General features: G+C 41.7%; 1 protein-coding gene and 1 long non-coding RNA gene across 4 annotated transcripts; both read left to right on the top strand.

Moving 5' to 3' along the window:
* Positions 1 to 18,434: 18,434 nt before the first annotated feature.
* Positions 18,435 to 21,372, top strand: LOC128145028 (uncharacterized). The gene is made up of 2 exons (XR_008236309.1): positions 18,435 to 18,659; positions 20,088 to 21,372. It is a non-coding gene; the product is annotated as an uncharacterized LOC128145028 (long non-coding RNA).
* Positions 21,373 to 33,589: 12,217 nt separating this feature from the next.
* VGLL3 (vestigial like family member 3) lies at positions 33,590 to 59,638 on the top strand. 3 transcript variants are annotated; one of them, XM_052794613.1, is made up of 4 exons: positions 33,590 to 33,852; positions 43,079 to 43,331; positions 48,820 to 49,323; positions 55,980 to 59,638. In XM_052794613.1, the coding sequence occupies exons 1-4, from the start codon at positions 33,748 to 33,750 to the stop codon at positions 56,021 to 56,023; spliced, it is 906 nt and encodes a 301-aa protein (XP_052650573.1). In that variant the 5' UTR covers positions 33,590 to 33,747; the 3' UTR covers positions 56,024 to 59,638. The 3 variants fall into 3 exon arrangements, with proteins under 3 accessions (XP_052650573.1, XP_052650572.1, XP_052650575.1); XM_052794612.1 differs by having other exon boundaries at positions 43,076 to 43,331; XM_052794615.1 differs by lacking the exon at positions 33,590 to 33,852 and adding an exon at positions 34,025 to 34,110 and having other exon boundaries at positions 43,076 to 43,331.
* The last annotated feature ends 12,290 nt before the right edge of the window (positions 59,639 to 71,928 follow it).

Below are 71,928 nucleotides of genomic sequence, written 5' to 3'. Positions count from 1 at the left end.
AGGCATGGAAAGGCCACCGATGCAGACTCTAGCTTGGAGAGGACTAGCAGTGACCTTGGTTTAAAGCATGCAGCTCTGCACCTGCCAGGATTATCCTCACGAAGTTCCTGACCAAAATGTTTTCCTCTGATACATCAGTATATTAAAGTTGGTGACCTTGCAGATACACGTTCTTATAACTGACAGCAGTTTCAGCCATTGGGCATTTCATTGTGTGGATCCTGCCTGAAAAAGCAAGCAAATGGTTTTGGTTCTCATGAAAATTAAGATCACATGAAAGGCTGAGCATCTCTGGCATCCCCAGACATTGCTTGTGTCATCTGTGTAGCTCCAAAGCCAGAATGCCCTTCTGCCTGTCTTTCTTATGACACTTTCAGTTTCTCGAGCATTGAGATTTGGGATAGATAAGTTATAAATATGACATCTCCACAGTGCAATATCTCGGTTGTGACTCAATCAACAATCCTTTCATTGCAATGAAGCCTGCAAAGATTAAACTTAACTCAAGTGATTAAGTCATCAATATTATTTATGATTCTAATCAATAATCGGGAAGACGAAAATCAAATAATAGTTCTAAACTTGCCTTGCATTTGCACTGATTTAGTCTGTTCTCTAAAGGACAGTTGATTTCCTTTCTTCAGCAGCCATTAAAGGTGTCAATTGCAAGTGAGTACAAAGATCATATTTCCATTAGGAAATATGCTACAGGATATATTATGAACATTTATTTAAAAAATTTTGTAATACAATAAATGCATTTGGCCTTTTTTTTTTTTTGCATTTTATTTTATTAGACAATAGTGAATCACAGAATCGTCGAAAAGAGCATTTATCATTGAAAGAGTGTTAATTTTATTTAGTTTCCACCCAATTAGATCTTGATGCAAAATAAGATTCAATTAAAACGTACAAAAACATTTAAAAAATAATTTCAAGTCAATAAAACTTTAAAAAGTGTTCTTGAATCGCAACTTTTTTGCTATGCTTCTAAACCAAAGGAAACATTACATATGATTATTAAATACACATATTGTGGTTACCATATTTGTCCATTTTTCTGAATTACAAGATCTTACTGCAGTTTTTAGAGTAAAAAAGAAAAGTAAGTTCTGCTGAACTAATTTACCAATTAGTTCATAACATTGTATGAGCTAGGTATTGAAATAATTTCATTGAATGAATATTCTTTACACCTGCAAGTGGAGCTACTGCTGCCAAAGACTGAAATATCACCTCAATAAACTTTCAGTCTGCTTAATGACTTCTCCCATTGATCCTGTGGTTTGGCCTACTTTAAAACTTCAGCACAAACACGAACTGCTGAAAACATTAAATGTTAAATTATGTTTTGAGAATTTTAATAAGTTGTAGTAAATTTAGAACTTAATGTACATTATCTTGCTTTAAATTTAATTTTAAATAGGCTTGTTTTATGAGACATATAAAAGAACATAGGGGGTTTTTAAACTAATTTATACACCTTTTGGAATGCTGATTTATCTGAGTTTGTACTTAATTATGTCCACAGCTTTCAAATAGCACTAGACTGGGTCCTGTGTATTTTCTAAACCAGACTTTTCAGTGAATATTGTATTAATTGTATCTATTTAAATACAAAGAAAGTCCTTGTTAATAGGAGGAAATTATTTTCAAGTTTTCAGTGGGGTTAATAAAACTACACTATTGCTTTCCAGGTTACATGGAAGAAATTTTCAGCTAAGGACCTGTGACAAAATTATCTGATTTTACTTGGCATTAGTTTAACTGTTATGTATATTGCTGAAGGCCATTTACTCTGGCAAGAAATGTAAAATAAACCAGTAATAAATCAAAACAGGAGATAGGATACAGTTTTGTCTCCTTTTTTGATGCATTGCTAGGGTAAGGAGTGGTTTGTAGACTACTGAAATTCAAAGAGCTGGTCACATATGGAAAAATGTTTTTTCGTTTGGTAAATTCTGTAAATTTAAGCATCTCAGTGTGTTATGAAAGTTGTTCTTAATTACATATTTTTATGGCAACTAACTAGTAGTATGTACAGTCTGTTGTGTATATTCAGCATTAAGTGTTTCTTTTTAAATGAACTTTTTTTTCACCTTCTCTACTTCTATAATACAGTAAAACATTTGGCATGAGGATATATATGTCTGATTCATATGCCTTTTATAATATAGTCCACTTCCTTGCTATAGACAGACCTTAACGATTAAGTACTGGTCAGTTAGTGTATTTGCATTTATAAACCCTGAAGCTTATTGGTAGCTGCACTGGATTATGACCACTTTAGATCAAGGAGAATTGAATTTTTGTTTACTAATTCAGGTGGGGGTTTTTATTTACTGATTACTTTTTGTTCCCCTGCTTTCCTTTAGAAAAATAAATCTCTTTATTAAATGACTGGAATAACTATTTAGAAGTTGAATTTGTTTCAGAAGAGGTGGGCAGAGATGGGTCAATGTTGGATCACCCCCTCCAGCCCTCTTCTGGCATAACAAGGTTTTCGTTACCAACAGATCATTTGGTGACGGCTTCACAGAAGACAAAGCAGGAAAGTCCTCTGGTACTTTGTACTTGATTGCACTCCCAGTTTTAAATAGAATGTAGTCCACCAAATGACAAAAACCTGACAGGCTTTGACAATAGTAAATGGCTTTTAGTACAGATGAATACATCTACAGAAGCTTCAGTGAAGTTTCCTCCTTTAGATCAGCAGAGAAGTTAGCCCACGATTTACAGAAATTCTAATTTTTGAAAGTGTCAGTACTTCCATTTATAAATTTAGTTGTAAAAATAATTTGGTAGACTGAAACCACGTGAAAAATATTTGTCACGTGCTTTTTACTGCCTCAGATTTTTTTAAGTAGTCCCTCTTTAACAGGATGGCTGTGTGATTGAGTACAAGATAATTTACTGGTTTCACAGTGTTTTTTTTCAAAAACAGTAACTTCCATATCAAATTAGAAAAGATGAAGGAAAATGTATGCCATAGTTTTCACAGCTGCTTAAAAATCTTCAAACTTTTTAGTCTGCTAATGAGATACTGAAATATTTAAAAACCACAGAGGAAGGATTAATACTGGTGGAATAGTTCAAACAGAGTTAAGAAGTTTTGTAATGTGAAAAGTCATCCCAATCTCTTAGCAGAGCAAAACAGCAACTTTATTTAAAATGCAAGACTAAAAAGAATTCTTTAAAATGTGTTGATGAAGTAGTTCTCTATGGGAGCTTTGACTCATTTGTGTGTGCATTTTAACGGTGTTCATTATTTTTTTGTGCCAAAAAAAGAGAAAAGCACAGTAGTGTAATATGGTGTTTGAATGTTGGATGAAATAGAAAAATGAAGTTGTATTTAGCTGAACATAGAATAATAGACTCTACAAATGTTAATTGACAGTATCATGTCAATTTTTATATTGTGGTTTGTTCCATTCTTTTGACATTTACTCTTCACTAAGCAAATCATATGTTTTTACCTCAACTATGTTATCTATTTTCATGTTGATTAATTCACAGTCATCTAAATAATTTTAAAATTAAATCATTTTAGTTTAAAATTGCTGGTAAATAGTGGAAAAAACCCAGGAAAACATTTTATTTCTAAACCGCCAGTTCTGATAATACATTGTTTTCACCATACCTTTCCATTTGTTTTTAATTACTAAGTACATTTTCCTGAAAATTACAATCTTTTGTGGGTTAAGGGTTCCTCTCCTCCTGCTGCTTATTTCTTTCATGCAGACATACTTCACTGTTTCTGGCAACCAGATTATCTTTAAAGCAGCACATGGTAACGATGCAAACAGTGAACACTGACTTCAAGCGAGAAACAAGCAAGCTTTTGAGCAACACAAAACCTGGATCAAATCTTGAGGTGGTGTAAACTTGATATAGTTCTGACTTGAGCTAGACTTTCAGTTTTCCACTCTCTGAGGATCTTATCTGTACAGATATCCTCATGTAAATGTCTTCAATAACCATCAAGAGAGGTGAAAACTGAAATTACATAGTGGCAGAACCTCTGTAAATAATAAAATTTCAAGTCTGCCATGCAGCATTCCTTTGGCTTTTGTGGTTGACTTTGTACATATAAATATAAATATAATGAGCATGCGAGATGGGTTTCAATGAGAGCAATATCTGTATTGCATGAATTAACAGTAGTTGTATCAGGGCTGGATGAAGTGTTGCTCTAAATGGAAATGCTGCTCAGCTGCACAGTTGTGACCACATCATGTGTGAGGGGAAAGTGCATTTTACTCAACGGTGCTAGTAAGGCTGGAAGGGAGAATTAAAGCATCTTCATTCATCTGTAAGTAATATTTTCCACATAACTTTATTCATGGTTTATCTTATGTTTCAGACTTTAAGATGCCAATGTTGCAGATGAAGCTTTCTCCCCAAACTGAAACAAAAGCAGCAAAAGATATTATCTCCCAAATCTTTCTTTTGAATGTATTCCTTCCTTAGGAATTGTGCTAATTATGTGCTAATGTAGGCATAATTTTTCAGTACAAAATGTTAGGCAGCATTAGGCAATGTTAGGCAGCTGGCTTCCCCAGCTCGTTTCCACTGCTGTGGCACAGACCTTGTCCATGTCTTCCAAGCCGTGCTGGCACAAGTATTTGTGGGACAATCCTGTGAACTAGATTGGGGTGCTGTCTACATTAAAATAATGCAAAAGGTATGATTTGAAATTGTCACCTCACCAAATACTACCAGTGCCACAGGCTGACCATGCTTCAACAAATATGGGAATCTCACTTAGCAAAATAGTCCTACTAAGGGCAATTCAGGTGAGACCAGCCACATCAAGCTGTTCTGTTCTTTATCAGTGTCTAATTCATTTGTATTAAAAGCTGGGTAGATAGCTGGGGATGTCGGGAAGCCTGTATGCTAATTGCATTTAAAAATAAATGCATCAGAGCCACTGGGGCATTTCTGTTGTGTTTTTAGATTATTCATATAAATTATGGGGTTATCAAATGCGAATGTGAAATTGCCAGGCATATGCTCAGATACCGTCTTCCTAAGCTGTGCAATTACTCAGGATGTCATCTCAGTCTTCAAGCAACCAGAAACTTCTGTTTCTACATAAAACATCATCAAGGTATTAGAAAGCCTTTGGCAACAGAACACAATTAAAATACCTCAAGCAGTGAAATCCATTAATGTAAAAGAGGCTAAGTTCAAGAGAAATAGTTAGGGCACGTTTACTTGACAGTGACAGCAGCACAGAGCTCTTGCAGATTAAATCACCCTGCTGAGAAGCTGGGGTCTCTGCATTGTAATGGCTACAGTACAGTGCCTGAGCTGCCATGCTTAAAGCTAATTTGGACATCTCTGTGCTACACTTCAGCGGCTACAGGCAGCAATGGTCCTTCTTTTGTGAGTGCAAATCATATCAAGGCAGGAATAGTACAACACAATCCAGATGTTTACATTACCAGCTTCAAACTCAGCTGTATTAGATTGAGTGTCCTGTTCTACTAATGTCTCCTGCTGGTGCCGTGGCTGAGTCCTTACAGCACACCTGTATGGACACATGCAGTTTGAGCAGCTTGGATGCAAGCTGCCTCTGTTTGGGAAGTCAATGAAGCTGTGGTTATTATGGGGCCAAACCTGCTCTAATATGTTCTGCAGGACCAATAAAACTAAGGAAACATTCCCCCAACTCACAATTAACCATATCCTTTGAGATCAAGAATTCTCTGTCAACATGCTGAGTTACGAAAACACATTATATGGGCAGCTGCTTAGTATTTATACATTACTTTTACAGTAAACTTATAGAGATAATGAAGTTTTTGTCTTTTCAGCTTGAAAAGGATGAGATACACTGCATTGTAGTGAAACTGCTTTACTTGTAGATGCTTTGCTGAGCTATCTTCATAAATGATTTTTGAAAACAATATTTAAATGTTCAGAATGGTACCCAGACACTTAAAATTCACATACAAAAATTATGTACTGGAAACTTTCACTTCACTGTTACTGCATTTACACTACGCAGAGTTTACATTATGCGTATAGAGAAAACGTGTATTTTCTAATTATAGAAGCTTTAATAAACACCAGCTTCAAACCATGACTTTCTTTATATCCATAGAAGCACAGAATACACAACTGCAAGACGTTTCCACATGCTACCTTTCTGATGCGTATGGGACCTGACCCCAACCAAGTATCTCTATGCAGATAAATGTGGGGTCTGTGTACACTTAATTCTTGAACTCTACTGAAGTTGCCAGCTGTGAAGATTTCTGGAATGGCAACATCCCATCATTGGAAAGAGAACAATTTATTTCATGTAAACATGTAAAGAGCTTACAGATGAAAATCACTCTCAGTCATTACTTGCATGGCCCAGCCTTGAAAAGATCATCAATTTTCATTTCTTTCTACATCATAACTGAATTACTCATCTCTCAGTTAATGTACTGTGACCTTAAAAAAATGGTGGACCAGATCTTTCACTGTCATTCCACCTCGTGAGGCTGTGCTTTTCAGGAGGGCAACATCTCTTCCCATCACAACAGTTATGAAGGAGTAGAGCTATCGGTGGTGCTGTCCAGATGTACATTTTACAGTTTTGTCCAGGCAAACTAGAGCTATATATGCCTGTCTAGTGAAATTGTATCTTCTAACTTAGCATTTTGCCTTTCATTTTTCTGCCAGAGGGCCTCTCTGCTGTGGGCAATCAATTTATTGTTGAAAACAATCAATCTAACACTAATAATTGTACCCGTAAAGCTTCCCCATGTTAGCCTTTGTCATTAACTGAAAAATATGTTTTTATATATGAAAGGTATGAATCTGTGTACCAGGTACTTTAATGAAATCTACATATAATATGTGCTATACTTCCATTTCAGAAGTTTTTATGATTTGATCAAGTACCTAGTCAGGGTCTCTGGCATGATTTATTAGCTGGTTAATATTCATAACTATAGTTTCCTTTAAGTACTTGCAGACTTTCTCATTAATACCTGTACAACTATGACAGTAGATATTACACACCAGATGACACATGCCAAAATCATCTCATCCCCTGTAACGTAGCCTGGCATCCTGCAGGTCTCTACACTCTCACGGTGCGCTGGGAGCTGCCTCTTCCATCACGATTCCTTGTGCCCCCAACTGAGGGCTCATATCACCAGTCATACTCTGCAAACTGTTTTTTGGTGGTCACCGTACAGGTTTTAGCTCTCTTAAATTTGTCAAGTAATTCCTACCCATCTATTTTCATTTGAGCTAAATAGAAGCTTTTTATTTGCAAAATATGAAGACTGGCTTGCTAAATAAGCACTATTATAAATGAATGCTTGAACTACTGTGACAATGATTTGAATGGCTTGAAACTTCTTTCATGATATATATGTAATCTGTGTGTGAAATGGCATCTTTAGCTTCAGTGAAGGTTTCTGTTTGCTCAGAGGCTTTCACTGTTTGTCCTAAAATAAACTTGGGGAAAAAAACTCAGCTTCCAGCATGTTTCTAGAAATCTGCATTTGTTATGCTCCTGCATCTTCTTTATCTTGTACCACTTATTTACAGAGCCCTTTTCTTGCAGGTTTCCTTTTGAAATCTGGAGACCAGGCTACCTAAGGCAAGGGAATTCCCTGCTTCCCCATCTGAGCAGGGGCAGGGGTGAGGAGGAAAAAAAATTCCTGCTAGGTAACCTCTGTGAATTATAACCTCATTAGTAAACGTTCTGGGTTTGGATTGACTGAAATCTGTTGCTTTGGTTGGAGTTTGGTTTAACTGTATAAACAACAATTAGTACGATTCTTGGATTTGTGAAAGTGAATAGGAAACTGCTACACATTGTTTAAAGTGTGTCATCTTAATTTTATGCTTGGATAATTTCAATTTGGTAATAAGACTGATGCTCAGCAAGTACAGCAGAGAGTAGAGGATAGTGGACAGAGCGTGATTGTTTTGTCATTACATCCTGGAATCTATAGGGAGGGCGATCGTGAGCCCCGAATCACAGTTAGCCAGACAGTAACTGGAAATGTGCGATGGCCAAACAGCTAATGCATGGCAGGGCGGCATTAAACGTGTTATCACTAGAGATCATTAAACACACAAGTATATATAGGACCTATGCTCTAGGAGGCCTCAGGCTAGAGGAATGTTTGGTGAAAGTAGCCCCTTCCTAGGCTCTTGACATGCGTTCTTCACACAGGCAGGGAGCAAGCTAGCAGCAGACTGCTGTCTGTATGAAGCAAATAATTGATTCCATCATAAGCCAGGCATATTCCAGTAGACCCATGGAAGTATTACATGCACTGATTATATCCACAGTAAATCAGGATTTGCAATGTCTGCATGGTACGTGCGGACATATTTCATGAAAGAAGCCACTTAAGGCCCTAAGTGGCCCTCTGTTCGCAAAAGCCAGTCCATAGAGGGCTGTATGTGAGAGGTATTGTTTACTTTATACTTCTTCCCATATAAGAAGGCAGCTGTGGTGGTGTGTTCCCAAAGGACAGCTGAGTTCTTATGGATTGGAAAAATCAGCTGTGAAATGACTAAGAAAAATTTAGTTGAATTTCCCAAAGCCAAAAATAGAAGTATGCTTATAAAGATAGACTGAATCCAGCACTTGTTTCTGCTATATGTAACTAGCAGCAGAGTTGCATTTTGATGAGGTATTCTGTTGTCTGACTTCCAATGTCCCATTGTGGGGAACCCTTCATTTCTTTAAAGGAATGTTTTCTTACGAGTAGGTTATCATTGATTAAGTTATGATTATCTGTATCAAAATACAGCTGGCTATATGGCATAAGTCAGGCAAGGTAGACTCTTGCACTCTCTTCCTCACAAACAGGCAACCCATGTCACTGTCATTGGGTAAATAAGGTGCACACACACCACAGTGAGGCAAGATTCCTGAGTTAATCTGGAATCTGCAGTTGATGTTCTGGTTGACTTTTTTCAGAAGCTTCTTTGCATTTCTTGGATTCTGTAAAACTGAGTGGTAACGTGATAGACTTTGATCTTGAGGATTGAAATGCTATTTGTTCCCCCAAATCCTTTCATTTCTTTATTTTCATGCAGTAAAGGTATTAGCTAATTTCTTTAAAACCCCAGCCAGCTGACTGGTTATATTCCTGTCAATGTTAGTCACTTGCCTGACTTTTAACATGACTTATTACTCTTATAACTGATCTCCTATTATGTGCCTTTTCTGAAATTGCCATTAGTGCTTAGGTAATAAAAGCACAGCAACCTGTACATACTTCACATCACCCAGGAATCTAGCTGTCAGGGCTGTTGTTATTCTTAGTAGCTTTTCTACAGGTAAAACCAGCAACATCTTAGAGGCTTTTATCAATGATTAGCCTATTGTAGAACATATTTCATATACCGAGAAATCTGCTGTATACCATTTTGGAATGGTATTGTGGTTTCATAACATCATATCAGCATGTAGATACTGCAGTAAGAAGCACCTGATTCTGACTTTGCTCTGACTTTGTGCTGGCATAACTCCATTGCTTCAAATGGACAGAAGTGAAATCCGTCAGGTCCAGCAGAGTTGCACAGATGAGCTGGTAAGCTACACAGAAACTTTTGGACTTTGTTGGAAGCTATAAACATTCTTAATTCTACAGGTAAATTTTAATTCATCTTCCTGGGCTTGTTCATAAATGTGTTGCAGTTTTGGTGCTTGTAGGCCCCAAGTCTTTTGTCTAGCAGTTTTCCTTGGTTCCAAGCATCCTCTTACCCAGCACCAGGAGAGTAATGAGTAGAGCAGTACCAACCATCAGTCATAGAGGGACTCTGCTGCTTTCATGATGTTACTGCTGCACAGATAGCTTTTCCCAAATTAGCTTTAAACTAGCTGCTTGGGTCCCTCTAAGAAAATAGCTGCCACTGCACAGAATATAGTGCAGCTGCCAGAGAGGCTTGGTACCTCTCCAGCCCACCAGTCTGTGCTGAGATCCGTGTTGCTGTAGCTACACAACTGTCAGCACCTGACCCACTTAAATTAAAGTCAGTTTGAGCAGAGTTACTCAAGCTGCAGTCAACCCTTTCTGTTCAGGGTAGATGAAGTCTCAGATCCAAGTGTCTATCATTGCAAAGCACAATATTATCCATATACTCATACATTTCTATGCAATTATTTGTATCACTTCCTGTCTGTATTACCACTAGTGTAACTCTTAGTTAACGAAATTATTATAAGTTGGCAGCTGTTCACAGGTATTAATTTTTTAGAAATATAAAATTTTTCTTCCCTAAACAAAGTTTTTTATTGTGTAAAGATTAGTGAAGTCTGATGTAATAAGTTTTTATATACTGTTCCTCCTTTGTGGTGGCTAAGACTGTATTATCCAATATGGGTGCTTATTTTACACTTTCTGGAGTCTTACAGCCAACCAAAATTACAATATACAGATCATTCTCAGAAAGTTAGAGTCAAAGAGATGCGTCTGAAAGTATTTGCAGGGAACTACTCTGCACGCCCAGCTTTAGACCTTTTTTTTCCCTTTTTCTACAGTCGGAAATGTTTGCTGGCCCATATCATGGAACTGTGGTGCTGTATATGTGCTGTGCTGTATTTCAACTGCTCTTTCTGCACTGGATGTCCTGATAATGACTTCCATGATTATCCTTAATTGGAAGCACTGCCAGTTTAATGAGTTTCCTGCTGGCGATATTGGCCTACCAATTTACCCTCCTCCTTGCAGCTCCACTCCTCATGGTTCTGTCCTCAACAGAATGAACAAATAGTGCATCTGTAAGGGTTTTGAAGTGTTGGAGAAGCTCGCCTCTCCTCTGCTGTTATAAGCAGTAACAGACCCTTGACTGAACTAGCACAGCAGTACCCACAGGATGATGTGTGTGGCTGAGATTTCTTGCTTGCTTCCATGATCATCTCTTTGATCATGTTCACTTTACTCAGCATTCAAGGCATATTAGAGAAAGCAGTAACAGCTTAGGCAGCCAGGTCCCCTTCTTGTAAGGGTTGTGGTGATAAGAATTTAAGAAATTGCCTGCTGGCTCAGACTAGCCGTGCGTTGTGTCCGTGACTGGGGCGATCAGAGTGGCTGTTTGGGGAGAACACTTGAGCCTGTCCACATCCTGCTGTTCATTCCCTTCCTGCTGCCCCAGAGTCAAAATTTTTGAATTAGGAATATCGAGGGAACACACCTGTCTATTCCTCTTAGTATCCATTTATAGACCTGTTGTCCACAAATGTGTGCAGCTGCTTTTTGAACTTACTGATACTCTCTGCTTCCACAAACTCCCATGGCGAGTCTGGAAGGGTAAAATTCAGTTTAAAATACCATGGTTACACAAAGATGAGCAAGCTTTTTGAGTGTGTTATGAAAGGTAATTTCTACCATAAATATCATCTGTCAATACTTTGACTTTCTGGTGTAGCAGACAGCTGCACAAACCATGCAAATCAGCAAAGCAGAGTGATACTTTTATCTATGTCATAAGACACTGAAACACAAAAAAGGTGGTGGTGGGTCAGATAAAGGTGTGGCCAGTCGTGGGTTTCATCCAGTCTCCTCTTTCCAACACTGGCCTTGATGTTTAAGGTAGATCATAAGCAGAGGGAATACTATAATATTACTTTCCCAGCACTTTTCCCAAGCTTCCAGTGTCTTGCAACTCAAAGACAACCTGATCCAAAAGTGGTGGTCTTTGGGTTTAGTAGCAGCTTGCTGGATTTTTCTATAACAAAATTATCTAGTTGTTTTTTGAATCCTTACAGTCTGGGCGTCTAAACTACTTTGTGACAGTCTGTTGCCTCCATAAGAATTCTGAAGCTCTAGTATTTGCATTAAGTTGTTGTGAGCGCCTTATGTGTGTGTATGTGGAATGGTATAGATAAACCCATGATTATCTTGAAGAGCAAATTCAAAGCATGTTTACAAGCTGTGAACAGAAAGAGGGAATGATTTGGTTTCACTTATTCGTTCAAATTTTTTAGTAATGCTATTGACATGACATGCATGGACCTACTGCCTGATTCCTGACTATAATAATAATGAAACACAAACAGAAGAAAGTAGGGTGTATGGTTCCAAGCATATATGCAAGTTATATCAGTTATACAGTTATAGGCATACATAGCTTTACATATATGTGGAATCAAAGGTCCTTTTTATAGGCACAGCACCTTGTTCGGGTGGATCCAAAGGTAGAGTAGCAGATTAAACTTCCGAAAACGACAGTCCTGATTCTGCCAGACCCTTGAGAATATGCTGTGTTTTAAACGAGGGTTCCTTCCTGCTGCAGCCCATGGTAGTGCTTATCCAAGAAAGCCAGGCTTGAGCCTTCAGCCCCAGTGCTGAGCTGGAACCTGTCAACAAAGCTGGGATGGTGGAGGGTGTGGGGGAAGTTTGTAAACAGCTGAAGTGGAGCCTTCTGGGTTTAGTGTGTTCCATAACCAGTTCAAACAGGGCAGCGACTAAAAACCCCAGATGTCAGAGTTACACAACAGCTCCTTCAGAAAAGCAGCTTTAAGTTTTCAGTGGGCTTTATAATAAAGAGCATGCATGAAATGTTCACCCACAGAGAGTGAAGTGTTTGCTTTGCTAACAGTACTCACCCACCATCAGCTCTCAGCTCATCCTTTCATAGGGGGAGAGATGGATCTAATATTCTTCATCCCTAATGCATGTTTTTACATTACCCTTATGTTATTGTGCGTGGGTTGTGTATAGCAGACTTAATGCAGCAATTTGTAGACCTGCATCAATTTAGTGCCTTTTTTTGTTCTTAAAGAAATGCTATATTGAGTGCAAAGTTTGAGCCTTTTTTCCTCCTGGGCTAAGGTTGAGGACTTTGAATGAAAGGAGGGTTTATTTTGAAACTAACAGAAGTTTGGTATTTTCTATTCATACCTGTAGCTTCGTATCCCAGCAGTGTTCAATTGCATCTGACCTATTTCAGCCACCTACCATGGGGTGTGATAAGCTGCATCCTATCAGCATCCATTTCTCCGCTCCTCCGAAGGGAGTCAAGACTGTGAGCTCAAACATCAGCTCTTGTACTGAAACAGTTTAAAGAATCTCACACCAGCTAACCTGGTTATAAATTTTCAACATTTCTCAGATTTTCCTGTGAAGTTCTGCAAATTTAGGGTTCTAGTGGACTGCGAGGTCAGGATTCTTCCACACGGCACTTGTATTTGGCAGGGTATTTTTCTTTTCTGCCATGTTAGGGGGGTATAACAGCATTGCTACTTGTTTTACTGTCTTACAATGACTGAATTTAAAACCTCCAGTCTTTTTAAATAGAAGGTTGGTTTGATCCTGAGGAATGATTTAAAAGGACCAACACTGATCTGTGTATTCTTATTTTGGTTAAGACTAGTGCTTTGGTTTGGTTAAGAATCTAAACCACAGTGAACTATCATTAACGTGGACTCACATTGTCTCTGTCATCAGTTTAGTTAACTTGCTTTACTTTAATGCAGCCTTTTCATACAAGGTAAAAAGAAGGCTGTAGCTCTGACATCCCTTCAAATCCAAGCTGCCAGCTCCTCAAATCTCACAGTGCTGGGCCTACTTAAAAGTGGAGTACTTCTGGTTCTGAATGCTGTAAGGACAAAGATCTTCACCTGATATTCTTTGCAAGGCTCAATGTGCCTCTGCTGCATCATAAATTCTCTCATTATCATGCACAAGACCCTTCAGTTTTGATGCTTCTCCTCTGCTTAGACCACCTTCAGACTGCCTGGAAGGTTTTGGCACAGTCAGGACTTAGCTGAGCGCTCTCTGACCTCTTTTTCTTCTGGTTCTTCACTGACTTTTCCCTCTGCCTCTGACTCTTTCTGTTGTTTATCATCAGTACCCTGATCTGTACCCATGTGTGCTAATGACTTTACCCCAGTGTTTTCATGTGACTATAGTAAAAAGACAAAAGTTAGTCAGGGTGTTGCACCTCTCCTTATCACACTGCAGTATTTCTCTTACCTTACCTCTGCCTCACTAAAATAAATACTAATGCCAATCTCTAAAATACCTATACGCCAGCAAAGAACTTCTGCTGAGAACTGTCTGTAATTGCTGACTGGTTTCCACTGAAGCATTATAAGAGGATTTTAATAGGTTTTTTTCCTATCAAGGCTTGTTCAGTAAGGCTTGACACAATATTTTTAGTAATGAGGTGTTTGATTGTTCCATGGACTGTTTGTTTTTCATGTTATACTCACTGAACAGTGTAGTGTTCTAAAAAATGAGAGGACACATCAGATGCTGATTTGAATTTATTATAAATCAGCTATCAGTAGTCATATCACCTTACCTTATTTTGCCAGAGAACATGAAAAATATAACAGGAATACAAGTTCTGTTTCCACAACTGTGTGGAAACATTTCATTAAATGACAATTTCTTAGGTGACGTTTACACCTTCTGTATTTGATCAGCTGTGCAATGCACTGCTTTCTCTTAAATGCTCTGGATTCAGGGAAATAAGAGCAGAAGAATCAAACAGCTGTCCCTAGCTAGCAACAAACCTTGATGTGACAGAACATGAGAAAAACAACTAGCTGGGGCCTGTTTCTGCAGTGTTCAAGCAAGTAAGGTGCTCGCAGTAATTCCTTCAGAGGCTTTCTGCACGCAGGGTCTTGAACTGCTTTGTTAGTGTGTGTTGGTGTGAGGCTATTCTATGTGGTTCTTCACAGATTACTGGGTCCTACTCCATGCCCATACACCAGAAGAAGCAACATACCAGGGTGAAACCTCCTCTGCAGACTTCACAGCACAAAGTCAGAATGAGCCTCTGTAGCTCATTAAAGCTCCCCATTTTTAATATATAGAAGGGCTTCCATGTATTACCCGGTCACAATCTTCTTCTACCGCATCATCAGTCCTAGCCATTGAACTGAGTATGCCACTCATTTGCAGACTGAATTTGGGCTTGAATTGAATCTGACAGTCATCTGGGGATGATACAGAGGTTGGGAACAGTTAGTTGCAGAGCATGTGATGCACTTCCATGTGTCTATTGTCTCAATATGTTGTGTGCTTAGAACAGAATCAACACTTTGTACTAGTGGAAGTGAAAAGATATTAAGCAGTATTTAGCACAACCCAAAATCTGAGCCTGGGTGAGGGGTAACTAAGCTATGCTGGCTACTACTAGGCAAACCACAAACTCTTCACCTGTTGTCAACAGTTTCAGTTATTCCATCATCTCTCTTTCCTACTTCAAACTGGAACTAATATACCATAGGTACTAATTTAAAAGCAAGCTCATTTTTCTTCATAATAAGACCAATCTTTTTTCTGTATAGAGTTCTCTTTAGTGTCCTTGATGCAGGAGTGTGAAATGTTGGGGTTTTTTTTTTAACAGATGGGTTTAGCTCAGCACTGTAGTTTACTGACGGCTGCTGCTTTAGCCCGGTGGCCAGGACCCTCTTCTCTGGAGGAGACTTCTGACAGCTGATGATGCTGCTAAAAGCCTAAAGGGATTGAGAATATGATGAATTGCCCATTCTGCTCTCCCCCATATTATGCCTTTTCCCCCAAACTCTTTTGGTGGGGGAAAGGCTGTAGTGTAGGAAGGAAAAGGCTAATTAATCACATTTTTTTCAACAGCTTCTGTTGGCAAGGTCCAAAGGGTCCCTACTTGAAAACTGACAAGGTATTCTTGCTCTAACTGAACTGGCAGAATTTCTTTGCTGGAGTAGGGATGCTTGTAGAGTCTAATTCACTTTCATTTTTGGACAGTGAGTGCCTCTTCATGCTGGGGCAATGCAAATGTTCCCACCTGGTTTGAGCACATAGTCCTTATAATGAGTGTATTCCCTTCCACCTCTCTTTCAAATGGGAGGACCCTATACCAGGGCAGATAAACTGAATTGGTTACTATTACTTAGCTTTCGAGTGACTAAATGATTTATCATGACCTTTCTCTCATAGTTTTTGCCTTTTGGAGAGAGCAGCTTAATATAACTGCAGGAATGACTTGACTGTGGTAAGGAGCATGCAGAGCTTGAACCGAAGGATGTTTTGGAAGTGTTGACTTTTCCAAGAGCTCCTAAAGGTAGTGAGGGCTTACTTGACTTTGACTCCAAATAATGTAATTCTTGTCTTTTGTAATAATTTCCTAGTAAGTTACAGTCTCATTCAGTTAGCATGGTAAGCAGTTCTATTTTGTGAACTGTGTTTTACTTTGAAGGTTCAACTTTCGTCTAAATTATGAGAAATACATGAAAGTAGCATCCTCTACTTATCAGCATGCAGGGGTTTTTCTATAGTTTGTGTGAAATAAAAATAGAAGTAAGGTAAAAGATGTGCCAGAATTAATGTAGTACATAACTCTGGAGGCATTGCTATCTGGCAGAACAAATCCTAATGAAATCATCATTCAAAGGAAACCTCACTTCAAGTTACAGAATGAATATGAAAATGATAGATTAATATGCTTAAAAGAAAATTAGATAAATTGACAGAAGGTGTGATTGAATAAAATTCAGCTAACTTGGGTAGTTTGCATTTCATTTCATACTTATAAATCCATGTTTTAGATGCCTGGCAGAGACTTGGTATTTTCCCCTGGCTTTCCATCAGGAAGTCATCACTGTAGATTTCTCTGCTGTACCCCTGACTGATATCATGTCACTGATTATCCTGTGGCAAGTACTCCCCAGCAAATTGGCACATCCATATCACTCACTTTTAATCAGATAAGATTTTCTTCAGCACCTGCTGTCATCCTCAGTAGGCTTTCTTTAAACTTCCATGAATGTTACTAAGAACTGATTTAAGCCCAGTGTGGTAATAAAGGTATATCTGTTAAAAAAAAAAAAAAAGTAATTCTCTTGCAATGTAAAATAAAACTTCCTCACAGTTTTGATACTTTAAGGGACTGTTTTATGATCATATTTGATGGGCTTTATCAGGAAGTTAAACCTATTTCACCTATGAAGTGGATTTATTTACCTACATCCAAGAAGTCACAGCCTCGTTCTTGAAGTCTGGCTCCTCCTGCAATTCGGGCTGTCCCATCAAGACTGAAATCAGACAATTTTGGGGTGTTTCCTGTAGTTGTTCAGAGAGGGATAGTTTATTAGCTTCCTGTTGTGGTTTAACCCCAATCAGCAACTAAGCACCACGCAGCCGCTCACTCACTTCCCCCCCACCCAGTGGGATGGGGGAGAAAATCGGGAAAAGAAGCAAAACTCGTGGATTGAGATAAGAACAGTTTAATAGAATAGAAAAGAAGAAACTAATAATGATAATGATAACACTAATAAAATGACAATAGTAATAATAAAAGGATTAGAATATACAAGTCATGCACAATGCAATTGCTTACCACCTGCCGATCGACACCCAGTTAGTCCCTGAGCGGTGATCCCCCCGCCCCCACTCCCCCCAGTTTCTATACTAGATGTGATGTCACATGGTATGGAATACCCCGTTGGCCAGTTTGGGTCAGCTGTCCTGGCTGTGTCCCGTCCCAACTTCTTGTGCCCCTCCAGCCTTCTTGCTGGCTGGGGATGAGGAGCTGAAAAATCCTTGACTTTAGACTAAACATTACTTAGCAACAACTGAAAACATCAGTGTGTTATCAACATTGTTCTCATACCTAACTCAAAAACATAGCACTGTACCAGCTACTAGGAAGACAATTAACTCTATCTCAGCTGAAACCAGGACACTTCCCTTTCTGTGAGCCTTATAGTTCCTGTGCTCCCAGAAAAATGCAGGTTTGACTTAGGAGACTGCTGGTGTGGTGCCTGAGGCATTGGTATCAGTTACTCCACAGCTCTACTGAACTCCACGGGTTAGGGTCACTATCTGAACTTCTTCTCCCATGATGAGCAACTTCCTCTCACCATGCATGGAAAGGCATCATTCAGTATGACCCTGGACTACAGTCAGGAGCAGTATTTTTATTTCCCTTGAGGAACAGTGGTCATATTATCAGTTAAAATAGTCCAGGTTTTGATTTTTCATTTGAGAAACAAAATTATTCATGGATAGCCTGAGTTATGAAAGATTTACTTTGAAGAACAATACAAAACTGCTGATGCAATTAAAATGAAAATATTATTCAGAGGTAAGGCTCTAGGAAGAACAAGGATGTATAAAAGCAAATTAATTTCATGGGTTTGGGAAGCATTGCCCTTCATCTATTTAAGATCTATTTTTATTAAAATTTTGCAGCCTGGAGGTTAATTCATTTTTTAATGTATGTTTGTCTTTCAGAAGCTTACAGATTTAAGCACTCGTTTGTATGGCAGTGGTCTAGAAATATTAATTTACATGCACTATATCTATATTTCCTCTGCAAGCTGCACAAATGGCTTTTTATTAAAGCTTCTTTCACTTGGTTGCTTTTTTTGGAAAACTATGCTAAATGCAGATTGGTCCATTAATGAATTATTCCATGATCCTTAGGATAATTAAGTTTGTTTATACAGGTCTGTGCCCTGTGTCCTTTACCTTTCCCACCAGGATCTTTCCAATGCCCTCCCAAGTAACACCCTCAGATTGCTCGCTCCACAGTGCTCTTACTTCCTTCCCTCTCTTGTCCCTCAAAACCAACAGGTCTCACTATGGGCCTTGCCTTCCTCCTTTGGCTTGCTGGCTGAACCAGAGGCAGAAATACCTGCAGGCTGACCGGCTGGCCTTCACCAGACTGCCTTGCTAGATACAATAACTTCTCAAGTAAGTAGTGCTTTGTAGTGTTAACTTAACAGGGTATTCATCTAATTCATACACAGTGGCAGCTCATACTGAGCCAAATCTTTGACAAAATCTTGTGTACTCTGGCTAAACCAAGCACTTGTTGATTTAAACCAGAACCTAATCCTTAAAGTGGAAGTAGTAGTTGGGTAAGAAACTGCTGGGTGATCTCATAAACTGAATTCATCACGTGTCTGATCCTGCAGTTTTCTACAGGTCACCATACTAATTCATTCTTTGAGACTGCCCTGCATTTCCATGCTGCTCTTGCAAAATGCCTCTTTCAGAGGTTCAGTATGTTCCAGGATTTCTTGGAGAAATCCATTGATGAATTTAGTTCTGTTTTTGAAGCCAGGTGGCACTCAGATGCAGAAGAAGCTAGGCTTATTTTGCAGGTTATTCAAAAGGAGCTTTTATAGCTCAAGTCTTAGTTCAAAAATATGTATGGTTTCAAGCAAAGCCACGTGTTTACCAAAGTGCCTGAATGTATAATGCCAAATATGAGCCTAAAACAGTAAGAAAAGGAAATTTGTTTCTTCCAGTTTTGCCAAAACTTGTTATTCTTGTTGCAAACCACACAATATTTGCTTGGTTTACATATCTGTTCTTTGAGTCATGCAATTATTATTTTTTTATGTTCCTTACCTTTCATTTACAATGCAAAACAAATTCTGTTCTCACAGTTACTGAGAAACACCAGAATGGTGTTTTCCAAACAATCCAAACCAAATAAAACCCAAGGCAGGGTAAAACCAAAATGAACCCAAAAGCTCAGAAGCCCCAAGTCTAACAAGAAATCCAGATGTGCTTATTCTTCAAGTCAATTTTTTAAAAGTTTGTTTTAAGTTGTGATTTTAGGGGCACACCCACTCGTGAGTTTTGATTGCAATAGACCAAAAATAGTGCCTTATTATAATCGGGTTATTAAAATGGAGAAAATAACCAACCGTTCTTACCTCGTGGGCAACCTTCCAGAAACACAGTCAATGCTTGTTTGCTAAGACAATGGCAATGTAGGAATGGACATATCAGTTCATCAGTGGAGATGATTATATTCAGCTATCTCTACTCAAGTCTCTGTTAAGCGTTAAAACAGAAAAGAAAGTGCACTGTATGGGGTTGTTAAATTGAGCCCCGGAGCCGGGCGCAGACCCAGAGCTTTCAACTTCTTGAAAATGGCGTCCATCTAGTGGACACAACTCGATATTACAGCAGCAAAACCCAACGGCTTCTTAACAGGTACGCTAGCATTGCCTACACGTATAAACGTGATTTTTTTTTTTTTTTTTTAAAGGAGATAGGTTTATTTGCAAATTCTCGAAGCTTGCGAGGGAGTTTCTCTGATGGATTGCTTTTCTCGATAAGCTTATCATTCTTGACGGAGATACATTCTCACTTTTTTTTTTTCAGATGCTTACCTACATCCTGATGATGCTGCTGGCGTTTTCTTCAGGTTCAAAATCTGGACTTTGGCTGGTTCCCTGCTGATAAATTTACCACCAGAGAGCACGTAGAAATTTTGGAGAAGAATGACTGATCACTGTCTGAGAGATCTAAACCATATAAATGAATTAAAGACGCAGTTCTACAATCCCTCTCCATTTGCTTCAGCAGACATTACAGCAGGAAGACTCCTGAGAGACTTAAATGAATCCTCTTACTTGTGTGCACTAGATCTTGCTGCCTAGGAGATGTACAACTGGCATATGTAATAGTACAGCGTACCTGAACTGTGTTTAACAATAGGAGCCCTGTGAAACAGAAAGGTAAAATCTTGAATTAGCATGATTAACAACAGGTTTTCATATCAATTTTATTTATGAATAATAATTGTGTGTATCCCAAGTACCTCATCATCTTGACTACCACAACCCATTGAAGTAATCATAGGTCAGAGAACAAGAAACAAATCACAAAACCCTTTTGAAAATGTCATGCGATTTTGAGACCATCTAATCAAAATTATTTAAAAGTAAAATGTTTTGTGGCACCAAATCAAAGTGTTGGACTGCCAGAAAAGGGAATCCTGCTGCATTTCACATTCTCCCTTCATGTCAACGTGGAAGGGCAAGCACCGTTGCTGCCTTTATGCTGCAGTCATCTACTCTCCCTGGATCTTCTCTTTACCCGTGCTGCCTGAGTGAAGTGAGTAACTGATAGATCCATGTCTCTGAATCGCAGCCAACACAGTGATCACTTACTTCAGTTGTTTAACAGAAGAGCTGTGACCACAGTATAACTGGAAAGCGGTTGCAAGTCTTGCTTTGATGGTCTCAGAGCACCAAGTGTCCTGCTGTGCATACTCTTTTTCTCCTTCAAGTACCTGTATCAGGCTAATTAATTACCCAGTGAGCTGTGTTGTCCCTAATGCTTTGCTGAATGAGTAGGGCAGCATTCCCAACCATTAACTTCTCTTAAAAATTGATATTTGCAATTTGACAAGACATTTTCTTCTTGTGATGTGTTTTGTACGCTTGTTACAGCGAAGAAGCTCCACTGAAATGGAATACCTCTAGTGAGAAGCTTCAGGGTTACCAACTGAGCGATTCTGTATGAAAAACACTTACAGGTTCTCAACAAGTTTTAATTCTAACAGCCTTTTAAGGCTGCTCTACACAGAGAAAGTCAACAAAAGCCTACTCAAGTTGTCATTTGAACAATTCAAAAACATAATAAATAACTAGACAATTGGTAAGTGATGTGTTGGTGTGTGTTGGTGCTTAACTATATGCAATGGCTTAACTTTCTGATTTGACTCACTTAAAAGTCACCATGTGCATTCAGGTTTCTTTTTTTGAGAGGGAAATCCACGCATGAATGTAACAACTTTATTGTCTTTTGCACATCAAAAATGTTAGTATTGCTGTTAATACTATTATTCATAGAACACCAATTTTATTCCTTGCATATAGCAATAGAAAAAACTACTATAATATCTAAGCACCTTCCAGCTGTGCATGGTAATGTTTACGTTCTCTTCAGAGAGGTGCAGGTGTGAAGGGACAGAGTTGGTTCAATTACTAAAATAGCTATACATGTCGCTGTGTATGTTTTAGAGAAAGCAATTCCTTATATCTGATGGAAGCAGTATTGAAGTTTGCAAGGACTCTGGGGGAGGCTGTCCCCTTTTTATCTGCAGAAAGTTATGTCTTCTCTAGAGATTTGCGTCACCTTCGCTCTATAGAGCTCTGGGAGCTCAGCCCTCACTCTGGAGAGGCAGAAACCTCATGCCAAACAGGCTTTGTTTCCAACTGGTTTTCAGTATGGAGCATTAGGTAGTCTTTCCAATGTCCTGGAGTGATCTCCAGGCACTGACCATGACAGCAAGTGAAACGCAGATCAAAACTACTCCTGGACCTTAAGACGTATTTTGATATTGCTTTGCTATATAGATGCTATTCAGAACAAGTGGAATATCTCTGCCAAGGTTAAATATTCTGAGAAAAGAGCAATTGCCTTTATAAATATTGCAATATGCCTAAGGGACATTTTTTTCTTACACAGCATTAATTTTAAATGTAATCAAATCTCCCAGGAGTGCGATGTCACATGAAGTGATTTAAAGTGTCAGAAGATGAACAGAAAAGTTAACATTACCATTTCATCTTTGCTATTTTCTCCATTATGCCCAAACTTTACAAAATGCAATAATGCATGTAGGAGATCTGGCAGTCTGATGTCTGTCCATCCTGAGGCACAATGGAGGGAATCAAGAATAGAGCAGCTGCCTGATTTCTGAACCATCTTGTTTTTATAGGCTCTTACATAAGCCTTTTTTCTTCTGACTCCGTATTTACCAAGTCAAGGGTCTATCTCATTGTTCCACTAGTGCACTACCTGAATTCACAGCAAACTAATGAAATATGGCAATAAATCTTATTAGATGTTGTATGTGGAACATAGCTTAGTCCCAAACGCTCTCCTGAGAGTGCCCCATCCCTCTGAAGCAGATATCAATGAGAGTAAGATTATATGTGGCAAAAGAGAACAACAAACTTTTTCAAACTGGTGATATCTAAATTGCATGGTGCAAATGCCATTCTTTGGGAAAGCGAGATTTTTCAGATGATCTCTGTATAAAAACACTGATGGGATGTGCGAGTAGAGTGGACGAAGTGCTCCCGCCCTCATTCCTGTGTCTCCCTCGTTGTTCCTGGCAGGAATCTAAGCGGGGAAAGGCTACAGGGGCTGCCTCCCTGCTTTCAGATACTGCAGCTGATGAGCTTCAAACGTTAGTCTGACCTGGGTCCAACTCATGTAAAGGATTAATTTTCACACTTTGGTCTGAAGGGAGAAGATGCTGTGAGAGACTGAAAGAGTTAATGTCTCAAACATTTTGGTGGGACAAGTTCTGCTTAAAGACAAACCCTGCACAGCAAGGAACCAAGGTGAAAAGCCCATCAGCTCAGACATCAGCAACAGGAGGGGGAGGGCGTGCTGGAGGGCGCGCAGCTCCCTGTTCTGATAAGCTGTGCTGATACAAAGATCAAACAATGGCCACGTCTGCAGGGAAGGACAAGTTACCCCCCAAACGACCCCCAAGCCCAAAGGCTCACAAACTGCTCATTAGTTCGGGTGCCCGCCCAAAGGAGGGGCAAGGATGATAAAAGGACACAAACTGAAGCCCCAGGTGTGCAAGCCCACTGGAACTGGACCCCTCAGCTGACTGGACCAATGCTGGACTGGTGAAATCTTTCTCTCTTCCTTTCTCTCTCTCTGTCTTCCTCTCTCTTTCCTTTTCTTTTTCCACAATCCCTGCACCTCATCCATTTCAAGACATAAACCGTTGACCAAGTCTGAGACTAGGAGTAGATCCAGCCGCCCCTGGGCCCTTCTCTGAGGAGGAGCCTGGAAAGCAAGGGGGTCTGCTCTGAACCTCGTGACTCAACGGGAAGGATCTCCTTATTCCTTGAATTGATGTATATGGTTACCTTGGGTTACATGGTTTACAGAAGTAGTTATGCCAATTCCTGTTGAAAGAAACCCTGCCACCTACTACTATGCCTCCCCAGTTCAGTTTGCTTCTGTCATGAATAAAATCTTTAACTGATCGTTTGGTGTTGTTTCACCTTAATTTAGCCCGAGGGAATTTCAAATTAAACACGACTCCCTGGTCTGTCCAGTCTGGGTCGTGACAGATGCAGGGTTTTAAAAAGTATGTTTCTTGCCTTGCTATGGGTGAGGTACCTGGCTCATTTGTTGTTCACAATTTGCAGCTCTAAGTGTTTCTGAGAGCATTAGGACTGCCTCTCTGTTGTATTGCTTCCCATCGTGTAACTGCTGGATCTGTGACATGTCTTTGAGCGGGCCTGTTTGCTTGCCCCATTATAATTAGGCTGACTTTATTTATAACCCATTCAAGAGCTACAAGTAGGCTTTCACATGCTTCTGTCTACCAGACAAAATGTTCATCATGGTTGAAACCTCTCAGGCTTCTCCTGGCTCTCGAGAGGCTCAGCACTGGGCCAGCATGAGCTTCCTCAGTGCTGTCAGGAATGAAGTGTTTCTTGGCATATGCAGAAGCTGAATGCTAGGCACCTGGAGAACTTTAAAATTGAAATAGGTACCTACTTAGGTTTAAGAGCCTTCAGAGTTGGGCAGCAGCTGAGCAGAGGTTTTTTAGTATCACTGTTTGTAATTGCAGCTAAATTCTGCCTAGCTGCCTGCTTAGATACCTAAATACTTTTTGGGGATCTGGCCCTAAGTTGGTTTTTTTTGTTGTTTTGTTGGGTTTTTTTTAACTTTCTTATGCATTAAATAATAAAGAGCAGGCAATTAAGAAGTCTTGCTTAGCTGGGTTAGCATCTTGAAGAGAGCTACAAATCAGCCTTGTTTCCTCCTCCTGAAAATTGTTAGATCATTTGTTACAAGGGTGAAGGGAGCCCCTGCAGCATTTCATGGTAGAAGTGTGTAGGGCTGCTCTATGGAGTGCTCTGTTCAGTTGTTTGCAAACCACGTGTATAGATAGAGCATCCCAGTTGGATGTTTAGTTTGAAAAGCGATATGTCAGTTGCCATTTAATTAGGACTCTGCAGCCCACCTTTCTCAGATGCTGCCGCTTATTAAAGCATTCCCTGATTGGGAATATGCAGATGCTGTTAGTGGAAGAAATAGTTGCCTTTTGTCAGAGTGAAAGGACTTCGCCACCTCTAACTCGGAGTTATGGCAGCAGGCTTGGACTCCAGGGCTTAGGCGTAAGGACAGAGGAGACAAACAGGCTTCTATTCTCCTTCCAAGCAAAATGCTGTCAGCGAGGGGTGTTGCTGTGCTCCCTGGCCCCGGGAGAGGAAATGTTTCTCCATCACTGCCTGTGTATCCTGCTCATGTTGCTGCTTGGGTTTTCTCTGCAAGAATTTCAAGAACAGGTGAGCAACTTCTCTTTGCTGCTTGCTTGTTTGGGCTGGGATGTGAGGGCAACAGCAATCAAAAATGTTGGTGTTTAATACCTCTGAGAGAGGCCTGCAAGGAATAAGCTGCTTACAGTGAAAGAGTGTGGCTCGTTCTCCGGTGGTGCAACCTTCTCTTACTTGGAAGGCAATTAGGACTTCTTCACAAAATTAAATACTTCAAGATTGTGTTTCTGCAGAGAGACTCCCCGGTATGCTCTACTGAAATTGTAAAGATAGGTCCGAAATAAACTGTAGTGTGCTATTCAAGTGCCCTGGTTTAGTCTTTAGTGTTGTTAACTACTTCCTGTCTCTCTAATATACTGCTGCAAGCTTAAAAAAAAACCCTCAAACCCTCACCAAAACTGGTGGTGCTCAAGGGAACTGTGGTACTGATACACTTGGAGAATTGAGTTTTTTATTCATACTGAGCTATAGTAGCTATGCCAGCGCTCTTAGCTTGTCTGGTTTGTTTGCCTCAAGTGTACCTTGCCAGAGATGACAATTCTCTGTTTCACTTTGAAATATGAAAAATGAGTTTAGAGGAAAAAATTTAATTTTTATTTTTTAGAAAAGCTAACATTAATGAAATAAAACACCAAGCACTGTTTTGTTGGACCCACATCCTCCAAAAAAACTGAAATGCATTATATATTGTATGTACTTTTAAGATAAAAGCACAATATTTCTTCTAGATGCTAAGGATAATGCGTGTGTGTGTGTATAGGGGTAAGAACTATTTAACAGGTGAGAAAATTCCATGATGAGGGAAAAAGATGGACTTTAATCGTCAGCTCTCTTGTTCCTGACTTTGTGAATATTATCTCTATTCAGTAGTTTGCTTTAGCTTTGGTGCAAGCAAAAGCCATTCTACTGTATTTTCCCCATCCTCTGGCTTTCTGGGAAGTGAAGAAACATCACTGTGAGCAATATACTTCCTCTTTATGTTGCTTTTCCCAGATAGTTTCAGGGTGCTGGTTTTACTCACTTAAAGACCTCCTTTTTCATTAAGGCAATCACATCCTATAGCACAGAGATGCCCATGGAGTAGGGAACCACGTCAATGAATCTTGCTCCCCACAGGAGACTAAACAAGTTGCATGACTTAAGCCTGTGCATGAATGGCAAAAATTCTGGCCATGATCTTGAGCTGATTAAGCCCACAGCTTCTGCATCTCCAACTCTAAAAGAAATAGTGGTGATAGGTCGCATAGTCATTGTGGAGATTAGTGCATTTGTATATAAATATTTTACATGTTTTACTATACAACGTATTAACTCACTAAGAATTAACTACTTGCTTTCCCACTCGTACTGAGTATTCTGGTTTTGGCATGGGAAAGGAATGATGCCATAGACAACTGAGAAGACCTGGCTAAGTGTTATTGATAGCTGCATTTTATTTACCAAGGGACTGGTAGTACTCTAGAAGTATTTTTCTAGCCATTTCCTTCACCATACGCACACGTTCTTTTGATGAGCAAAGAAAAGCTAATGAAAAGCCTGTGATAATGAAATCACAAGAGCAGTATGAAAAGAAACTGGGAAATGCTGACAGTCTTGATTATTATAATAATCTAGTATAGGAGCAAATTACATTATTACTAATACACACTCTTGGCAAAAGGAGTAAAAAAACCCCCCAAACCCCCACCCAAACAATTGTTAAATTGTTAAAGACCTTTAAGAAACTGTGTGTTGCAGCAACAAAACAACTTTTCACTTGCATTTAACATATATATTTAGAGTTGGGAACTAGTGTGTGGTATTAAAAATGTGGCAGCATTTCTTGTAGTAAATGCTTTCTGTCATTTAAGCCAAAGAAAGGATTTGCATTGCCCCATTTCTGCAAATGAGTGTTCATCAAATGCTCCTATAGTCACTAATCACACCCAATAAAACATAAGGAGTGTTACTAACTGAATTCTTATAGTCAAGCAGCGGGAAAGGAGGAGGAAGTAAAATGAGTGCAGCTCAACTGGATGCAGTACTGTAATTATTTTGCTTCATGAGAAGTTATCTGAAGTATCCTACCTGAGAAAGATGGATTTGCCATGTTTGGTGACAAAACTGTACAATCACAATAGAGGTCTGGGGGTGAAGCAGGAGTGTAAAATCATTCCTGTTTTCCTGCAGATTGCAATATCTCAATGCAGGACTGGCAGGGGGAAACGATAGCTATGCCAGCAGGGATGGTTGTAGAAAATCTAGGCATCATTTGTGTGCGGTGAAGTCAGTTTGTAAGATTGGGGTTTTTTTCAAACTAAGAATTAATCCAAGATAAAACTGATCATTATTTTACTGAGATAGACCTAGCTTGGACTGGTGTCTCTCTCCTATTAATCTTATAGACACATGTCGGCACTGACATGAGGGGAAGCAAAGGTAAGCAAGGAGATAGGATTTTTTTTTTAAATATAGCAATTATGGCTTAAGTGTCATCAAAAGCCTTAGCCCAACCTTAGGGCTTGTTGGACTGGATCAAACCCTTTGCAGTTAGTTGATGCAAACATGCTCTGCTACAAACTCACTTTGCTGGTTCAGATTTGTTCTAAGTGTGCTGCTGGACTAATGTTTTGCTATAGGCTTCATGCCGGACAAGGCATTGTCAGTTTGCCCCCAGCTGCATAAAACTGGCAGACACTTTATATCATATTCTGGCTAATTCATCAAAAAAGTGTTTGTATGCATGCTGTTCAGCAGTTACAGGTGGCATATCAAAGACTGGAGGAGCACTGTAATATTCTGTGAGCAGCTATGCTGATGACAACAGGACTGATTTCAGAGTGAAGTGTCAGTTGGTGCTTGTGAACCGGTCACTGGTCCCCAGTCTGCAGAACAATAAAACCATGTTCTCGCAGGCTTTTTCATTGCCAGGAGCTGCTGGGCTTCATCCTCAATAGCTCCATATTCACCACTTTTGCTGCAGCCCCAGAATTTCGCAGGGGGAGCAGGGAGTGAGAGTCAATGCTCAGTCTGTGGCCAGCTAGGGACCGAAGAAACCTTCTGGGTAACTGGGAATGGCATTGAAGCTACCCTGTGTTGGGCCAGCTGCTGCTACTGTACCAGCTGGAAGTTCGAAAGGAGCATCCCAATGTGCTTTTTTCCTATAAGGAGGAGGATGGAAGAGAAAGGCATCATCCAGCATCTGAAGGTTTCGATCTGTTTTCTGCTTTTCCTTTATAGTTACTCCCCAGCTGCTTTGCACTTCCCTCTCAGATGCAACAGGGCCCCAAAATTCAACTGCTGAGATGGAAACATGTTTAATAATATATTACGAAAAAGGCATGGTGAAAAATTCCAATGTAGATGGAGGATTTTAGTGCCAGATTGTGCCCTGGGATTCCAATGCATATCTTCCTTTAAAGCCATTAAAAATGTTTGCGTTTCAAGGAAGAATTTGGACTTTTGACACAATTCCCTCTTTTTCTTTCGGAGCCAAACATTTTCTGTGGTAACAGAAAATATTATAACAAGAATAGATATAATGCATTTAGGCATTAAAATGAATAACAGTCCTTGATCTGTTTGCTGAAGATTACAGGCGTGAGATGTGAAAGCTGTTAGTGGCTTGAAGAAAGATACTTGCTGTAATCGGCACTACAGCTTTGCTTATTTTACAAAATATGAAGGAGAGGACTAGAGAGGTGTCCAGATCCTTGCATCATATGGAGAGGTTCCTATGCATCTCATGATCGTAACTTTGGCCAGTGGTTTGCTGTTATTTCATTGCCTTTTGAATCGAGAGATTCTAAAATCTCAAGGTAACGTACTTGCCACACACGAGCTGCTGCCTCCCATTCCAGAGGGGTCAAAACCTAGCTGGTGTGTAATTGCTATACATATAAAGGAAATGTTAAGCCTGTTTCCTGTACTCCCAAGGTGCTGTATGAATGAAAATGGCATTGTATGAATGGAACACTTCTTTTTTTTCCCCAAACGCCCAACCCTTCAATTTCCGTATTGTTTCAAATTGGAGCAATATAAGTATGTATAGAGAGAAACTTTGTCCTCTGGAAAGGAAATAACTCTCATCCTTCTCTCCCTCCTCAAATATTTGGGGCAGTCTAAGTATGTTTCCATTCCTTTTCTTCAGGAATGAAAGGGAGTGCCTGCCTGCCTCCATCTTGTGCATCTTCCCTGGTGAATGGGGAGAACCTGAGCTCAACCCAGGAGTTTTTGAGCTATCTGTTGCCTCCTGCACTTCTGGGACTTGCACCGTATCAGCTGGAAGCGTAGATCACGGTGGTGATGGCACTGCAGCTTTTCAGGAACATGCCTAGCAGCCCTTGAGTCCCTAGGTCAAGCTAAACTCCCTAGCTGGGCTACGCAGCATCATGTAAGTTGGCGTGAAACCTTTAGAAATTTGTGTGGCAAATTCCACCAGAAACCTACCTTGCTTTAAAGGGTGTTTGTCAAAATTGAGTCGTCTCCACAAAAATGCCATTTCATCAAAATCGACTTTTTTTTTAAATTTTTTTTTGTCCATCAGAGAATTCCCAGCCAGTTTGAACAAACATTGTTTTTACCCTTCCTATTCCTTTATATATAAGGCATAGAAAACACCCTGTGTTTATTTCCTTGGGACACCATGCGTATCTTCAGATTTGGTCTCCTCCTTTAGGAAAAACTAATCTGTTATGGTTTTGGCTGTTGAGTGGACCATAACAGCAAAGCCAAGGGGCTTTGCCTATTAATACTAGCCACAACTAGCTAGGGTGTGGTTTCCAGTGATTTAAATACTTATAGAATGCCAGCAGAGGGTGAAACATGAGTGGGGAGGGGGCGGGGGGGATATGATGGTGATGTAAAGGAGAGAGAGGACTTGTTTGTTTTAATCTCTGTGGAACTACTAACTGTACAGAGTTGTCTCCTCAAAGAAATACTTGGAGATAATCGCACAGTGGTGAGAAGGGAGGGGGAGGACCCTTACTTCTTGTTATTGTTCAAAAGGTTTGAAAGGCTTGCAACTTTTCCAGCATTTATTCAGACCTCTACATAAATTTTCTGATCTGTGGAAGTGGTGAGCATCCCCAACTCCAACAGGAAAAGCTCATCTCAAAACAGAGAAAAAAATGCGTTCTTGAAGAGCCTGTACAGACTGCTTCCACCACATTGCTACGCTCTTCCTCAGTCCTCCAGAACTAGAGCGTACCAGGCAAGTCACGTTCCCTTGATGTTACAACCCACATAGCTGCTGTACCAAGTCATGTTGGGCTGTGGTGCTTACCTAGAGCTCCGTGAAGATTTTCTGGTCTTTATTTCTGATGGTTGCCCTTAGCGTTGCTGAAGTTCAGCTGGTCCAAGAATCAGTGTGGCCTGATGGACTTAAGAAGCTGGAATACACAGCAAAGATAAATGAACTTTACTTAAAATACAGCCAGATGGTTCTTTTCCTCATTAAAGAAGCAGACTGTGGCGGAAAGCTGGAGTGTTTCTCATCTGTAAAGAAGATCTTGCACCAGTCATACCTTAGCCTGTTCCCTTCCTCTCCTTTTGTCAGTGTGATGCATCTGCATTAGCAAGCTGTGCTTTTCATTCCGGAGTGGTGAAAGGAGGCAACAATAAATTACAGTGCCCTTTAAGAAATCTCCAAATCTTATCAGATCTCGCATTTCATCCTGGGTGCTCTTTCCTGCCATTCTTCTACTATTACTCTAATTGCCACTGAAACCGTACAGTCTGCTGCTCTTCTTGGGCACCTAGCACTTGAAGCCAATGTTGTGAAATAGTATGGAGGCAGAAAGGGGAGATCCTCTTTCTTTTTTGTAAATTCCTATTCCTTGCGAAATCCCCAAATTCACCGCTTCCCATGCTTCCGAAAAGAGTGACCCTCTGTGTACTCTGTGGTACAGTTACGCTGCTAAAAATGGAAATTTGATGCTGCTTCTTGTTGGGTGGAGGGGAAAAACTTGAGAAAGGTGGTGGTTTTACCCCAACTGTCTCATGATGCTTGAATGCTGGGAGTAGAAAGCAATATAACAAATATCCGAAAATGCAGTCACTTACCACTTTTTATATAAATTCCAGATTACGGGCCAAACTCACTGTTGACATAAGCAGATGCAAATCTAATGAAGTCACTGCAGTTACTTCTACTTATGCCAGAGGTGAATTTGTCCCTATTTTTGGAACATGCTAGTTTTGTGCTACAGCACTGGCACACTGTATCATGTCAAAATCCTTTTCAGCAATGGCTGTGTGCCACTGGCTGACTGACATGATGCATCATGTCAAACATCTGCCTGAAAATGGGCCCGTTCTTTTTGACATGATGTATCATGCCACTGTATCGTGCCCGAAGGCATCTGATAGGAATTGTGGCAGGATCTGATAATAAGGAATGTATGCTGAGTATCGGAGCATTTTGGCATCCTGTGGAAAGCAGTGATATCTATGTTAGCACATCTATAAATCTCTTGCAAGTGCCTCACGTGCTTGGGTGTAAAACGATCACTAATGTACTCTCACCTCAATGTATTGCATTAGCATAGTAGATGATAAATAATTTTCTATTTTGGTCTGGCTCTGCTTTAAGGACTGATAGTGGATTTTCTCCTAAAAAAAATCAGTTGGTATTGAAAGAACTTGTTCCTATTTGTGATTTTACAGACTTGTTTTGTTACTGTTATTAAGCGTAGGAGGGTGCTGTTTGGGGGTTGGTTGTTGGGGGGGATGTTTTTTGTTGTTTTTTGTTTTTGGTTTTTTTTATAAACTAGCATCAGGCCTTATTGCCATCGCATCTGAAAGCGTTTTACCTCAGACAGAATGGTGCTAAACAACATCTAACCTAAAACAGGAAACATGTTTCACAATCCTCTGCGGCAAGCAGCACAGCTTCCCTGAGAGGATCTGCGAGGGTGGATAGCAGCCAGTCGTCCAAAAGCGAGGAGGCCGGGTGCCAGGAGACAGGGCGGCCAGAGGAATGCCTGAAGGCAGCCTGGCCGTATGCTCGCAGTAAAAACCTCCAGGTCGGGATCAGGCGTGTGTCCAGGAAGAGCCAAGTTCAGAAGATGGTACTTGTTATTGCCCATCGATGGCCTCCAGCTCCTGCAAAGGAAGGAACCTTGCTGTCGGGATAGTGTCCTGCCTTAGGCTTGGTGTTGCAGGAGGAAACGAGGGGAAAGACAGTTCTGAAATTAATAGGGCCCAGATCGACCAGAGATTTTTAGGTAGCATTCAGCACTTGGATTTTCTGTTTCCCTGAAGAAATGGCTCAGAAGCCCATACATTTGATATAGCAAAGCATATGCTGTATGTGTATTGTACCCTTGCGGAAACTTCTGAATGGCTGCAAAGGTTAAAGCTTAAGATTGAATCCGTTTAGGTAGATACACAAAATGCAACAGGAACAAATTGCCAGAGTGCTATTAAAAAAGTATATAGCTACCTTAAAATCTGCATGCCCAAAACTTTAAAAAAAAAAAAAAAAAAAATTAGATGTGCCTGCAGGAAATGGGATCTTTTTTTCAAAGTATTGCAGTTGAATGTTTTGGAGAAATGCTTTCTATAAACAGGGAATCCTACTGGGGTCAGACAGAGCTATTTTCACCTTGTGTATTCATCTAACTGTTCTGGCCAAGGAGATGTGTGTGTGTGTGTGTGTATACACACAGAGAGTGAGTGAGTGTATAAATTTAGAATTTTTGATTGCAGGCTTCAATTTTTGGCCGCTATTAAATGTAGGTAAACTTCAAATTTTGTGAAAAAGAGACTTGAAATAATTCACTCTAGGCCAAATGAGAAGAAAACAAGAGCAAACAAGTGTAGTCATTCCCAGGCTCATAAGCTGGGATAATGCTAATGAGCCATATGCGTAGTCTTTTTCCATGTGAGGAATGGCATCAAAAGCCTTCAAGTGCGGGACTGCAGTAGGGCAGCTTGCTGGCAAAAATGTGCATACAGAGGAATATATTTGAGTAGGACTGGAGCCATTACAACCATTCCTGGTTTTCCACATATTTTTTCAAGTAGAGCGGTACGCTTAATTTTTTTTTTTTTTTTTCAACGTTGTGGGCCAAATGTGGGGAGGGAGGAGAGAATTCCTAGGCTAGTGGAAAACGTATCCAACCTGCCACCTCCTATGGGGCAAGTGGGTTCCTCCTTCCACCCAGATGAAGTTCCAGGATGGATCCCTCGGGAGGGGAAGCCTGGCCGCGGCAGGTGACACCTGACTAGGGAGAGCGCTGGCTGCTCAAGCTTGGCCCAGCTTACCCCGGAGCGAAGCCCGGCACCGAGGCGCTCCCCTCCCAGCCCGAACCGACGGGGACTCGCACCAAAAGCGAGTCGCTAAGTACCCGCGGCGGCCAAACCTGCCTCGAGGCGGAGGGCAGCCGCGGGACACCCCCCCCTCCTCGCCCACGGCGCGGCCCCTCCGCGGGACGGGCTGCGGGCAGGGGCAGGGGCAGGTGCTGCGCGCCCGCGGAGCCGCTGCGAGGGAGGGGGGCGGGCGGGCGGGCGGGGCGGGTCCCCGCCCCCGCGGCCGCGCCGCCGCCGCCGCTGCCGCCGAGGCGCCCCGCGCTGCCGCCGCCGCGCTATAAGTGCGGGCGCGGGGCGCGGCGGCCGCCGAAGATGCGCTGGCAGCCGGGGCTGCGCGGCGCTCCGCCGCAGCCGCCCTGCGCGGAGGAGAAGGAGGAAGAAGAAGAGGGAGGAGGCGGCGGTGGCGGCGCGGGACGGCCGCGGCCATGAGCTGCTCGGACGTGGCCATGCAGCAGCCCGCCCCGGCGGCGTGCGGGGCACCCCGCTATCTGACCGGCGCCGCGGCCGCGCCTGCGGCGGGCTGCCCGCAGGTGAGTCCGCGGAGGGGGGCGGAAGGGTTGCGCGGGGTACCGCGCGCGTCGTGGCGGTGGGGCGGACCGGGAGGTGGGGGGGCTTTTTGGGGAGGCGCTCCCCCCCCCCCCCCCCCCCCCCAGCGGGCTGCATGGCTCATCGCTGGCTGGCCGGGGCGGAGGTCTCCGCCCCGGCCAGCCAGCGATGCGCTATGCAGCCCCCGGCCTGATTTGGAGATGCGGGGAGCTGGTGAGGGTGCCCCAGAGCAGCGCAACCCGGTAAGACCTTTTTTAAAAAGAAAAACATTTTTTTCCCCAAATTCTTGTATTTGGGTGGTGGGTCTTGGCTCGCTCGGCTGGCGTGGGGAAGGGGGAGAAAGTTATTTCTCGCCGCCTTCCCCCTCCTCCCCTCCGCCGTCGCTCCTTACTTGACGAGTCTCCCCGCTCGGCCGCTTTGCCGGCGCAGAGCCGCGCCTTTGCCGTCCGCCGGTGCGGTGCGGTCCGCGGGCGCGCACACGGGCGGAACCTCCTCCCGCCGGCGGGAGGGGACCTGCGCCGCTCCCTGCGGACGGGGCGCGCCGCGCCGCTCCGCTCAGCGCGGCTCTTCTGGAAGATCGTCTCCGGCAGGTTTCCAGCTGAATTTGGTGATCAGATGTATTTTTTTTTTTTTTTTTAAAAAGTGAATCAGGAAATTCTTATCAGGCTGACAGCATTTTTAGACTATGCAGTGCGTGGGTGAAGTGGGACTAATATTGACTTGGCCCTAATGTAGTCATCTGAGAATACATTTTTTGGTTGTTGCTGCATTCCATAAGGTTTTATCATTATTATCCATGAAGATTGTTTTCTCCGTACATGGGAAGTGACCCCTAATATCAACTTGCCTGGGAGACATGAATATGGGCTAAAACATTAAAATTCCTATCGCGTGTTATTGGGTTTTTTTTTTTATCGTTGGGAGAGAGAGACCGCTTGCAGAAATGATACCCCAGCGAACTTTTCCAGGTTGCTCACGTTGTTCACTGTAAACGCAAGCGCTGGAAAACTTGCGAGTCTTGTCTGTTGCAGCGTGCCTTCGTTATTATTTCTTCTCTAATCTAGGTCACGGCTTGCAGAACCCTCCATCTATTCAGTAATTTTAGTTACGAACTTAGTATTTGACTATCTGGAGCTCCAGTTTTTAGCCTGCGCGATTTGGAGGGAAAATAAATAAATAATCTGGAATAACTTGACCCTTTGACTAAGAGACCTAGAAGTAGAAAACTGCAATTGAAACTTTAGTGAACTTTTTGGCATTTAACTCTGTAGGTGATCGGCTCTATTTCTCTTCCAGATCTGGAGCATAGAACACATAGTACGTGAAAATTTATTAAATGATCGTTAGCAGCTGTGTCACGCTCAAGTGCAATTGCTTTTTATTTTTAAACAGAATAGTGAAGTTTCTCCATCAGCTGAAAGCAGTACCATATACGAAATGTCCCAGAGGCACCCCAATGAACACTAAAGTTTCTTGAAATTTCATTTTAAATAAACTGAGTTCTTGTGGGTTACGCTACTTAAGAAAAGCAGAGGTAGAAATGCAAGGCAAGAAACATAGATAGCTCTGTTGAGCCAATACAGCTCATGAGTTGTGGCCAGCACTATGTATCCCATTTCCACCAAAAAACGTTCTAAACCTTGCTATCCTACATGTTATTGACAATTTGTTTTAGTTAATCTTGCTTGTGCCAGTTTTCCCGAAATATTTGGAGCTGGAGGGACTTCACAAACTAGTCAAATGTCAGACTGAAAAACCAAGCTGTTGTTGCTGAACTAAGAATGTTGCACCCTCTAATTCTAACAGCTGTGAACTTTAGAGCAGTTTATGTATTTTATCTGAATCCAATGTTTTTTAAATAAAAAAAGAAAGTAAACATAGAATGAACTCCTCATGCATCTGTAGTCATAGTGGAAAGATTTATTGTTTGGGTAACGTATGACATTTTGCAAGTCTCTGTTTCTTCAGAGTTGTCCTGTCAGGGACATTTAATCAACTGGTAAAGAGCATAAGAAAGAAGGGTGAAGAATCTGCTGCCAGGTTTTTATTTCTTCTTACACATGTGTTCAACATGTAAAACACTCCTGCGCTCATCATGAAGATGATGACCGTTTTAAAGAATGTTCTTCTTCGCTAGAATTGATACTGTGGTTTATAAATAACAGCGAGGGAAGATGAATTAGTGGGATATCTTAAAAATAAAGCTCTTCATCGGAGCTGATAAAGTGGAGTTCACCCTTAAAATATCCAAGGACTCCATTGAAGCATTTTTCAGTGTTGTTGTACTACTCTGGTGTCTCTTGTTACCCAGTAAAATGGTTTGTTTTCTGAGAGAGAAAGCTCCTCTGTGCTGTGCTCCTGTTGGCTTTTCTTTCCTTCTCAGTGCAAGGAGATGTAGGTGTGTTATTCTAAATAAAGCTTGTGCATCTTCATAGGTATTTGTAATAAATTTGTCACAGATATGTAATTGGTTGTGCCAGCTTTCGATACCAGTTTTGTATCCTTCAAAGAGAAAAGCAAGCTCCTTAGCTGTGGAACTGCTGTTGCATATGTATAGGCTCCAGTTCTGGGCTGCGGTGTCTCCCTGGAGAGGTAACTTCATCACGTTTCTGTAGGTCGCGTGCTGCATACATGGGTCAGGAGAAACGTCTCTAGCAAGTGGCTGGCATTGTGTCACTGCTCTGCAGTGAAAGAGGTTTGAATAGTCTTTTTTTTTTTTTTTTTTAAATAACAGATCTTGGATTGCTTTTAAATGATGGACTAGCATGCACCTGGGTTGCACAGAAGTGACTTTTTTTTTTTTTTTCAGGGGATGGTCCATCATGCCTTTTTAAAGTTACCCCACTCTAAAGTTATTCCCACATTTCTGTATCTGTAGATTTCACTCCCTTAAAATCAGCACAGAACTGATTTTTGCCTTGCACAGAAATGCAGAATTTCTGGAAGCTTAGCTTTCACCAACCCTTAGCCAAGAAAAGACTTGCTGGCAAATTAATTTACATGGGATTTTTTTTAAAAGCGTTTAATGGACTGAAGCCTGAATTCCTATTGAATGTTAATGGGAGTGGAGGCTTAGCACCTTAGATCTTTGAGATTGCTGAAGTCCAGGATGTTTGCTGGAGGGAATTAAGTGGAGTATGGATATATACATGCTCATATGATGCCAGAAGGAACTGATGAAAATGGGGTGTGGCCCTAATTTTACAGATAAATCGGGGTTTCCATATTACTTTGCCAAAAGAGAGAGCGAGTGTGTGCTGGTGTTACGAAACGAACATGTTCCTGTGTGTGGTAAGGAGCCATGCCTGTGTGAGGGTAAAGCCTGGCAGAATGGCAAAATTAAAATGCTCTTCATCGTATGCTTTCCTGCGGGGCTGTGCAGCCGTAGTAGTAAGTTTTGGCTTTCCTATGGGTTGGGTAAGGAATGGGTGTAACAGAACTGCTCATTCAAAGAGACTCTGGAAACACATAATCAGTGAAGAATCCTGTTGTGTTCTTGGGGGACACAAAACACCCTGACGGCTTGCCATACCCTGTCAATCTACGTATAGCAAGCTGCAGAGCTGAGGCTAAGGTAGGATTCACCCTGGCTCACTAACAGCTGAGCTTAAGACCTTTGAAATGGGAAGTTACAGTAAATGGTAGTTTTGGAATTTCTCCATGGTATGTAGATGTAGACAGCTAAGCCAATGCCATCCTTGCTAAATCAAGTCTTGCATAAAGAGTTGTGATATGCTCGAGTCAGACTTTCTGCTGGCAGTGCTGTAGACAGACTTTTTCCAGATAAGGGCTTGTCTTCATTAGCAAATTAGGTCACTAACTCAACTCTTCCTTCCAAACTAAAAACATTGCAGACAAGGACAAGTTGCGTTTACCATTGTGTCAGCTGGCTGTAGCTAAACCCTAATTCACGTACTGTAACTTAGTTTTTCAGTAAAGTTCTTTGTATAATGTGCTCACAACTTTGAGGGCAAGCTTATTATACTGCTTATACTGCGTGGCAGTCCTCAGTATCTAACACAGCAGGTAACAGCAGAAGATAGCTTCACATTTTTGTAGTTCAGATGCTTTCTCAAAGCTTGGTCTGAAGCCTGGTGTTTGCCCTACTACTGACTTCACTAGAAGCTGAATCAGACCTATATAACTCACCTTTAAAGGCTACTTTCAGAATTACAGGAGGTAAAACCCGGATTAAGTCTTGCCCTGTGTGTGGGCTTTTGTTGGTTTGTTTTGTTTAATCCCATGAGACGCTGCTGATTTAAAAAATTTGGCTTGCTTTACTTTGTCATTCTGAACGGGACCAAATTCTATTTGATCTTCCTCTATCTATGTAAAAACAGAGCTTTAGGCTTTAATGGTACACCTCTGTTTAGATGTACAGCAAAAGTTGTATAAATTCATTCTTTTTCCACTGCTTCCCTCCATCAGCAGAGCATAGCAGGAACTCCAGGCTCTACCGCTACAAATCCAGTGGCTCACCTGAAAGCAAGCATGTGGCTTTGCTCTTGGCTTGCTCATTTGCAAGCGTAGAAGTTAGCATCTCATGCTTTCAGGGCATGCTGTAAATACTGCTTTCAGGCCCAGCATTCGGTGCCCTGATTGCTTGGAATTGTCGTCTTCCTTGAATACTTTCTGTGTTATCACTAGGAGCCTGCTTGGCAGACAGCTCCACAAATGGAGGACTGTCCGTGATTTGCCTAGAGTTTGTTGCTGAAATTCCTTCTCAGAAGCTTATGTCAAATGACAGCCTTTTTCTCAGGATAGGGTCATATAGTGTTTCCTCAGTGTAGTTACTCTTTATTTTTGGTTCCTGTGCTTTCTGTCATAATGGAAAATCTGTAACAGGTGGCCACAGGCACACCAGACTTTCATGCTTGGGAGCATAAAGGACCATATGCTGTATGATGGCATGTATGGAGATAATAAGTTGTAGGAATAGGCAATCAGCTTCTATGAAAAATAAGAGCTGGCCTGAAGTTTCAATTCAAACTTGGTTAAACTAAAACTTTCTCTGTTCTCAACTGTGCTTGGTTGTTTTTCTGTTTTCCTGCCTATTAGCTGGTTTCAGCTGGAAGTGAATTTTTTTCAATTTGTGAAGAGGAATGTTCTGACATTTTTACCAGCCACCCTGGGTGAGATCCGGGACCCTTGAAGTCAGTTGGACTTTTGCCATTGGCTTTAATGTGGCCAGAATTTCACTGCATGAGAACTGTTTTGCTTGATTCTGGATAGGGTATGTCAGAAAATAACAGGAATCTTCAAGATGGGGGGTTTGTGTGAGATTTTGCACCACATGCTTTCTTGGTCTAAAAGTGGTCACTTTTCTTCCAGAAGACAGGATGATGCTTATCCAGCATAAACCTTCTCTTTAATATTCCCACGTTAGTGGTGATTTGCTATTGACCTTTAGTTTCCTTTTGTTAGACAACTTGCAGTTAAAGAGTTTAAATTCTCTTTGGAAGAGCCTGTTTGTGAATATACAAGATAACAAAAATAATGTTGATTTAAGCTGAATTCAGCCCATGCTGTACAGCATTATTTACCCAGAGGTTGTACCACTCACCCTTCAGCCCCAAACTGAAGTCTATTATCTAAGCTGGCATCAGGTGCTATAGACACTGGATTTCCCTATTTCCCAGTAAGCTAAGCTGACTTTTAATTCTGTATTCTGGGTCTTGGCCAAGATGAGATTTTGTGTGTTTGTTTTGTTTTGTTTTGTTTTTCAGAGGCTGCTTAATGTCAGCCTCTAGTTTGTAAGGAAGAGAGAGGTGGGTTTTATGAATATGTTAAAGTATTGCTGATCTGAACATAGGCAAGAAATAACATTGTGTTGGTCAGAAAATACTCTTCATAAAGATCTTACAGATACTGTTGGCTGCTTAAATGTATGCCAGAACTGTTTGTATGAAAAAAGTAGAAGCGAAACTGGGTTAGCCCAGATTAGTTATCGGAAACCTAACCTGTTTTTTTTGGTTTTGTTCCCCCCCCCACCCCGATGGTGGGACAAGTTCATTTAGCAGTTGATGATCTTGCATACTTTTCCACTCACACAAGTGCAGTCAGAAATGCTATGAGAAGATTACTGTTAAGGTCAGAACAAGTAATATAGAATTTGTGTGCAGACAGGGTATTTTAAGGGAGTTAGGGGGAGAAAAAACATTATTAAAGGACATATACAATGGAAAGGATGTATATATGTTGCATACAAGGAAAACTTGTCGAGTCACTTTGTCTCACTGTAGTCTCTTATTTAAAGAGTTCTGTAATTACAGGCTGATAATTTCTTCCTGAAATACATATTAATTAGATCTGGGTCTGATCACAGGCTTGATGATGGTTTGAAAAATCTTTTCATTTAGAACTCTCATCCTTTGCAAAAAAATCACCACAAAACACAGCTTTTCACTGTAAATGACTTCAGTCTGTACACAAGGCCTTGTACTTGTCCATCAGTACTACCATCTTTTTTTACATTTATAAAAAGAAAAAAAGGTCAGATTTGGTGTTTTCAAAAGCAGCAAGTGCTCAGAATATCTTGTAATGACTGCCCGTGGACTGGAGGGGAGGGAAGAGAGTTGAAATGGAAAATGAATTAGATTCTTAGGCTGTGGAAGGGGGAACATTCCTGCACAGAGAAGCGACTCTGGAGATAAGTTTTAATTTCCTGAGCTCCCGTCTCTATATAGGAACATTGAAAGACTTCCTTCCTGATAACCAAGTCAAGCCAGGGGCTATAGTAAACGATGTGTTTCTGTATATAATTGCGTGCTTGTATATGTATTTGCATACTTGCAGTATAAATACAAATAGTGTACCTATAATGGTAGAAGTCAACTTTTAAAGTGTGTTGCATGTATTCAAGGTCTGGCATACACACTGCGCCTGAGATGTTGTAATAGATCAATATCTATTTAGACTTCTGTAAAGGATCTGTTTCATACTTTGTCTCTACTTAGAAAACAAAACCCAACCAAAAACAAAAATGAAAAAAACTTGTTTTGCAGTTTTAAGAGGATCTGGGTTATGGTGCACCTTTAAGAATGATCAACTCGCTGAGGTAGATGTGTTACAGATTTCTAAAGCATATGTCTCCCGTATATGCAATATTGTTATAACCATTTCTGTCTTATTAAGGTCTCATAGTTCTGTGATTACTTAGGCAAAACCATGAAGCTCACTATGAGTGATATATTAGTAAGCATTTCAGGAGCAAATATTAGGAGACTTTTTGTTTGTTTATTTGTCTACAGAAGGCACAAAGCATTTACAAAAAGTATAGGTCACCCCAAACTCTGCAAGTATATTTGCAAAAATATTTTTTCAGAGCCTTAGATTGTGTTTCATTTTAGCAATTTTAGTTTCTTGTAAAACCGTTTTAATTTGTTGTAAGTCTAAATAAGTAATACTGTGCTAAGCAGAGCCACGGTATAACTTGCTTTGTGAAGCACAGATTTACTTGAATTCCAGACCATTATCTGGATATCCCAAACTGTAAAATAAAATTATTTACATCCCTGATTGCAGTTCGTGCAACAGCATCAGAATTAAAGGTATTACTGGGCTGTTTTATGTTTATCAGTTAACCTACTGTAATGTCAGATACATCACTAAGTTGCTATGAGCTTTTAGTATTATAGGTTTTAATTCCAGTTGTCAATAGTCAATAGCTCATTCTTACAGTTATTTTTTTTTTAAATAACCATTCATAATTAAGACTTAGCCCCAGACTATCTGTTTTGTATTACAATGAGAGAATTTGTATCGGCTTAGACAATTTTAGAAAGCACCGAATGTAAATATATTGAGGGTACACAAGATTGGAAAATGACTTTCAATTATTTCTAAATTGGACAAGTGTATTTACTGTATAAATGGAACTTTATAGACTATGTAGTTGTTTAACTTTTTCTATAGAACAACTTTGGAAAAAGGGAAAAAAGCTGTGAACTCAAAGAGATTCTGATGGTGCTAAATTGTTGCCAAGCAAACCGTAAAAGATAAGTCAAACTGTAATTCTATAGAAAAGCTATGAAATACTTCTACATATGTGCTGTAGTTGTTTTGGGGTTCCTGAAGCTGCTTGTGTGTAAAGTCAGCTGTGGAAATGGCTAGCTAGCTAAAAGCTATGATTCCTGCAGCTTGACTGTTGTGGGGAGATTTTTTTCTGTGAAAACAGTGGTAAAGTGGAACATCTGAAAAATATGTTCCATGCAAAATGGATCTTCACACACATTTATTTTGACATTTAGGTTTGATTTGAGAGAGAGAGAGAAGATTCTGAAATAGCCATTCACAGATGGCTTGTGCTGGTTTTATTTTTTTATATGCTTCTCTCTGTTTTTGGTTTGGGGTGGATTTTGTTGCATGTGTTTGCAGACTTGTCAATCCCCCTCTTCCCGCAGATCACATGTTTAATTTTTTATGACTTGATTTTTTGTCCTTTTTTCCAGAAGCTGTTGTTTAAAAAATAAGAAGGAAAAAAAAAGGGAAAAAACAACCCCACCCCAACCCCAAAACAACAACAAAACACCCCAAACCAGCCAAACAAAAAAAAACCCTCAACCCCCCCACCCTCCAATCACCACCCGAAGGTATAGCTTCCTATGACAAAAGTTTTTGTGGCAGTGAGTGAGAATTTGTGTATTTTTTTTGACTTTGATAATACAGTGGAAAATTTTTCAGGAAGCACCACATTCTCCCATTTTTACACCTTTAGCCATGAGTAGCTGTGGGGAGTCCAGAGGGCCATGTACTCTCAAGTGGGGGAGTGTGGCTGGCAAAACCTGGTGTGTGTTCAGCTCCATGGGTGAAATGCAGATGTTGTGTATCTGGCCACCCTTCCACAGGGCTGGACTTGACCTCTGTAGCCTTTACTGATGGGAATATCCTTTCCAGGTGGAAGTCAGGAGTAAATTGTCAGAGCCTGCCTGTTTTCTTTTGAAGGTATTGAGTGAAAGCCGTTGTCAATAAATTGTGGTCGTGAAACGTGCCTGAGAAGCAGGTCCATCTGTGTGCGAGGAATAAAAACTCTAAGTGGCGCTGGTAATCTCTTTGTGAAATGTCGATGCGAAATATCCCAATATTCCAACTGTAATTATGAAAAGAATATTCAATGTATTCAGTTATTTTTCTTTAAGTAAACCAGATGTTGAGCTTGCATTGAATGCCATCAGTGATACATCTCATTTGTTTTGTTTTTAATCCCAGAAGAAGTTAGCTGTATACAACAAGATGCAGGAGTCTCTGGAAGTGACCCTTCCCAGCAAGCAAGAGGAGGATGAGAAAGACCAGCCTGCCGAGATGGAGTACCTTAACTCTCGCTGCGTCCTTTTCACTTACTTCCAGGGAGACATTGGTTCAGTGGTGGATGAACACTTTTCAAGAGCTTTGAGCCAAGCCAGTAGCTTCAATCCAGAAACTGCCCTTACCAAGAGCAAGGCAGGGCTAAGTCCTCTGTGGAGAGGTAAGAGGAGCAGTAACGTGCTCTCTGTGGTACGGCTTACTCGGTCTGTGTTGCGGTAATGCATATTGCATTGCAGGTGAAATTTTGCTCTGTGGAGGTGAAAAAATTCCCCTCAGATTTGAAAGAACTGAGGAGCTTCTTGGGGTTGAGTGATCTGAAGTGTAAAAGGGGGAAAGAGGTGCCAAGGACACAGAAGAAGCAGTCATCTCCCTCTCTTGCCGTAGCCCGCAGCTCTGCCGAGGCCTGGAAGGAACGGGGCAGAGCTCACGTGGCTTCACAAACGTCTGCTGCAAGGTTGGGGGCTTATTTTTAAGCCCCAAGTGTGAAACTTGGCCTGTGAAGCAAGAGCAAAGCTGTTTGGGATGCTAGCCTTGGACACGAGGAGACCCGCGCAGCCGCCTTGGGTAACTTTGCCAGGCAATTAACTGGACATGAGGAGACCCATGCAGCCTTCTTGGGTGACTTTGCCAGGCAATTAAGATTTGTCTATGGCTGCTTTCCAGGTAGGGAGGAGCCAGCGCAGGATGGAACAGGCTCGGATGCAAGCCCTGGCCCACGTGGCTGCAGCTGTGTGGTGTGGTGCATTGCATCCTGCCCATGGGCAGAGCTCACGGGAGAGATACGGCCATCATCACTGGCTTCCCATATGTAAGATGGGTTTATTACTCCGCTTCCAAGCAGGGAGTAGAAACATGGTGGGTACTGCGAGGCATTTGCATACTGCCATAACATGTATGTCTTGTTATGCGTATAAGCATGATCAATGTAACAAAGAGCAGATCTTGCCAGATATATGAGGTAGACCTTACAGATAAGATTTCAAAATTGGTGACTAGAGAAAGCATGCCAGTGAGACGCTGTCTCCATTTTGTTGAATGTGGCAGTCCGGGTAGTTTTTCAGATGCACAGCCGCATTATTTCTGATCACATCCTTATGTGGGCTGGCAAAGGGACACAAACTAAGTGTTGTGAGCAATGGCCTTGCATCGAGTTGAGTGAGAGATACTGTGAGGATCCTTGTAGGAGTGGTGGTGTTCATAATCAGCAATGTTGAGGTGAGAGTGTATTGATGAAAGTCACAGATAATAAAGAGAGACGGGATTTTTGGAAACCACTGTGAAGAGAAAAATAGCACAGAAGGACTTGCTTTCCAGAAGGATGATGACAAATCTGAGGAAGTTTAAGCAAAGGTCAGCACAAGTGGCTAGGGAGCTAGAGGAATTTATGGCTTGAGCCGGGACCATTAATGTTAATGGGAAATTTTCCGTTGAGTCGACTGAGAGCAGGATTGAATCTGTGCTTACTAAAAAGGAGACTGGAGCATTTATAAATGGCCCAGACAGGCTATAAATGTTTTAGAGATGGGATCAAGACAGTCCCCAGAGACCCCATGCCTACAGCAAGCCTTCTTCCCTGAGCTTGGAGACGTACCATGGGTGGGGTTGTGTGTCTTCTCTTTGGCCTCAGACATGCCCTGCTGTTTTTTCTCTGCCTCCCCCCACGGTTGCACAGCCCTCCCCAGAGAGCCCTGCAGGGGACAGGGTGGCCTGGCATAAGGGTTCTTCAGCCATGCTGCCTTCTGACCCTGCGTGCCCCGTGCTGTCGGCAGGGAACGGAGGTCTGCGTGTCCTGAAAGTCTTCCGGGAATAAAGTAAGGGGATATGCCCTCTGCTGTCGCTGCACCTGCTGAAGTGGTGTGAAAATCCCTAGGGAAGCTGCTGGGCAGGGCTGCTTGGTTCTGTGCTGTGGACACTGAGAAGGCTGAGGGTATTTGCTTCTCCATAGAAGAGAAGCCGACAAGAGTTTTATGCGGCCCAAATGAGTTTCTGAAAGATGCCTGCTTGGAAAAAAGTGGGGAAGGAACGATACTAACACCTTGGTCTTCTGGTTCATGTACAGTTGTCAAAAATGCTGTTACAGCAAATGGATGTGAATTTATATCCCATTACCTAAAGAAGTTAAAATATCATTAGCTTGAAGATCTTTTATAAATAACCTTCATGGGTAGTTGGAATTTTTGTCACTAAATTACTCAAAGATAAATTTAAAAAAAAAAAAAAAAGCTTTTACATTTTGGAAGGTACAGATTTGAATGGGAAGTGTGGGCATGAACTGCCTACTCAGCTCACTGTGTTATTTCTCCTTTACCTGAAAGGAGGGATTAGTACTGTTTTTTGCTTTTTTTTTTTTTTTTTATTATCTCGTGGGGTTTTTTTAGTGTCCTGATAGAAGAGGAAACTGTAATTTCATCATTAAGGTGATATTGTGGGGTTTTTTTGTTTCAAGGAGTGATTTTGCTTATGCATAGAAAATATAATCTGTTGTCCTGAAAAGAGCAAGTTTTCATCTTTTGTATGTTGAAAATACTGATCAGTTTAGGCTAAAATTAACTTCAAAATGGACTTTTTAAAAAAGATAGTTCCCTACGACTGGCTTCAGTAACATGGACTTTGAGTATTCAATTGTAGGTGTAGCAACCTGAAATCTTTTGCAGGGGCTAATGAGGCTAATGATACCTTAAAACTGATGTTACCTTAATGGTTATTTTTATCAACATGTTTTTCATAGCTGAAAATGGTTTTTCTTCTTTCTTGGTGGTGGTGTTTGTTCCCACCCCCCCCCCCCCCCCCCCACCTTAACTGAGAAGTAGTGTTGTACTACAGAAAATTCCATACATTGTCATCTTTACAGCATGTGCTCTTTGGCATGTTTTCAGTGCGTGTTGGCCAACCACCATGAATATTTGCATTAGTCACCACTTCGCGGTATCCGAGATGTTGCCATCACCCTGCCTCCCTGTACTTCAAATAGGAAATTGTGGTAACTGTAGTATCTTTCTTGGCAGACAATTTTTGTTAAATGTCTCCTTCCCCGCTCCTGAAAGCCTGTGGAAGCTACTCAGATTTTTTTTTTTTTTTTTCTTTCTCAAGGACAGTGCTGAAATGGCTGTTTCTCCATTGCCATGTCTCATAGAGGCCAGGTATCTGACATGATTGTATCTGTGAAGATAATTTCTTGTGCTCGCTGTATTAAAGGTGGGAAGGAAGGGAGACCCTTCAAACACCATGGAAATGTGTGGTGGTTGGGGGTTGTAGTTCAACACAGAGCTGCTTCTTGTTGATGGGGTTGCTGCACACTTAATACTTAGTAGCATCCTCTGTGAGCACTCAGGGTGGATGAAGTTTTCTTGCATGTTCCTATAACCTGGATGGACCCTGTATCTCCAGTGTCATGACTTGACCTTGACCAGTGAGGTTGGCCTCTGCAGTTACACTCAATGGTATCTTGGTGGGGGCTGGTCCATGACGGTTTCTGACAGGGGTAATGGCTTTGTGAATGGTGCACAGGTTTGAAAAATGGAGATGGCCAAACATGTTTTCTGTGGCCTAGACCTTCTGCATGATTGGTAAAGCCAAGCTGGCATGCAATCTGGGATGAATTCATATTGGCAAATCCAGTGGTTTAAAGTGCTCTCTCCTGGTATTAAGGTTGTTCTGCAGATACTTTGTGGTTTTCTGTGCTTTTTTGAAGTGAGATGGTTTGGATTTAGGGCTTTTCCATGCAGATAACAGCCAGATAGTTTCCAAAACTTCTCGATTACAGTGGTTAAGTTTCCAGAATACTGGCAATGCATTGTGAAGCTGTGCTCCTCTGTTCAGCAGTGAGGAAAACAACAGACTGGACATGAAGATGCTTGGTTTTGCTTTTTTTTTTCAGCCCTGCTGCCAACGCTGTAAGCCAGGTACACTCTCCATCTCAGCCTAATCCCTTGTAACAAGGAACAATTTACAAACAAGAAACACCACCAATTTTGGAGGGGTGCCGAGTCTTCTGTAATATGCTTGAAGCTCTCTCCAGTCTTCTAGCATGAATTACAACATAAATACACTGCTAAAAAGCAACCTTTTGAAGAAAGACATGTTTGAGTACAGTTTGCTAGATAAGCTTGCAGCCTCCGAAGCAGTTTGGCACAAAAAGAAGTTCTCTACGTTTGTCCATAGTGCATTTGCAAAGTTTATTTCCAATATTGGAAGTTAATCAGGCTCAATAAACTGCCTAAATCAGAGCAAATTGATGTATGGAAAAATGTCTGTGATTTTAATGGATTTTAAAACAGACACATGACTGTCCTAGTGATACAGTCAGAAAACACTTTTACAGTTTTTGTTTCCATAATATTTTTGTGTAAGCAAAGTTCAGAGGCAGGAGAGTTTGAAGAATCTGTTCTTTCTCAATGGTGTCTTCACCCAAGTCTCATTCCAGTTGCTTATTAAACAAAGAAAAACAAAAGGTCATTTACAATTTTTTTTTTTAAATGTTATATGAGGAACAGAGGATTCCTCGCCTCATCAAATATTAAACTTCCTTGGCTTTATTTCTCCGTAGGCTATTTTTATGACTGTTCTTTCATCAGAGGTGAAGTCCTGTATTTTTATGTTTCCATCTTTGACCAAAAAAAACCCCTATTTGAGCTGAGACATATTGCATGAAGCAGTACTTTCAAACATGAGCTGGCAAGAGGATTGTGAGAATGGAGATGCCAATACTTTCCTACACATCAAAACCACTAACCGCTCATTCAAAAGAGGAATTTTTAGAATGTGATTTCATAATGTAGAGGTATTGGAATCTATTTAAATATAAGTTGAGCCCTAGCTGTAAGAAGCAGTGAGTCTTTTATTTCTGACACAAACTCTTTTCAGTTACATAGATGTTTCTGCTTGTCTGATCCTACTGGGTATAGGGCAACATGATATATTCTGTGAGGGACTAACATAAAATGCCTTAGATATGATCTTTATCCCATCAAAGCATGCAATTAGTTTGAGAAGATCTTGTATTCTTCCTTTAGCCAAATGTCTCCTATTCTGCAGTGTGACCTGGTTCTCTGTCCTCAGAAGCATTTACAGCCACAACAGCTGCCTTCCTAAATGATGTGTTCTGGTCTGGTCAGAGTTAGTCTCTCCTGATCCTGAGAGAGCTGAGACTCTTCAGCCTGAAGAAGAAAAGTCTTCTCGGGGAGGATCTTGTCAATATGTATAAATACCTGATGAGAGGGAATGAAGATGGGGGAGTCAGGGTCTCTTCAGCAATACTTGCTGACAAGAGGCAATAGGCATGAATTAGAAAACAGGAAATTCCATCTGAACACAAGAAAACACTTTTTTTTCTTTTTTTTAAACTGTAGAGGGTGGCTAAACACTGGAACAGGTTGTCCAGAGATGCTGTAGAGTTTGGATCTCAATCAAAATCTGACTGGACCCGGTCCTGGACAACCTGTTCCAGGTGACCCCACTTGAGCAGGGGGGTCATGCTAGATGATCTCAAGAGGTCCCCTCCTACCTCAACTGTCCTGTGATTGTGTAACTGCTGAGGAAGCTTGAGTTCAGTGTTACAAATTTCACAGAGCAGAAAATCATTGGGGGTTTTTTGTCATTAAATTTGTTGTTCAGCTTCAGTCATACTTCATTTCTCTCCTCTCTACCAGAAAGCTCAACAATTTCAAGCCAAAGGAGCAGTTTCCCAACTTCATTTTGGACCAGCTCTTATCAGCCTCCCCCTCCACCATGCTTAAGTGGAGTACACCCTGATTTCCCTGTTACTGCACCAGGCACCTTCCCAACACCAGATCCCAGCAGCTGGCCAGGACATGGCCTTCATCAGACTGCCCCACCTCCTCCCCCTGCTGCATCTGAATCCTGGCATTATCCTTTAGCAGCATCTCAGGTGAGCCCTTCGTATGCACACATGCATGATGTGTACATGCATCGCCATCACCCTCATCCACACGTGCACCATCACCATCCCAGCTCGCACCGTGACCCCAGGTATGGGTCCCTGCTGATGCCTTCAGTCCGCACAGCCAGGATTCCTGCTCCCCAGTGTGACGTGACAAAGACAGATCCCACCGCTGTCACCAGCGCTACCTCAGCATGGGCTGGAGCCTTTCATGGAACGGTGGACATTGTGCCAAGTTTTGGGTTTGACACAGGTAAGATGTTTCGATTGTGTCTGTGACTTGTTTTAGCAGGAAGAATTTGAGCAAAGAAGAGGACTCCTTGCAGCTGACGCAGGGTTTGTTCTCAGAGCCTTTTCCAAATATATTTCCAGGTGGGAATCTCTCCTGCAATTGTTGTCAGGGCAGATGAGCTGTGAAACATCCAGCTTTTGCTGCCTTTTGCTGAGAGACCTTTGTCTGCTTTGGTCCCATTCAAGCCAAATGAGTTGTGACATGATATGCATTTTTTTTTTTGTTTAAATCTTGTGGGAGATGGTTAATTAAACTTCCATGTGGAAGCTTCCAGCTTGTTCAGCTAGTTCATATGTGCATTCACCAAAATATAGCTCCAATGAGGACTGAATTCATAACTTGTCAGTACACGAAGATTGCATCTTGCTCATCTAAATTGGAACAGATCAGCATTTCCTTCCTGTGTAGTATCCAGGTGTCATATAGAGACTAAAGATGCTGGCTGAGCTGCGCTCTCCATCAAACTAAACTTCTTTCTGTAGGGTCTAGGCAGAGGTCTGTGAATTAGATTCATTTTACTGTAGGGTCTGTAGCCATAGGGCAGCCTCCATGAACTACATCCGCATCTGCGAGCTTTGACTGGCAGGCTCTCATCTCGGTATTAGGAGCAGTCTAGCAGTCCTCGCTGTTCATAGTTGCTTGCGATCAGGTGATGGGTGACTAACAGTTTCCAGTACATCCATCCTGGAGCTCGTATGCACTGCTGAGGTCTCCTTTTTCTGCTTGGTATTTATCTCACCAGCAGCAATCCTTGCAGATTAGTACTTCTTAAACATATTATATATTAAGGAAATATACTAGGTTTGCATAGCTGTGCCCTTTTCCTTAAAGTGCCTGTTTATCTCTCTTCCTGATAGCTCTAGCCAACTGATTCAATGTGTGAGAAGCACTTCCTTGCTTTGATTAGTGTGCAGGGGAACAAAGAATTGGTGGAGGAAAAAAAATACGGTTTCTTAAATACGAAATACTATGAACCCAAAACCCCATTATAACTGAGCTAACCTAATACAAATCTCCCTCTTCCCTTAATAGCAACTGGGAACCAATAATCTCTTCTAAATACCATGCCACTTCTGCCTCAAGAAATTAAGAAAAGCATAATAGGATTCCTAACACTGGACAATTTTACGCCTGTTAATAACATTTCCAGCCATGCCAATGATACGAGAGGAATTGCACTTTATGCTTTTGGGTATAAAATGATAATCTGACAAGACAGGGTTATCAAGTTTTGCCCTTCTGACAAATTCCATAATGGGAGTGAGCTGCCTTCTCTGAAGCATGAGGAAATTGTCACTGCCACCATTTAGAAAGGATGAGCCCCTGGTCTGACAGCAGCCCCAGCAGTCCAGCTCCAGAGCTCTGGTATTTGACTTACCTTTTGGGGAGCTGAGGACTGTGTGAAGGATTGTTAATCAGGAGAAGCCACTACCTGGCTTAGGTATAAGTCCTGTCTGGAATGTGAGTTGTTTCAGTGCTGGGCAAGTTGGTTTGTTTACTGCTACTTTGTTGGCAGTAGTACGTCTAATAAACCAGGTGCCTTTTCTCTTTTCTGTAAGAGCACAGTACCTCAAAAAGGACTATGGATCCTAGCACTGCCTTACAGGAGTAATATACCCTTTGCTTGGTGCTGCCTGCTCCTTGTGAAAATCCTGATGGAGGGGTACAGTTGGATGCTAATTTTGTCAGGATCCTGATTTGGCAGTGCTTGACAGTGGCTTGCATGTCTTGTAGTTGTCTACTCAGTGTGGGAGGCAGTGGAAAAGGCCTGAACTGTTAATTTCTGGCCCACGCCTGATGTGTGGGTTTTAGTCCATGAGTTCCTGTGGGGGAAAAGAAAGAGGGGAAATGTGTGACTGGTTTGCAGGAACAGAGGATCTCAGCAGGCCGACGTCTCACTTGTTTGTGACTATTCAAAATGGCCAGGCACTGAAACACAAGAGCAAAACCTTATCAGGCAGCCCCAGTTTGGCACGTAAGGCTTTGGAAACAAGGGAGCAAGCAACAAAACACAGCAGGTAGTGGTAGCCTGTGACATTACAATTAATTGCTCTCTTACCCTGCACGCTCCTCTCTCCTGTGCTCTCCAAGCAGAGGCTTGCTGGGGAAGGGCAGGAAGGCTCTGAGCTCCCTTTTCAGCCTTGCCTGCAGCTCGTACATTTGAGACAAATGCTTTGGTGACAGGCATTTGAGGCATGATCATGGTGAAAAGAGGAGCTTAATTGCCCCAGTGTTTTGCGTACATGTCAAACGGTGTCATCCCAGGGAAGATGTGCTGCTGGGGAGAGGAGGGGGCTGCTGAAGCACCACACTGAGTCGTGTCCAGCACTCACCAGCACAGGTGAAACTTTTCTTGCTCCACGTCCACTCCAGGGGAGGATTATACTGCATAAATCTCCACAGAGAATTGCATTACGTTTAACTCTAATGTGAGACAGCAATCTCAACAGAGAGGCTAAAAACTGAAGGGCCTGGCAGAGTGTACTGGCTTTCTGAGGCATAGAAGTGATTTCTCCAGAGTAGGGTGAGGCCATAGTGGCAAGAAAACTTCAGTTCTGGAAGTCTTTCCTCAGATGTCCCTGGAGAATAAAAGACATCAACCTGTGGAGCTGTCAATATATCGGATTCCATGAGCTTCAGATGATTTATATAAAAAAGCTTATTTGATATATACCTAGACATTGCTTTTCAGAGCCCTTCAGATACAAAAATTATTCCCCCTCCCTCCTTACTGTGGGTCACATTTCTTGTGCTACTGTCACATGCGATTATAGACACATTTGCAAAATTCCTCATGCTGAATTACATGGAATGATAGTGTTGGGATCAGGGCAGGCTGGCTGTAATCTTACCCTCTTCCAGCTACATTGTTGCATCTCTGCCATACTAAGCCAAGTATTCGATCTTATGAATGGGTGATGCTGCATCACTTCAAAGGTTAAGAGGGGGTTCGCCTTGCATGCACGATATAGTTCAGGAATTTATGTTTTGGAACAGATTGCGTGGGACATCAGCGTATCACCGTTCATAGAGCTAACAAAGTATTGATCTGTCTTGCACATCTGTTTGAACTTACATGGTCCCATTTTAGAGGATGAAGAGGCATTTAGCTACCTGATTCCCATTAAATGTGGCTTAATCCTCACATTGTGTGCTGCAAATTAACCCTTTTAGAAGCTTCTTTATTGGTACAGGTGGGGTTGAAGAAAATGCTAGTCTACATCAAATTCTGTTAAAACCTGTAATGTTTATGGCTGCTGGTATGCAGTGTCTTTTCAAAGCTGAAGTGCCCAAGCTATAATGCTCAATATAAAAGTATGTTTTATATCAAGCATTGACATAAACACATTGGTATAAGCACAGCATGTTTGTGCTTTAGGCCACAATTCTCTGCCCTGCCGATGTCAAGCAAAGCAAGGTCAGCCTCTAACCGCGTTGACTGCGGTTCACGGCATAGGTACAGAGAGCATTGCTGCAGCTGTAATGCCACAGTATCAGAGCTAAATCCTTGTGTTCATGTTAAGGGCGCACAAGCAGAGATGAGCATTTAAGACCAGGGGGGTGGGAAGGGGAATTGCTGTCTTGCAGTGGAGCTGATGGTTACAGCCATCTCGGTGTTTTCCTCAGGAGCGGGGCGGGAGGCTGCCCAGCACACCGGGCACTTCAGGCCATCAGTCGGCTCTGGCTGTGCTGGCAGCTGCCAGGTCTGCGGGCAGCCTCATGGGGAGGAGAGCAGAGCAACTTGCCCTGCTAGTGCAGAGCCTAGGAGGATATCTGGTCCTGCTGTTGGACAGATGTGCTGGAGGAGGCTTCCTGTGGGCCCAGCGCACCATAAAAGCAGATCGGGATTTTGGCATGTTTGAGGGCTGTAAGTCTATCTTAAAATTGAGGTGCACATCCTTTACCATGCAAAGTTATGCACATTGAGGTGCATAGCTTTAAATTTAGGTGAATTAATGACATCCTCTAGTCCTGGCTAACTATGGAAAGTCCACTTTTGGAAATGCCTGTATGTCAGTGTGTCACGTTGAATATGGAATTTGAGTGGTCAGTCAGTCTGCTGCCTTCTGTAGAATTGTCTCTGTTCACACACCCCCCGCAAGTTTGTCACAGCTCATTAAGTTTGTTTAGGTGTTCCCCCAGAACCTGCATTCTGCTTGTGTGGCAACTGGCTATAACGTTGGTATCCCAGAGACGGGGAGTTGTGCTGGTGTGGCAATACTGACTCAGGCAACACAAGTGAGGACGTCCTTGCTAAGAGGAAAATGTTCTTGCAGCAGGCTGCAAGTGAAAGCTCTCAGTTAGTAGCAGGGTTGCACTTGGATTAGGACTGCAGATAGCCTTGCCATGAAGGAGATGGGAATATAATGAGGAAAAGGCACGGAAAGTGTTCCACATTCAGTTCTGTAACTAAGGCAACTTTGTTTTTTTGGATTGTTTTCTCTGGCTGTTTAGACTTAATAGCTATACCTTAAACCTCCGTGTTACAGTTATTTCTGTTTGTAGAAAATACTACCTATATACACATACCTATATACTACCTAATGCACCTAACTGGGAAGGTGTCCGTTCAGCTGGTTGTTCCCCTTCTACCAGTTGCTACTATCAGATAGACATCCTTTTAAACAGGTGTGTGTGTAATTTTTTTTGAAGCTGCTAGGAGCCATATAATCTGTTTCTCTTCTTATAGGCTTTCATTGCCTGTGGTGGCCTTTAGGGCCCCACTGGTGGACTTAAATGACTTCCTTACACTCTGAAAGGTTTCTGCTGTTTGACTCCCTCTTTTTTTTTTTATTTTTCTTTTCTCTTTTTGTGTGTCTTTGTTAAAAAAACTGTAAATAGCAGGGGAAAAATAACACAAAATTATCTTCACTAACTTTGAGGGAGCTTTGAAGGAAACTAACAGCAGTTTATTATGACTCTGCTCGTGAATGATGCTGCCAGGAAAACAAGTAACTCTTAGGCTGCAAGGAGACACCTTCTTTGAGTAAAGAGCCTCCAAACATGTTTTTATAGGCATTCTTTAATGGAGGGATATCCCAGTTTTTCCACTCTAAAGAAATAGGTGCAAGTGCATGTGAAATGGAGCAGAAAGCCACTGAACAGGCTTTGGCATGCTATACCTGTGTGCTCTGCTTTCCCTGTCTGTTCACTGCTGGACACACAAGTGTTTGGACACTGCTTAGGGATCCTCACATGGATAGAGCCATATGCTGTCATCTTTTATGTGACTGTTAATTGCTTTGTAGCGCAACTCTGAAATTATGTTGATCATCATTCAATATTTAACTGTTTGTACTCTTAAAACAAGGACGTAGTGGTCAGAACTGAACCCATCATGTATGTTAGGCTTTCTGAAAACATATGGGTCTACCCTTGTGTTTCACTATTTGATCAGATGTGGAAATGAGAGATCCACGCTTAGTACATGGATCTGTCAATTTTCACAGGTTAAAGATCAAATAAACATGGACCTCCAATGGTTGCATCATTGAAGTCTGGAGTTGCGCCTGCTTACATTAGTGGTGAAATTGGCCCTAAATTCTTAGCAGATCAGGTAGTTGTTGCATTGGTCTTGGTATACTATATGGCAGGGTAATATACAGTATGACACAGAGTGGAGCATTGCTGCCTATATAGCAATGATGGTTTACAGTGGGAAGTGAACCTTCCTTTCACGAAATGTGATTTACTTGGCTCAAAACATCAAGGGGCAGGTTTTAAATGATGAGTCCTAAGTGCCTTACTACCTCTGAAAATATGTGCCTGCACCTCTCTCCTTTTTACTTTCCCTGTAAATGAGCAAGAATGTGTCTTCTTTGGGAAGTTTCATCCGCACCTCCCCCTCTGTAGTGTGGATTTTAGGTATACGCCCTGTTGGGTGTAAACCTAGCAAAGATTGAATCCCTCTGGAGCAGAGAAATCCCAGATTATAACACAGGTTCCAAGTCTATAATGCTAAAGCCACAACATAGCTCCACGTTTATTAGATAGTCCTCACTTTTTATAAAGGAAAATGTTAGAGGAACTCATAACAAATGCAAGCTGAAAAGCATTAATTTCTCCCATGTGGAAGCACTAGCCATTCTTGGCTAAAAATCTGACACTCTGTAGGTGAAATTATTTGGGTTTTTTACATGCTGCGGGAACATTTTCCCTCTCTCTTCTGTAAGGTGAAATGCTACAGAAACTGTGAGAGCCTAAAGTGTCACAGACCTTTTCTAAAAGAGGTAGGGTCTGTGGCTGGCCCCTATCAGGAAAGATTACTCTGTTGTGTACTGGATTATCTACGCAGACCTTGCTGGAGGATTTTATCATGCCATGCCATGCTCCAAATGAGGTCAAAACAAGGAAGCACACGCAGGATTTTATCAGCATTCCTGAACTGCTTGAGCCAGTCTAAAACTTAAGTGTGGTTTAAGCTTATCTCACATAAACTAAAAAATTGGGAGCAATAGCAATGTTACTAAAAAGCCCACTAGGCTGGTAAGTTGTGGGGTTTTTTCTTCTTTTTTTTTTTAAATCAAAACCTGTTTATCCTTACTTTAGTTGCTTGGGGAGGGGGAGGAAAAAGCTGTATCAAATTTAAATTTTTTTTTTTCTTTTCTGAAATGTAGGTCTACAGCATCAGGACAAGAGCAAGGAAACTTCTTGGTTCTGAAGTTCAGATAAATTAAGACCAGCTAGAGCTGGAATCAGCGCAGCTGGGCGGGCGATATAACAGTCGTTGACTCCTTCTGCATGGGGCAAAGGACACACATGAAGATGAAGAGTCAACCACTCTGGTTTTTCTATTGAGCCTTTTGTTTGTAAGGCTGTTTATGGGTCCCACAGTGTTGGAAAAAAACAAAACCCTAACTTTCCTTGCTTTCCTCATCTGAGCCTGCTGCAGCTGGGCAACCTAACTCCTTTCTGCTCCTTTAACAGTGTTTTGTTTTGTTCAGCTTGATATTTTTATGAACAGTCTCAGTTGTCAGGAGGAAGACTCTCCCTTGACTACAGTGCGCCTCATTTCAGGAATACAGGATTTTGTAGCTCTTTGTGCATCTATTTTTGTAGAAATACAGAAAGTTTGGGTAAGGATTGATGGGCTATTTTAGGATGACGTATTTTTTTAAAAAAAATTGTAAAATTGTTAAGTTCTGTTTAAAGAACTTGCTCTCAGAGAAGCACTGGCAAAAAAAATGTATAAAATGCTATTTTTAGATGTCTGTGATGTGTTTGTGCATTTTGGTTTTTTTGTTTGTTACCTCAAATGTCTATCTTTCCTTTCTTTTTAAAAAGCTAAACCTCCCTTGTTTCCATGTTACTAGATTTTGATGTTTTTGTCCTTTTGTTCTAGCTTAAGCAAGTATAATTTGCACCTGAAGTTTCAGTCAAATATTTTTTCCTGGTGTTAGATTGTAGTAAGGGTGTCTTTATTTTCTTGCTTCTAAAGGTGGCTTTGTGCTGTGCCGATTGTCAGAAACTTGCAAACACCTTTAGCATGAAACAAAGCTTGGGGTTACAGGAACTGCATTTCCAACCCATCCATTCTTTCAAAATGGACCAAATACTCTCATGGATTTAAATCAGACATGAGTCTGGGCCTCATCTATGCTCTGTTGAAGCTGTTGAACAGAGTCCCCTATGGGTTATGTTTCAGGCACTCATAGTGGTCATAAATACCAGTATACTCTTTATTTTAAGTCATGAGGCAGGACTTTCAGCTAAGCCATTTCAACTTACAACATCAGTGTTCAGGAAAGAAATGTCAGTTTTATAAAAATGTGTGACTTGTGGAAACAAAATGTTCTCAACTGGCCTGATCTGTCTGCTAAGCACTTCAAGGAAAGCGCTGAGATTTTTGACTTGGGTTGACTTCAAAATCTGTTTGCCTAACCTAAGATTTGCTGGGAGTGTCATGAGACTCCAGCTGAAGCTCTTGAATTTTGTAAGAACACTGTGCTCAGTGTGCACAAATTCAGGCTTGGCTGCTGTCTGGGTAAGAATCTGAATGTGGAAACGACATGGCCATGTCTAGCCACAATGCTCTGCAAGGTGTTTGGGAAACCCCATTTCTGGCCTGGGCCTTGGGTCTGACTTGCATAATAATGAGTTTAGCTGAAGCCAGAGTGAGCACGATCCAATACTGAATAAGGGCTGCAAGATTTCCCTTGACAACCACAGTCCTGCAATGAGCTGGAGCTGGGTCAGCCTCCATGCCCAGCCCTTGGTGACTCCAGCGAGGGTCAACGTGTGCTTAGGTGGGACTGAGCACAGGATCGGGGCCTGGGTTGCCAGATCCTAGCTATTACTTGGAGATGTTGCCTTTCTGCTCTGTGCACCCAGGGTCCCACTGTAATATTTCCTAAGGCTCTTATAACCTATTATATTTCTGTTACCACTGTTTTCGGACATCCCTGTCTGAAGGACAAACCAGCTAAATGGAAACCAAGACATAAACACATGGCTGAGATAAGAAACAGTTTAATTTTAAGGCAACAAGCATTGTAAATGTAGGTTTGTCAGGTGGAGACCACATGGATCTGCGTGTCAAAGGGGAGGGGGAGTGTTGGGATGTACATGCCACTCCAAGGTTCAGGCCTCCCTCCCTGCGCTGCTGCTTTTCTCCAGGCTTTTTGAACTTGATCCTATGAGGTGTTGAGCGTTCTCCTTTGCCATGTGAGAGGGCTTGACATGCTGGCGCTGGAGGCATTACGATTATGTCACAATTTGGCAAGACCCTTAAGTGTGTACCTTGCTGATTTGAAGTTTGAGACAGCGTAAAAGTGCTGAATGGACTATGCTTAATTATTACTTTAAAACAGCAGGGTTGTAGTTTCTGTGTTGGGATGCTGAATTAAATGTGGTGGGGTCTTTTTCCTCATCTTTATAGTCCATCAGCATTTCTTTCTCTTAATAAATTTTACTCTCATGACAGTTCTATATATTATTGCTGCTCTGGTGGAGCTAGCTCCTCAATTTGTCAATGAATTCATAATGCAATAGGAAAACTGTATGGTAGGGAACATAGTAATAGCTGCCATGTTTCACTTTCGTATCAGGACAGTACAGTTCAGGAAATATCTCAAGAATAAAAGTTCTGACTTAGGAATTCTGACATAGGAATTCTGACAGTATTAGAAATACTGGGAAGAAAAAAAATCTAAGCTTTTTTTTTTTTTTTTTTTTTCCCCTGGACTTGGCAAAGCGGAAGGCAAAGAGACAATGCATCCTCTTTGAACTTCAGGGCTGGAGGGTTTGGGTGGTGAGGGGAGCAAAAGAAAAGGCAATGTTTCTTTTTGACTTGTAGTGTGTTTGACTTCCTGAAATAGTTTAAAGTCTAGCAAGAGCAGTCAGTTCATTGCCTTCCTCTTTGCAAGGTCAGATGATGAAGGACCTCCTCCTGTTCGCTACAGATGTCAAAGCAGAATGGGACAGGAAAAAACAGGCCCACAGTTTGCACTAGAATCCCTTTCTGGATTGATTTATTGAGTTGATGGGTAGTGGGGATGAGTATGTGGTGAAGCTATTGCCTCTTCCACCTCAAGGACTACTGTTATGTGCCCAGTTTCCACTGTTGAACCTGTGAGTGTGCTGAAGGAACTTCTGTTGCTCTGCAGGCTTGGGGAGACAAGTGCCAATAAAAACCTGCTATCATCTATAGCCATTCATGCACCAGTCAGTTGACTTTGAAAGTCAAATAAATTATTTTTTTTTTCCTCAGTCACTAACCAGCCCCTGTACTAACAAGCAAGTTGAAAGCAAAAGCACAAGTGCATAGCAGTAGCCCTACTTCTATGTTCTACAATTTGAAGGGTGGGAAAGAAAAAATTCTTCCCTGTGACAAACTTCTAAGTTCAATTCAGCAGATTTACACCCCCCCACACCTCTCACACGCACACTTATACACACGCACAAATGTGCTTATGAGAAGCAGATGCTTTGATGGTTTTGTTCTTGAAAGAGGAGGGGAGTACTTGCTTGCAACATTCCAGTTACGGAGAACTGATGGCAGTGAGAAAGAAACAGAAATGTTAAGACTACTCATGTTTCCACAGATAGGAAAAAAAGGCCCTTAAAATCAGGTCACCGACAAGTTATGTGTCTTAACCTATTACTAAAGGAGTTGTTTCATTCTTTTTGTGTGTGGTGAGTTCTGATGCTGTCCCAAGAAAGTGGATGATTCATTTTGCGAGGACTTATAAAACATGATGTACTCTGTCACTTTCTGGGAGAACATAGGGAAATTATTGTTTTATTTCAAGAAAATCTACATACTATACTCCTTAAAGTTGTCCAGGATTTGATTTTTTTCCTGTTAATGTAGAGAAATCTGTTGTCAATTTTTGTGTCTTCATTTGAAGACTGGGAGGGTTCAAGCTGTCCACCAGTTTTTGAAAAGCAGATACCAGTTTCTTTCAACTGGGCATTTCCATCCCAATGAGATGATGGAATAGTGCAGCTACTGACTGCCCAGCAGATTTGCTTTCTGGAAGGCTGGCCAAGCTACACTTGGCAATATTAAAATGCACTTTGTTCTGATTCCTCTCTTCACCAGCCACACAAATTCAGTTATCAGTTTATCTGATACTTCTTTCATAGTGTGAAGTTCTTCAGTAAATGGCAGTTTTCTCTCAATTGTCTACTTCTGCCTCAAAACATGCTTTTGAGGATGAATCTCTCATCACAGCTTTCAGAGAGAGCAGAAGTTGCGGGAGGGAAGTGTCATGTTTCCCCCCACTTGTACTTAGGATCAACTTGCCTGTACCCACCGTTTCTGCTTCCAGGCTATTTTGTATGCCTTGCTCTCCTCCCACAATTTTTTATGTGTATGTATATATTTATAGACGTATATATGCACATACATGTGTAGCTATACCTGGTTCCTTCCATGCCACCCTCATGCTTCAAATGCACATCCTTTGGAAATGAAGTGAATGACATCACTAAATCTCATCTGAGAGTGAGAAAATGTAGGCATTTTATTGCATTCTCTGTAACCTCAGGAGTGAATGGAATTTGTCCATACTTGTAAAAAACAAAAAATAACAACAGCAAAAACTCACCCCCCCCCCCTTCAAACCTTTCAAACAAATTTATCGTATCTGTAAAGATGACCATGGAGCCAGCAGTTATGTAGAGAGGTGCAATATATTGCCTTTCAGCAGACAAGCATATCTTTTTGAATATGATTCTTTGAATATGATATTTCAGGTACAAGCTTTTTCTCCATGTCAATGGACCAGCAACATATATTTCTTATAAACAATTTAGAAATATATATATTTTTTAAATTGACTTCTTGGCTTTAATATGTCAGCCTTTGGGCTTTTAAAAGGTATTTGGATGATATTGTTTATGTGTGGATTTTTAAAAAAAGTTGATGCATGTTGTTTGGAACTGAAATCTCATGTAAAGCAGGAAGGTATTTAAAAATAAATACTGCTTTTACATGTTAGCCCTATGGGCACAATCTGACAGTTGTGAGGGAGGAAGTTGTCCCTTTAAAGACTAAGGGACGCTTGCCTGAGCAAGGTCAAAATCCAGTCCCTGTGACAGGAGAGGCAGGAGCAATTTTCTTGCCAAGGTTGAGCTGATTGAGCTGTGAGCAGAGATGATCCTCTCCAGCATTGTATGTAGATGGCTGGGCAGCCACTGCTCAACATGTTAAAATTAGGCTCTGTTGGCAGGTTTATACTTGCCCCATCTTATGGGACGAACTGGTTGCCAAGGGGAATTAGAGATGTCCCTGGAAGCCTGTGTTTTAGCTGCCCTTGGTCTGCACAGTGCCCATGACTCTCTCCCTGTTCTTGCTCTGTGGTCTTGTCCTGGTTTCAGGTCTCCATGACACCATGGTGGGGCCTGTGGAAACTGGGCTGGAGTTCCCTGTGAAATATGGGATGGTTTTAGCTCCCAATGGAGTTTAGGGATGGGGGTAATTAAAACATCACAGTTATCTCATGCACCTGCTCAAAGGCTCAAGCCTTCAAGGTGGATCAGCTGTGCATCATTGATGATGGCCATGTGTGTACAGGAGCCTGAATACTGCTTCCTCCCCTGAGTGTCTTTGGAAATCTTCGATGGCATTGAGATCATTGGGACCAGCCTTGAATGCCTAAATTGCAATCTAGTGTTGGCTGGCACAGCGTGGTGGCCTGGGGTCTGGCCCAACGTTGGTGGACATCAATTGGAATCAGCATTGATTCCAGTGAGCTTGGTCTCAGGTAGCTAGTACCTATAGACAACCAATATTTATAGCAGTTGAGGTTTACAGTAATCTAGTAAAGTATCTGCAGAACTATGCTGCACTTTCCCTGCTAGCTGTTTGTAGTTGTTGTTTAAAACCGTCTGTCAAATCAGGGTCCCTCTCCTCCCCCCACCTGTTTTCCAACCCTGCTTCCCTCAAAACTCCATTGAACTTTTTTGACCCTCTCATCAAAACTATGTGGGGGCTTTGTATAAAGAAAAGTGTCACTGTTTTAATTACTGAATAAATAATTTAATGTGAATTTTATTGTTATTTTTTTTTATGTAGCATTTTCAGTTTGGTCTGTATTTCTCAACAGTTAGCTAATGCTTTCTTTTTATTCTTACGCAACTAAAGAACTGATAAATCTCTTTGTAAATTACAGCATCCTGAGTTCCTATTTTTTTTCATGGGATTAATTTCCATGAGCCAAGGGTTTGTCTTGTGTTGAAAACATTGTAAAACAAGTGTTTTAAACTGGTTATCTACTAAAATTGGATGGAGTGAAAGCCTAGCATCAAAGGGATTTCAAGCAGGGCTCTCATGAAGGCACTAGCTTTCCATTTCAGATACTGTCAATTGCTTCTGCTACAAAGTCTTCTTTTTTTTTAAATATCTTTTTAAGCTGTATTAACACTAGAGGCTGTTTTACAATCAGACCTAGTAGAATCACAACGTGACACTTAGTTTAAGACCCTTTTTAATTTTATCATTTCCTGGCAGTTTTGACAGTCGTCAAGTACAGACTTTCTATGCAAGTTATTTATCTCAAATTCACTTTTTTTGGCAAAGTTCAGTGATTTCCACTAAGGAGGTAACTTTGCCCTTGCTAAAATTATTTTACAACTGTTTAATTAAGAAATGTTTGCATATCTATGTTCTGGCTCGAGGGCTGAAGGTTTGGTGTTTTGGTGACAGATACATCATTTACTGTTCCAACAGAGGGGAAAAAAATACCCTTGAAACTTTGGCCGAGCACTCAGCTTTTGAAAAATTGCCACTTGCACGCAATCAACAGGGAGCTGTTAAGTGTTTAGTTGCAAAATCCTCTGAAGATCCTGACCATATGGGATGTACTCTGTTTCAGAGCATCGGGAGATGAGCAGGATTTTCCCCACACATCCTGCTCCAAGCCCTGTTTCCAGGACCAGACAGAAAGCAGGGCACTTCTTCTCTGTGCAAAATCACCGTGTTCTTCTTTCTTAGGCTGCGAGGAAGAGATGGAGAGAGCTGCCAGCCAGAAACTCAAGGAAAGGAAGGCCTGGAAGAGACTGGGTTCAAAAGTTTCCTGTAGGAGAGAATGGGGTTGGGAGCTACCAGGAGAGAAACAGTCTCCATGGACAGTGGGGATGAAGATGAGATGTGGACCACTGAAAAATAAGCGAATGATGCCTAACAATTGCTTGGCTACTACATGAAAGACATAGAGTGGGATGTGGCAGCCATCAAAAAATACTAGAATAATGTGAGGACTTAGAAATTTGGTATAAACTAAGTGTCAAGGAAAACTTAGGATAAACATTGCAGGAAATTTCTTTCTTTGAAGCGAGCTGTGGACACTGCGGTTTAGTCTGAGAGAAAAGATGTGGGAGACCTGTTGCTTTAAGACAATCACAATTATCCTCAGTGAAGCAAATGTCCTTTAGGAAGCAAGAGTGCATTAAGCTGGGGGATGAACTAGCTGAAGTGCTTTTTCTTCTCCCTGTATCTTCTGCTCTCACCAGAGTAGGGCTCCCGCTGTGTTGCCCCACACCTGGGTTTCCAGGTGCTCATGGGGGTTATTTCTACATGCTGTCATTACCTCAAGAAATGAGAGCAGGGGAAGTGATGCTCAAGAGTAAGCATTATTTTCTGACTGATTTTATTCATGACAATCCACGTCCTCCATTAATGTAAATCAGTATCACTCAGTTGGCTTTAGTGATCTTAATGCCCATGGAGAATCTCATCAGTTACATCCGGATAAACTTCATTTCGGGTGTTATCAGCTGGAAACTGGGTCCCAGCCTCGTGCCTGGGGGGGGTGCTTCCCTTGGAGCCAGGACTGAGCTGGGTGACCTCAGCGGTGCTCAGCCCGCCTGGTGCAGGGAGAAATGGCATGGAAAAAGTGAGGAGCGGGGCTGGCATCCTCCGTGCAGTGAGTGTGGCCAGATGCCAGCTGCTGGGGCTGGGGCTGGGGCTGGCTGGTCCCGGTGGGACAGGGCTGCCATCAGCCCTTCATGGAGACCCCAGGCGCAGTGGGACTGGTCGTCCCGGCAGGACCTTGGACTCCGAGGGGTTATGTTGCCTGCATGACGTGGGAGGCCGGGTGGGGACCAAGACATCTGGTGAGAATTCCTCATGGCTGAGCTGTGCGTTGGGCTGGGATGCCGATTAATTTAGCTGATTTCTTTTTTGGGGTTGGGAGGAGGAGGGGGGCTGGATGCCACAGCCTTCCAGTAATTGTCTCTCCTTCAGAATATCACTTTTGCTTTCTTTGAAGACAAGTGAGAAATTGCATTTAAAAAAACCCAAAACAACAAACCAACACCAGGAACTACACCAGTGTCTTTGCCTTGACAATAAAGGTACATCTGCAACAGTTTATCACTATGGGAAAATGAGCGGGTAATAAAGTTTAGATGTTGGCCATTGCATGTACGGAGGTATCACAGGCTTTGAAAATGATTTGTTATGTGAATGCCCATAGTAGCACCAAGGTTCAAAGGGAGGTGGTTTGTTTTTCATGCCCATTTACTTATGAATAACACCAGCTCTAATTTCCTCCTCCCACCAGCAAGCAGAGAGTCCTACACTGGAAGCCAAATATAGCAACAAAGATTCCTATATCTGGCCAAAACCAAAAAATCTGTTCCTTTTTAAGAATAACACTCTATTCTTTTCTGATGGAGATGGATAAAGAGAAAATTCAACTTTAAGGAAGCCAGTTTCTCAGTGGGAAACTCCCTAGTCTCTCTCAAATGCCCAGTGTAAAAGGTATGAACTTATTTTTTGGCATCTGTGTAGAAGCCAACGGGGAGATTTCTGCGGAGCCTCATCAGTAAAGCACTTTTGGGGTGGCAGTCTGGGTGAATCTTCCCCACTCACTGATGTGCTTTTTCTGCCCTGCTTTGACTGTCTTCTGAGCAACAGAGCCAATGGTGAATGGGAACTCCATGAGCTGCACAGCTACCCCTGGTTTTTCTTTACCCTTTTCTTTCTGGTTTGTTTTTGTGGAGAAGTGAATTCCTTGGCTCTGAGGGACAGGCTGCTCCACCTGGCAAGTAAGCTCAACGATGCAGCATGGAGCAGCAGCATCACCCCACGCTCCCTTCCTCCTTGCCTTTCTCATCAGGGGCATTTGCGGGAAGCCAGCCCTGTGCTCTTTCCCATGGCCAGACTTTCAAGTTGTGCAGTGTCCACAGAGGGTGACCAGGGACAGTGGCACTCCCGGTTCCCTGCCTGGCTGGTTGAGCTGGAACAGAAGGGACATCTTACAAATAAAACCCAGAAATGTTAATAGCCAAATGCTTCCTCAGGTAATCATTTGACCTTTTCTGAATTGGAGCTAATGCCACCTGAAGATGAGCATGTACATAGGTGTCACTCTACCTGTTTTTAAGCCAGAATGTGCTTTTAGGAGGAGGCAACACCCTCCACCCCTCTACCTCTTCCTGATCTTGAGCAGTTTCTTTGACTTCTCTACACCATCTAAGGAAAGCTATTCAGCACTTCCTTCGAAGGATTTAATGGGAATTCCAACCCACCCCCACCACCCACCCATAAGCAACTGGTATCTGTGACATGAGCAAAAAATCCCTTTCTCTAATGTACCGGCTGTCTTTGTTTCAGAAGTGTTGCCTCATTCATTTTCAGACTGGTTGGCTGAAGGCCTTTGCTGTAAGGTGAATACTTCAGCATTATAGAGTTAGCTCTTCCTCCTTCCTAATCCCAGGAAACCTAGGATTTTTTTGTTGACTTCAGTAGAAGCAGCCTTGGACCCCTGACGCATTTTAAAGCCAATGCAGGGAAGTGTCATCCAGTGAATGTATTTGCACTGGATCTGTTCTGCCAGCCATGTTACTGATGGAGTTTTAAATAAACACAGGGATGTTGGAAATATTTTGTGTATGTAAATATGTAAAATATGTAAAACAAATCTAACAGCTGTGGGGTGTATTTGTTGCTCACGTGAGGAGGCTTTGTGTAATGTTTTTGTTCCATCATCCCCTCTTTTTTAAAGCATCTGTGTCTGTTCCAAGATAATCACTTCTCTGTGATTCCCACTGGACAAACAGGGAGGAGGCTGAATGGGCCTATGTGATGCCCTAAAGTCTGCCTGAACTTCTGTGAATAACCTCCTGCTGTATGGTGAAACCTCTTTTCCACAGAGCACAGGAGCACATGCCCTGAGGGCAGCGCACAGCAATCGCTTTTCATTAGAGGTGGGATGGTGCCTGGGTCCAAGACGCAACATGGAGCACACAGTGTTCGTGGCCATCCGCGGGTGCTTTGTAACTAGCCTGACAAAAGCATTAGTCACTGGTGTATGAGTCTTAATTCCCTGAATCGAATCTGTTGCTTAGGAAAGGGCGACAGTTTTGCAGCCTCAAGTCCTTTATTTAGCCAGGGAGAGCTGAAGCCTGCATACACATGTGATCCTACTGAAGACTTCAGGAGAACTGCAGTAAGAAGAAAAGAAAGTCACCCAAAATAATCTCAGTCCATAGCACTACTAGGCTCTTCACATTTTTTAAAATGAAACAGTGTGCTGCTTTTTAGACATCCTTGCAGAGAGGGTAATTCATCCTGTATGCACTATAAGTCTCTGCATCACTTCTGAATTCTACAGGATATTTTGTGTGACTTAGCCACCTGTTGTTTTTAATGGGTTTTTTCCACCCTTATCCTTGCTCTTGTTTCCCAGTTCCACTGCCTTAAGGGCAGTCTTCCAAACTCCTGGCTGTCTGGCAATGCAGATATCCAGGGACATGACACAGCGACTCCGTGTCACACAGTTAGCATCTGTGTGCACGGCGAGTTTGATCTGTCCATAAGCTGTGGCGCTTGGACTCGTGGATGTCAGAAGGTGCAATACAAATACAAGCTCCATTTGTTTGTTTGGTGGTTTCAGTCACAGCAAATGGAAGTGCTTGGCACAAACAACAGCCCTGGGTAAAGGGCAAAGGGGAAGTGGAGCACTGTTCAGCAGGATCCCAGGAGACATTCTGGCTTCTTCAGAAAAAAGCCATATTTACTCTGGCAAGGGAAGTAGCTTAAGTGCATCCTACAGAGACCTGCTGCTACTTATTCTCCTTGCTCCCAGTTAGCCTAGCTGGCCTTTTTGCCATGCTGTCGATGACATTTCTGTGTGAATAGGCTTGAGGGGATCTTTATGAGATCTAGTACTGTTAGGATCCTCATCCCCACCTTACCTGTGTCCTAATGCAAAAAAACAGCACCGTGGGGACAGGACACTCTGGCAACCTATAGCATTTTACGATGCCTTAATGCTATATTCTCCTAGTTTAAAAAGTGACAGGTTCCTTAACTCTTGTTTCCTCAGCTCTTGTCCACATGAATCTTCCAGTAATGTCATATATTCTACCACCAGTTTCCCTTTGCAGGGACTGGAAATTGCTTCCAGCCTGGATGATGCAGTAAAGTATTTGAGGCCACTGTTAAAGCCCATGACTTGAAAAAAATTTACGGTTTTGTGGCTCATGTGTGGCCTGGTTAATTTTCTGTTGTTTTCTGTGATGGAGAAATAGTTGCTTTTTGTATGAAAGTAGGTACCAAAAGACCAGAACACCCTACTTACAGAGAGAGGTCCAGACATGGGTGAGCCAAGCGGAGACTCAGAGGCAGAAACAACTCAAGGAAAAGGCGCTGAACTTCTCACTTGCCCCCTCATGCAATGTCTGCATGTTGTCCTGAAGAGACCAGTAAAACAAGAGATGCCATTTCGTTCTTCGCTCCTATATCCCTAAGCAGAAAGTAATTTATTTTTGTTGCTATGCATTTATGATACTTTGCAGCATGTGCTGGTCTCATCAAACCTGGGGACAGCAAGCACTGAAACCAGTTGACTAGTAATTTATGTGCAATAGCTGATGTTCTCCATGAACAAACTCACATTCACAATGTGCACTTGCAAAGCAGCATTTGCAATGCAGGTGGTTGGTTACAAACAGGGAATTACATCAATTTTTTAATTCGGATTTGAAACATAGAGAAACTTAAAGGAACACTGAAACTAAGTAGGATCCCCAAGCTTCAAATCTGTCCCTTCAGAAATTATTCCTTTATAATATTTTGGACTGTATTTCAGTGATTCTTAACAAAGCTTCTCCTTAGTAAAGGAGAAAAAGTAGCTGTCATCCATGACAGACATTGCTGATCACTTTTCATGTGGCTGTTTGCTGATTTGAAGAGATCTGAGAAGAAGTATAGAGAACCCAGATCAACTGGTAAACCTCCAGTTCTTCCATGCACAGTTTAATTCATCATTGCAAGGACTCTTCTGCAAATCTCAAACCTGTTATTTTCTTTATATGAAATCAGCAATCATTATAATTTCATCTCAGCTGGAATATTATTTCCCCCCCCCCTTTTTTTTCCTTCTCCTTTTGATGGGTCAGATTTAAACCATCTGCAGGCAGATGGAAAGGAAAAGTGGAATTATTGTTTTCACCAAAAAATTTTGCAGCTGTCAGGGTGTGTTTGACACAAGCCTGATGGCTGAAAACAAAGACAGGACACATTGTCCCGGCTGGATATCAGAGAGCATAAGAACTCTTCATGGCCAGCTCTTACTTGGAGAACTTGGGGCTAAATGAGGTAAACAAGATCATTAATCAGCCATACTCAAGGGCTTTTCAGAGAGAATTCCTCACTGAATTATGTAGTGCTTTTCCTGGGCCTCAGTGAGACCCTGTTGGTTTCGGCATGGGGGGGTGACTCTCTAAGTGATAGTCACAATATAACATATAGACCACTGCTTTGTGACTGACTTACCACAAGGCAGAGGCTGCAGCCATTGCTTCCAGTACCTGTCATGACATATTGCTTTAATAATTCAGTTTAATTTATGGCCCCATCTTTAATGACTGCAGCCAATGAAAAAGGGCTTAAAGCAGAGCTTTCGAGGAGGGACACCAGGAGCTATGACTCAAACCCTCCCAGCAAGGACTAGAAGATTACTTCACTGCTTCTTGTCCGAACACTAGTGGCTCCTTGGTGATACCAACACTACTTCTTTTCAAAGCAGGCGTTTCTGCAGGAGCTTAGTCTGTGTGAAAGCCAGATCCGCCACTGGGAGCTCATGCATCTTGCTGCTGGTGTCCTTGTTGTTAGGGTTTATAAGAGTAACTGTTCCTTCTGCTTGCACCAAGGTAAGCATCTTCAAGAAACATAAATGACTTTCCACAATGGATTAAAACTCAAATCTTCTTGTGCACTTGTAGGTGGCTTTGCCTGTAGAAGTGTGATTTTTCACTGGCAATGTGAAGTTTATAACCGCAAGGCCTTTCTGATACCTTTTTTTTTCCATTTAATGGCAGACTTTCGCTGTGTTTTTGTGTTTGGGGTTTTTTTTTACCTACTTCAGTACTAACATCAGCAATGTGGTCTAAGACAGTTAACAATAAAATTTTTGTCCTTTTTGTCATGAGTTTTGAGAGTGATAATCCTATGAAGTCATTGGGAGGTGTATTTTTCTGCTCTGAAGTGACAACCATGTATGATTTCCATCTCCCAGGGCTGACACTGTTGTGTTGGTATTTATTCATGTGTTTTTTCCCCCAAATAATTTGTCCATATACATCTGTAGACAGAATGTGCTTGAGCTAAGCTAAAACTAAGAGATTAAGACATTCGTGAACTGTGAGCTATTATCTATCATTAAGTCATCTGAACCCTTGCAGTGCACTGGTTTTAGTTGCACTCTTGTTATTCTGTGATCACTGAATGTGTTGCACAACAGCTTAAACTGAAAAAAATTTTGGAAATAGTTCAACAGTTAGCTGGTCTTCTGAAATATCTCAGAAGACCCAGCTTCACACTGATCCTGGATCAAGGTAAGATGGGACCATGCTGCTGCAGTTGTTCTAATTTGGCTAGTCTGTGAGGAAGGGAAAGCCCTGAAGATGTTTCAGTTCTTTTATTTCACCTGTTCAGGGAGCCAGAATCCTAACTTCAACAAGAAAACCAAGAAATCAGAGATCTATTGGCAATATCATCACAGGGAGGCCAGAAAAGGTAGATCACATAGACTAGAGGCCAAATCCTGTTCATGTCACTCTCATTAATCCAGGGAGTATAAGCCTGTTGGAAAGAGTAACGAGATTTAGCATTAAGTGCATCAAAACTAACTTTCACAAAGGGAAAATTTTCTCCTACCTCTGTGCTTGGTATACAGTACTTGGACATGTACTATTTACAGCCTTAGCAGGAGGATGTAAGGGGCCTTGTTCCGGACTATGTACGTTGCATAGTTATTTACACCTGGTTATGCTCATTTGCACCCACTTAACACTGATGTCAAGGAGCACAGAAGTGGCAGAACAGGGGAAAACCATCCACAGCATCCTGCTGTCCCTGGTGGAGCCAGACCCCTCAGGACAAGCTGTGCCATTACTGTGGGTGGGATCTCCGCCATCTCCCACAGCGAGCTGTGTGAGAGTGAGGCAAAGGAGCTGCAGCCAGCCAACCCACCTCTGCTCCCCTGGCAGCCGTGCTGCCGCAGGAGATCTGATTTCTACATTGGTTTCTTTGAAGGTCTGGAAAAAGAAGCCAATATTCACTTGTACGTTTATTCCTTTGCTGCCCATTGCTATCTTTGTAAATGGAAAAGAGAGAGGATACAAAATGCTCTCAAGGAGCTGAGGCTTTCCTGGTCTCTCAAAGCCATTCATTTTCATGTGGTTTTTCTGCTGTCTGTAGGTTTAAGAGATTAATTCCCATATGGCAGATCCAGTTGCAAGTGCCTCACTGTGATCTCTGAGCAGGTGCATCTGTAGCAATTCTTGTCCCTCCTTGAGAGGAGGCAGCTAGCAGGCTCAAATAACAAGAGAACCTGAAATAAACTAAGAAAGTAAGTGGTATGAGAGACGCTCCTCTCAGGAAAAAGATGCAGATTCACACAACCCCTGCAAACAGCCAAATGTAGAGGTGTGCAGTTCTGTCAGTGGTGCAGCTCTGCTCCTGACCAATACACGTTTACCTCCATACTGCTACCCTAGCCACAGTCTCTAAAAGTTCAAATGGGAACAAGAAAACAGTTTCGGGATTATGTTTTTTCCCCTCTGCCTACAAGCTGACTTACTAGGGGAAGCAGACTATGACAATTTCCCAAAAGCTCAGCAAAACAACTCCTCCACTTCATTCTTTCTGTCCTATTATGGAAGAGTTTTAATACTAAGACATTATCCAAAAGCAGTACCATCATTGATTCTGGCTGCTTTGTGCACATTAGAGTCCTACAACAGGTGTTGCCTTTCTCAGTACACAGCTGAATATGGTCTGACTTCTTAGCAGCAGTGATATAATGTCTGGAGGAGAGAAACACTGTTTAGAAAACATAGTGTGGTGGCTGCTGCTGCTCTGCTTTTATATGTGTTGGTTCACTGAATGGGCATCATTAAAGGTGACTTCACCTCCAGGATGCTGATGAACATTATACTTTGTGATCAGTATATTCCAATATAGAGCAAAGTAGCTTGATTAACTAATTAAAGGTCAGGGTAATAGCATAGAAATTCACAGCTGAGCTGAGCACACTGCTGACTAAGCTGAAGGAGGAGATAAAAGGTTTTGTTGTATTTCATCAGACTGTTGCTGACAAAGATGAAAACTCAGGTAGGCTCTCATCTATTTTTCTTCAATAAAATTGCCTTCTCGTTTTTTTTGTAGGGACTGGTCAGGAGCACTGAAATCAGCTAAGCAAATGATACTGATCTGAGTGGATCTTATATTTTCTGTGATTCTATTCCTGAAGTCAAGGAAGTTACTTGGTTTCTCAATAACTATCCTACAACTGTTCACTTAGTAAAAATTATAAAAGCTGGCTGAGATTTTTAAGTAGGAGAAAGCTTAGAGGCATAGCATGATACTATTATTGGTGTGTTTCCTGTGTTTTGAGGTATGATTATTAGTTATGTATTTAGTTTCTGTACTGAGGGAATCATGCAGTCTTCTAGATTTGAGGTTCTCCCCCCCCTTTCTTTTTTAATTTTTTTTTCTCTGGGGAATTTTTAGAGAAGCTTGCATTTGAATTGAACTCTTTAAAGGGTGCAGTGTTTTATTGTGCTGGATGCACAATAATAGGTGTGCTTCTGGTAATGGGTGTGACAGCA

This window comes from Harpia harpyja, chromosome 8 (genome assembly GCF_026419915.1).
Source record: "Harpia harpyja isolate bHarHar1 chromosome 8, bHarHar1 primary haplotype, whole genome shotgun sequence".
NCBI lineage: Eukaryota > Metazoa > Chordata > Aves > Accipitriformes > Accipitridae > Harpia > Harpia harpyja.
The sequence above is the reverse complement of the archived record's forward strand: the minus strand, read 5'-3'. Positions and strand labels throughout refer to the sequence as shown.

Bases quoted from the DNA above. Each gene is read 5' to 3' on its own strand.
- VGLL3 (XM_052794612.1), top strand. From the start codon at position 33,748: ATGAGCTGCTCGGACGTGGCCATGCAGCAGCCCGCCCCGGCGGCGTGC. The intron at 33,853-43,075 runs GTGAGTCCGCGG...TTTTAATCCCAG, and splicing joins CTGCGGCGGGCTGCCCGCAG to AAGAAGTTAGCTGTATACAA. The intron at 43,332-48,819 runs GTAAGAGGAGCA...CCTCTCTACCAG, and splicing joins GCTAAGTCCTCTGTGGAGAG to AAAGCTCAACAATTTCAAGC.